This window comes from Haemorhous mexicanus, chromosome 5, assembly GCF_027477595.1.
Source record: "Haemorhous mexicanus isolate bHaeMex1 chromosome 5, bHaeMex1.pri, whole genome shotgun sequence".
NCBI lineage: Eukaryota > Metazoa > Chordata > Aves > Passeriformes > Fringillidae > Haemorhous > Haemorhous mexicanus.
In genome coordinates, this window is record NC_082345.1 from 76,361,763 (window position 1) to 76,431,642 (window position 69,880).

General features: G+C 49.4%; 3 long non-coding RNA genes across 4 annotated transcripts; all 3 read left to right on the forward strand.

Annotated features, from left to right (window-relative positions):
- Positions 1 to 13,974: 13,974 nt before the first annotated feature.
- On the forward strand, positions 13,975 to 19,874 carry LOC132328147 (uncharacterized). Its single transcript, XR_009486705.1, has 3 exons — positions 13,975 to 14,235; positions 18,903 to 19,027; positions 19,723 to 19,874. It is a non-coding gene; the product is annotated as an uncharacterized LOC132328147 (long non-coding RNA).
- A 1,359-nt stretch (positions 19,875 to 21,233) lies between these two features.
- Positions 21,234 to 22,165, forward strand: LOC132328148 (uncharacterized). Its single transcript, XR_009486706.1, has 2 exons — positions 21,234 to 21,761; positions 21,939 to 22,165. It is a non-coding gene; the product is annotated as an uncharacterized LOC132328148 (long non-coding RNA).
- Positions 22,166 to 62,085: 39,920 nt separating this feature from the next.
- On the forward strand, positions 62,086 to 63,325 carry LOC132328149 (uncharacterized). 2 transcript variants are annotated; one of them, XR_009486707.1, is made up of 2 exons: positions 62,086 to 62,808; positions 63,209 to 63,325. It is a non-coding gene; the product is annotated as an uncharacterized LOC132328149 (long non-coding RNA). The 2 variants fall into 2 exon arrangements; XR_009486708.1 differs by having other exon boundaries at positions 63,212 to 63,325.
- Positions 63,326 to 69,880: the final 6,555 nt, after the last annotated feature.

The window sequence follows — 69,880 nt, forward strand, 5'->3', positions numbered from 1 at the left end:
GGGCGCCCTTCTTTGCCCCGCTTGCGATAAGTCCTTCTGTTAGCGTCTTTGTTCCTCCAGGATTCTCTGAGCCTGACGGGCTCACCGTCGCTCTCACCCAGGTCATCTGGTCCCGCCTTCTCTGGGCCCTGGCTGGCATTCTTCTCGCCGAGAGCTTTCTCTCCCTGTTGTGTCCCCTCGTTTGTCTTGTTCTGTGTCACGGGTGTCTGGGTATTGGGCCCGAAGCTGCTCTGCCCTGCTGCACAGCCTGGTGTAGGTATAATAGGACGAGTCCTGGGGCCTGGGGAGTTGTAATGCAGGGTGTAGCTGGACTCTAGATGGCATTTGTCGATTGACACAAGATGTCTGGAAGGCCTAAGTTATCCTGCAGCCCTCTGACCCCTGTCCTCCCATTCTTTCAGGTGCTGGCAGATGAAATCCGTGGCGGAGCGCCCCGTGGCGGGTGAGTGGTTCCCCTGAGCAGGTGAGGCACCGTTTCCCTTCTCAGGGGCGGCGTTAATGGTGACTGTGTGTTTACAGCGTTGTTCTTTGCCTTTATTTTTAGGACATAAAGCCGAAGCTGAGGAGTCAAGGTAAGCGGGCAAGGTGAGCAGCGGGCCCTGGATGGAAGCAGTGGTTATTGCGCAGGTCTCAATTTCTGCTGCATCTCTCAGCCTCCGTTCTCCTTTGTGTGCTTCAGGCGGTCCATGGGTATCACGCCGAGACCCCGTCAGCGAGTGGCCGACAGACCCGGTTCGTCGCTCTCGTGGGAACTCGCTAAGCGGTACGGGGCTCTGTGATGGTGCCGTGACCTTTGCCATTTGAAGGTGAGGCCTGGAGAGCCTTCAGGAAGGGCCGAGGAGTTGCTGTAAGTTGGGGAAGTAAGGAGGAGGAGCCTGACTGCCCTGAAGATTCAGCAATGCCAAATCACCTTGTCTCCTCTTGAGCCAGGCAGAGCCCGCGATGACGGCGGCGGCCTCCGAGCGTGGCCGTAGCGTGCGGCCCGAGGAGCCGGGCGTTCTTAGCAGAAGGGTGAGTAGCAGGCTTGGTGGGCTTTGGCCGCTGTGCAGCTAAGAGGGTGCAGTGATATTTGGTGTTGCTGATTGTAGCTGAGCAAGAGACCAGAGCCCGGTGACTGCGGAAAATTCCCAGCGGGAGAGGCGGCCTTCCTTGGCAGCGGAGGCGGATTGTCATCCCCGGACGTCCAAGAGATAAGTGGAGGGTTACGAGCCCCCTGAGAGGGGGACGAAAGCGAGGTGCTGGGAGGGCCTTTGGAGTGGCAGCTTTGGAGGCGGGGTTGCGCAGGAGGTGGCCCTTTAGGCCACGTAAGGGAAGAGTTACCCGGTGCTGAGGTGCTGAGGGCAGAGCAGTCCCGGTGCGTGTCACTTGTGTCACTTGTCTGTCGTGCCTTCTGTGTCTGTCGTGCCTTCTGTGTCTTTTGCCTCGTGCCCCACAAAGGATTATCCGAAGCCCAGGTGTCCATCTTTGCCACTGAGATCTCTGTGTTCCTTGGCCCAGTGCATATTCCTTCAAAGCCTTGACTCAGGAGGCTGGACAGGCAACGGCGTAGCATCTCTCTTAAGACATCTGACCGGATGGTTCTATTCAGGTCTTGTTCTGAGCTGTTTTCGACAGCTGTGCATGGCAACGATCCCTTCTAGCTGGTTAGGACTTGTACAAATTGCAGGATAGGGGGAGATTCTGACCGTAGGATTCTGGGGCGCCCTTCTTTGCCCCGCTTGCGATAAGTCCTTCTGTTAGCGTCTTTGTTCCTCCAGGATTCTCTGAGCCTGACGGGCTCACCGTTGCTCTCACCCAGGTCATCTGGTCCCGCCTTCTCTGGGCCCTGGCTGGCATTGTTCTCGCCAAGAGCTTTCTCTCCCTGTTGTGTCCCCTCGTTTGTCTTGTTCTGTGTCACGGGTGTCTGGGTATTGGGCCCGAAGCTGCTCTGCCCTGCTGCACAGCCTGGTGTAGGTATCGTAGGACAAGTCCTGGGGCCTGGGGAGTTGTAATGCAGGGTGTAGCTGGACTCTAGATGGCATTTGTCGATTGACACAAGATGTCTGGAAGGCCTAAGTCATCCTGCAGCCCTCTGACCCCTGTCCTCCCATTCTTTCAGGTGCTGGCAGATGAAATCCGTGGCGGAGCGCCCCGTGGCGGGTGAGTGGTTCCCCTGAGCAGGTGAGGCACCGTTTCCCTTCGCAGGGGCGGCGTTAATGGTGACTGTGTGTTTACAGCGTTGTTCTTTGCCTTTATTTTTAGGACATAAAGCCAAACCTGAGGAGTCAAGGTAAGCGGGCAGGGTGAGCAGCGGGCCCTGGATGGAAGCAGTGGTTATTGCACAGGTCTCAATTTCTGCTGCATCTCTCAGCCTCCATTCTCCTTTGTGTGCTTCAGGCGGTCCATGGGTATCACGCCGAGACCCCATCAGCGAGTGGCCGACAGACCCGGTTCGTTGCACTCATGGGAACTCGCTAAGCGGTACGGGGCTCTGTGATGGTGCCGTGACCTTTGCCATTTGAAGGTGACGCTTGGAGAGCCTTCAGGAAGGGCCGAGGAGTTGCTGTAAGTTGGGGAAGTAAGGAGGAGGAGCCTGACTCCCCTGAAGATTCAGCAATGCCGAATCACCTCGTCTCCTCTTGAGCCAGGCAGAGCCCGCGATGACGGCGGCGGCCTCCGAGCGTGGCCGTAGCGTGCGGCCCGAGGAGCCGGGCGTTCTTAGCAGAAGGGTGAGTAGCAGGCTTGGTGGGCTTTGGCCGCTGTGCAGCTAAGAGGGTGCAGTGATATTTGGTGTTGCTGATTGTAGCTGAGCAAGAGACCAGAGCCCGGTGACTGCGGCAAATTCCCAGCGGGTGAGGCGGCCTTCCTTGGCAGCGGAGGCGGATTGTCATCCCCGGACGTCCAAGAGATAAGTGGAGGGTTACGAGCCCCCTGAGAGGGGGACGAAAGCGAGGTGCTGGGAGGGCCTTTGGAGTGGCAGCTTTGGAGGCGGGGTTGCGCAGGAGGTGGCCCCTTAGGCCACGTAAGGGAAGAGTTACCCGGTGCTGAGGTGCTCAGGGCAGAGCAGTCCCGGTGCGTGTCACTTGTGTCACTTGTCTGTCGTGCCTTCTGTGTCTGTCGTGCCTTCTGTGTCTTTTGCCTCGTGCCCCACAAAGGATTATCCGAAGCCCAGGTGTCCATCTTTGCCACTGAGATCTCTGTGTTCCTCGGCCCAGTGCATATTCCTTCAAAGCCTTGACTCAGGAGTCTGGACAGGCAAGGACGTAGCATCTCTCTTAAGACATCTGACCGGATGGTTCTATTCAGGTCTTGTTCTGAGCTGTTCTCGACAGCTGTGCATGGCAACGATCCCTTCTAGCTGGTTAGGACTTGTACAAATTGCAGGATAGGGGGAGATTCTGACCGTAGGATTCTGGGGCACCCATCTTTGCCCCGCTTGCGATAAGTCCTTCTGTTAGCGTCTTTGTTCCTCCAGGATTCTCTGAGCCTGACGGGCTCACCGTCGCTCTCACCCAGGTCATCTGGTCCCGCCTTCTCTGGGCCCTGGCTGGCATTCTTCTCGCCGAGAGCTTTCTCTCCCTGTTGTGTCCCCTCGTTTGTCTTGTTCTGTGTCACGGGTGTCTGGGTATTGGGCCCGAAGCTGCTCTGCCCTGCTGCACAGCCTGGTGTAGGTATAATAGGACAAGTCCTGGGGCCTGGGGAGTTGTAATGCAGGGTGTTTTAAGGGCTGTCTTACTAATAGTGTTTTTGGGTGTTTTTTAGGGTATTCTTGTTCCTATTTTTGGATTACTTAGAAGTTTTTAAAGGAATTTCAGGTCTATTGGTGCTATATGGACAAGTTTTTTCCGGCTAGGGACTTTTTAGGGATTTTGAGGGTATTTTTTAGACTTTCTTTTAGCTTCCAGTCAGGGCGTTTTAAATGTTTTTTTTTTTTTATTCTTGGAACTCTTTTAGGACTCTTTAGGGATTTTTTAAAGTTTTTTCGGATATTTTTAAGCCATTTTCGGGCTTTTTATAAAGTAGTGTATTTTTAGTGTTTTCTGTGGCTTTTTAATGTTTTTTGGGATGTTTAGGACACTTTGGAGAGGAGGGTGTATTTTTAGGGAATTGATGGGGTTTTTTAGTCTTGTTTTGGGGTGTGACAGAGGTTTAGGGGCACTGTGTTGGCTTGAGGATGGCAGAGGCTGGGAGCTGAGGGAGGAGCAGGGAGAAGAAGGGACAGTGGGTGACACAGAGATGCTGAGGGTGGCCGGGGCAGCTGAAGGGTGACATAGAGAAGCTGGGGACTGAAAGTCTAAGGAGAGGAGTTAAGGGTGATGCACAGGAGCTGAGAGGGGGCTTGAGGGTGACAGGGCCTGAGGACTAGGAGGCTGAAGGAGGGACTGAGGGGTAAAGGGAGAGGGCTTGAGGGCTGCGCAGTCCGTTGCAGATCCGCGCTGCAGGGTACATCTTAGGAGGCAAGACAGTGTACAGCTGCACCACCCCTCAGCCCAGCCCTAATCTCAGTCTAACCAGCCCCCCTAATAACAGCCCTTTCCCCCAACGGCAGCGCAACACAGCAACCCTAGCAGTGAGACCAGAGCGGAACCCTCCCGGTGGGACACGGCAGCAACTCTCATACCAGGACAATGACAGAACCTGAGATGACAACAAGATCCACTGCATAAAGTTAGGGAAGACATCTCAGGGTTGGAGAGCAAGAGGAGGGGCTTGTTGGAGGCTGAGCAGGTTTTTTTCAGGCATTTTCCAAAACCTCAAAGGATATAGAGGGGATGCTTGAACCTTTCTTAGGACATTTAGGGCTTAGCCTTAGCCCAAAGCAGTGTTTACTGCCCAGGGTTAGGGTTACAGCTAGGGTTAGGGCTTTAAAACGACAAAGCCCAGAGATGCAGGCACACGGCAGCTGCGGAAGGCATCCCAAGGGGAACTCAAAGCTCATACCATGCTTTCCACCACAGCCTTTTCCTCGGAACCTGCCTAAGGCTAAATGGCCGGCCGACTGCTAAAATTCCGCATTGCGCAGGACATCTCTCAGATCCAAGCTGGCACCAGTGCCAAATTGGGCTGGTTTGACAGTGCCGAGTGGCTCCTGCAATCTGCCATCAGGAACCTGGGCTGGTTAGATTTGTTTCCCAGGGAAAAGGCCTGTAGAGTTGTTCAGGGGCCTGTGGCCTGGAACGTCTGGCTGCCTGCTGGAATTCAACTTTGCGCAGGATGCCTGCCAGATCCATGGTGCCACCAGTGCCACCTCGGGCTGGTTTGACAGTTCCAGCTGGCTCCTGCAGTCTGCCATCAGGAACCTGGGTGGGTGAGGTTTGTTTGCCAGGGAAAAGGGCGGGCGTTGCTGTTCGGGGGTCTGTGGCCCAGAGCGGGTTTATGGCTCCTGAAATTCGGCATTGTGCAGGATCCTGCCCGGCACCAAGCTGGCCCCAGCGCCAACTCGGGGGGGTTTGATAGGGCCAAGTGCCTCCTGCAAACTGACACCAGGAAGCTAGGCCGGTGAGTTTTGTTTCCTGGGGAAATGTACTGGACAGATGTTCTGAAGTCAGTTAAGAATAATTTTTTTGTTGTAAATTTAAGTTTATTTTGTTTTGGGGATTTTTTTTTTCTGTTCGTTTTATTTGTTGTTTTTTTGTTTGATGCATTTGGCTGTTTATTTGTTTTATTCTTTGGTACATGGGTATTTGTATGGTGGATCATTTTAGGTAATTTTTTATTAGGGTAGATATTTTTTTATTTTTTAGCTGTTGAGATTTCTTTTATATCGTTAATAATTCGGTTTTTTAAGTTGTTTTTACAGAGTATTGGTTATTCTTTGAATTCTTTGAGTTAGTGTAGAGGTAGAGTTTTGGTTATTTTTTTTTTAGTAGCGTGCAGGGTCATTGGTAACCTTTGAAGTTTAGTAAGTTGGTAAATTTTTTTTTTTTAGTAGTTTTTGTGGTTTGCTGTGTGTGTTTCTCTAGGGTTTTCTTTTCTTTTCATTCTATTTTTGTGATGTGATGAGAATTGTTAGTGACAAGAGCATACTGTGGTGTTTTTTGCTGGCAGCTGGTTGACTGGTGGAGGTATCCTGATGTGTTTTGAATTTGTGGTGGGAATTTGATGCTGTTTGTTTTGTCATTTTATTTAGGAATTGGAAATTAAATGAAAAATTATAACTATATTTCAACAAAACAGATGTATAGAAATGAGAATAAGCAACTTAAATTTTAAATATCTGTCTTCCAGGTTCATTCCCATTGTGATCTGCAAGTGGCAAATCAGGGTTGCTCTTTGTTAAAACCAAAAGCGCTCTCAGAATGTTGATGGAGGTGATGATTGCAGGGGCGATGCTTCTGGAGAATAGCTCCCCCATCTTCCCCAGGGCCTGGGCAGAGAGAGGTGGAGCTCGGAGTCCCCCCAGTCCTCCCGCGGGTGCTGGCCACCCGCGTCTGCAGCGCCATCGGGACGGGATCCACGGCGCAGCTCCCTCCTCCAGAGGCCGAAGGCTCAGCCTCCAGTTTCGTGCAGGGTGATCACCTTTCCGAGGCAATACAAGCACTTCCCAAGAGCAGCTGGTGAAGATGGCGCAGAGGCAATGACAGGAGTGCAGTGAAAAGTTTGGTGCATCGATCCAGCTTCCGGACATGGTAGGGAAGACACACCGTTTGCTAAAACACCAAACACGGTACTTTTCATTCTTTGTGTTTTTCTGTGCCCCCATTGTGATCACCCCTGGAAGTATTATTTTCGAAAAACATATCTAGGAGAGAAATCGTAACCTGCTTTGCGTCCTTCTGCCTGGAAGGGTTGTGACACAGGGAAGTGAGGAAGGGGCTGGCCGGGGTCAGCCTCTGCTGAGCCTCAGCTCTGGCTGCTGCTCCTGCTTCCCGGGTACACCCAAAAGCTGTCATGATCAAAAGAGCAGGCAGCCCTTCTGTCCTGAGTCACAGGGGGCCATTTCTTCCTGAGTGACTCAAGATGGGAAATCATTCTTGGAGCTTCAAAAGAAAAAAAAAAAAAACCTCACGCAATCATTTGTAAGTGTGTATATATACACATACATTTCCTTCAATGAAGAAGAAAATCTTAGAAATATCATGTCACGTCTGGCTTCCTAGAGAAAATCCTTATCTCTGGGCTTCTGAAATCAAATGTCTGTGCATTTATAGAGCATTTCCCCTCTTTTTATGCCTCCCACAGTGATCTTCTACCCTGCCCCATGGCAAGAAGAGTTTGGTGATTTTGCTGCTCTGCTCTCTCAAGGGTGTTGCAGGCTGCATAGCAGGGAGTGAAGCCCTTGTCGCTGCTCATCACTTTCCTACAGAATTCTCCCTGCAGTGATAAAATTAGACTTGTGTTAGTGAGCTGCCAAGTAGAGCAGGTAACATTGGACAAGAATGGTTTCTGAGCTGCTGTTCACTAGCACGTGTTTCCCCTTTCCAGCGCGGTGCCGCCGCCCAAGAAAGGATTTTTGTGGGTCAGCCAGATGTGCTCCTGCCTCCCACTGAGGCTCTGAGATGGAGCCGAGTTTGCATTCCAGTTTATTGCAACAGAGGGTCACGGGAAATTTCCTCAGCTATCTCAGGCACAGAGCATTGGAAGCAAGTAAGCCTGAGCTCCTGCGTGCTTGCTGTGAGCCTTGGGACGAGTGTGCATCATTGCAGGCTTGGAATTTATTGAAATGGGCTAAGGAAACCGGCTCTGGGGAGGGAGGGAGGGAGGGAGGGAGGGAGGGAAATCCTCTCTTCACATGTGCCAATCCTTCTCTGAAACTCACCCCGGCAGGACAGCACGAAGACTGAACGTGTAAGAAGATGTGGGGTGCAATGGAGAACCTGGCAGGAGCATCCGACGCACACGTGCACGAGTTTTGCTTTTTGCTTGGATTGAAACTCAAAAGTTGTAAGGAATTTGGGAATGAGATGGGACGTTTCAGAAGAAGAGGAAGGAGGAGAAGAAGTTGTTGTTACAGTGTTACAGTCCTGGCAAAATCCTTTGTTCTAGCTAATAAAAGAAGTTAGTTAAAAAAAAAAAATTAAAAAAAAAAAAAAAGTGTTTTTTTTTCCTTGAATATTATATTCCTTGGTGGTGTATGGTGTGTTGCTTTATTTCTTGGTATTATTAACTCTCTGTCATTGTTTTCTTTTTGAGTGAGGCTAACTTTATGGATGGGTTGGTTTGTATTTGAGTAGGATTAATTTCAGTAGGTTTCTTTAATAGACTTGGGATATTGTTGGGATTTTGGTTTTGTTTATTGGATGTATAAACAGAGAGATTTGGTAGGGCTAGCTCGGCTGCTGGAGTTTTGGGTGTTAATTTATTAGATGGCTTTTGTTAAAAGCCGTTTTAAAATTGTTGAAAGTTTTCTTAAAAAGGTCGTGGTTTAAAGGTGGTTTTTAAGAATTGATTGTATTGTTTTATGCTGTTTGTAGCTGGTGTACGAGAAGGGATATGGTGTACTTCTTGAGTGTTACGGTTTTAGCTTTCCCAAGTTCCGATTTATTTCTGGTGTGATGGGTTTTGTTTAGTTTTATCTTTGGGGACAGGGGCATTTTTATGGTGGGTTTTTATAGGCAACATTTTTTAAAATTCGGGTAGTGGTATTTTTAGTATTTTAATAGTTTAGATTTTTTATTTGTATGCTTTTAATGAGTTTTTTTTTAATTTTTAAGATAATTTTTATAGATGATTTGTTCTTATTTGTGAGTTAGCATAAAGGTGGAGCTTTGGGGGCTTTTTGTAGTAATGTTTAGGGTCAGTTGCACAGTTTTGAGTTCAGTGAGTCGGTTTGATTTATTTTTTCATGGGTTTTTGTTTTTATTAGCAGTTATTTCATTTTCAATGTGTGTTTGAGTTTTTTGGGTTTCTGAGCTACTGGTTTGGGAGGAAGTTTAGGATTGGAATGGATGGGGGGGTTTGGGCTAGTTATAGAGGGGTTTTAAAATTTATTTCCAGTTGGGTTTCTGTGAGTTTTTAATGGGGTGAAGTGTAGTGGGGCCTTTGTTCTTTGTTAGTAGCAGAAATAGGTTTTGTTTGGATGTGCTGCGATGGGACGAGCGTGCCCTGCGCGCCGGCGCTGACCGAGGCGCGGGATTTCTGTGGTTCTGACGTGTCAGGTGAGTGAGTTGATATGGTTTGCTAGACAGGTCAAAAGAGAAATAAAAATAAATTTGAAAGGAAATCTAAAACTATAACTGTAAACATAAACATGGAAAACAGATAAATATATAAAACTATCATATAATGTATGTTATTGTGACATACTATAATATATGGAAAATAGAGTCTAATATATATACACAAATATATATAAGTAGAGATTGTAAATATAAAAATATTCACTATAGTTTAAAAGAAATTGGGGATTTTTTTTGTTTTGTTTTTATTAGGTTATAGGCTGGGTTCTTTTATAAATAGTAGAAATATAAATAATATAAAACTATAAATCCAACTATACAAATCTATAATATATCTACTGATACCTATAAATATTTAATATAACTAAATATAAGTAATATAAATATATAGTATAAAGACAGGTCTGTTCTTCAAGGCATTCTCTATACTAGATAATCTATAAATATAGTAAAAAATAGAAATGTACATGTGAATATAATGATGAAAAATGAAATTATTTTTAAACTTTTAAATACGGTTTAACCGAAGGGGTGTCTTTGGTTTTTATTTGGTTAGAGACAGGGGCTTTATTTTAAACAAGGCAAGTATTATAGAAATGTAAATCGAAATATAGAAATATATTATAAATATATAAAGATATGTAACTATAATTAAACTCTAAATGTAAACCTAAATATAAATATGTGTAAGTAATGTGAAGAGATGTAATCTAGAATATCAATAACATTATAGGGCAATTGAAATTATAAATATAAATGGGAAAATAAATACGAAAAATATTACTATAAAATATGTTAATATAATTTAAAAGAAAGGTCGTTTTTTCTTTTTATTTGGTGTGAGGCAGGGTTTTTGTTTTAAATAATATGAATATAGATATTATTGTTTGATATTTCTAAATATCGAAATATAGAAAGAAGATATGAAAATACAGATATAGAAATATAAGCTAGAAATATATATAAATAATAGGAAGAGGTGTAATATAGAACACAAATGACACCATACATTAAGATATATACGAGTATAAATATGAAAAATAAAATAAAAAATAATGAAATACATTTTAAAGGAAAGGGGTTCTTTTTGGCTTTTATTTGGGTAAAGGCAGGGGTTTAATTAGAAATCATGTAAGTGTTACAGAAGTAAAAATCTTAACCCGAAATATCTAATCAGTATATAAAAACATGTATAAAACCATAGAAATAAACCTAAGTAATGGGAACAGATGAAATCTAGAAATTCAATTTCTATCTAAATAGAAATTTGTAAGTATAAATTGTTAAATTACATGATACACCAATATATACATGATAGATATAAATGTGAATATAAATATGAAAAAATATAAAAAGTAAAATAGATACTGTTTTAAAGGAATGTTCGGGTTTGGGCTGGTTTTTGGGGGTTTTTTTGTTTTGTGTTTTTCTTTTTGTTTCTTATTGGGTGAGAGGCAGGGTTTAATTTCTTCCGGCTTATTTTTTGGCATTTCTTTCAGAGGAGTTTTCGGCGGGGGCCGCCCCTGTTCTCTCTCGCCGCCTTCCCTGGCCGCAGCCCCAAGGCGCGCGGCTGCCCCCGGCTGGGGCGCGCGGCGGTGCTGCCGCCTTGTGGGCAGAGCGCGGTACTGCAGCCCGGCACGGGCAGGCGTCCCCGCTGCCGCCATGTTGGGAGTGGCGTGCGGCGGGTGTCGCGGAGCCGCTTGACCTTCTCAAGGTGGCGGCCAAAAGGGCGGGAAAAAGAAGGCCCCGCGGTCCGTCTAACCGAACTGCCTGCACGGCACCCCGGCGCCAGGGCGGCCCCGGCAGGATTTTCTGTGGCGTTTCATGTGTCCCGGAGGCGGGCTGTCGGCTCAGCGGCGCGGTGGGCGGGCGCTTTTCGGCGGGTTTCTGACAGGCATCTGCGTAAACGCCTCTCTCTGCTGCTGGGGCTTCTCGCGGCCGCCATGTTGAGAGTGGCGTGTCGCGAATGTCGCGGACTTTCTCTGACCTTCTCAAGATGGCGGTGAAAAAGAAGGCCCCGCGGTCCGTCTAACCGGACTGCCTGCACAGCACCCTGACGCCTGCGCGGCCACGGCGGGATTTTTTGTGGCGTATCAAGTGCCTCGGACGCGGGCTGTGAGCTCAGGTGAGTCGCGGACGGTTGTAATTTGGCGTGTTTCTTACAGGCATCTGCGTAAACGCCTCACGGTTGGGGGGGGTCCTCGTTTGGCCGCCATGTTGGGAGTGGAGTGTCGCGGATGTCGCGGACTCGCTTGACCTTCTCAAGGTGGCGGCATAAAGGGCGGGAAAATCGAAGCGCGCCCCTCCCGGTAAGTCTGCCGCCTTGTGGACAGAGAGCGGTACTGCAGCCCCCCCGAGCCAGCGCCCTGCCCATCCCCAGGCGTTGGAAGCGACCGCACAAAGGGCGCTAGAGGGATAGAGATCTGTACAAAGAGATAGAAATAGGGATCGTAAACAGAAAAATATTTAAATGTCGTTTAAAAAAAATTGGGGCTTTTTTGGTTTTTATTAGGTTATAGGCTAGAGTTTTTGAAAAGGATTATAAATATAAATAATATAAAAATATAAATCAGACTATACAAATATATACTATATATACCGATACCTGTAAATATCTAATATAAATAAATTAAACTTATAGAAATACCTATTATAAAAATACTATATCTGATAGATTAAAAGGTTTTCTCTAGACTATATATTACATCTATAAATATAACGAATAAAAATTATAAATGGACATGTAAATATAATTAGGCAGAACAAAATTATTTTTAAATCTTTAAATAGGTTGTAAATAAAGGGGTGTTTCTGGTTTTCATTTGGTTAGAGGCAAGGGTTTTATTTTAAATAATGTAAATATTTTAGAAATATTTTCTATATCTAAATAGAGAAAGACAAAATAAATGTATCAAGATATACACCTATAACTAAACGATAAATTTAAATTTAAATATGAATATATGTAAGTAATATGAAGAGGTGTCATTTAGAATATAAATAATATTAGGCGGCAAAATAATTCATTCGTATGAATGTGTATATAAATATGAAAAATGTAAATATAAAGATATGTAAATATAGGTTAAAAGAAAGGGTTCTTTTCGTTTTTATTTGGTTAGAGGCAGGGCTTTTATTTTAAATAATATGAATATAGATATTATTGTTTTCTATTTCTAAATATAGAACTATATAATCAGGATATAAATGTAGATATAAAGTATAAATCAATAGAAATAATAGGAAGAGAAGTAATAGAGAGCAGAAATAATTAATATATACATTAATATACATTTGAAATGTAAATGTGAGTCTAAATATAAAAACCATAAGTAAAAAAAAAATTAAATACAGTTAAAAAAAAGTGGTTCTTCTCGGCTTTTATTTGGTTCGAGGCAGGTTTATTTTTTTAAATAATAGAAGTGTTACAGAAGTAAAAAACTTAACCAGACATATATAATCAAGATAAAAACATATGTATAAAAATATATAAATAAATATAAACAATAGGAATGTATGTAATATAGAATATAAATTTATATACAGATAGAAAACGATAAACATAAATGTACAAATAAACGTTATACATCAATATACATTTTAAATAGAAAGGACTATAAATCTAAAAAAAAAAATTCAAATATTTTTTACAACAAAGGGTTGGTGGTTTTTTTTTTTTTCGTTTTTATTGGGTTAGAGGCAGGGGTTTTGTTTTAAATAATATGAATATAGATATTATTTTTGTCTATTTCTAAATATAGAAATATATAATCAGGATATAAATATATAGATAGAGAAATATAAAATAGAAATAAATATAATAGGAAGAGATGTAATATAGAACACAAATGACACTATACATGAATACACATTTAAACTGTACATGGGAGTATAAATATGAAAAATGTAATTTAAAAAAAATTAAATAAAGTTTAAAAGAAAGGGGTTATTTTTGCCTTTTATTTGGGTAGAGGCAGGGGTTTTATTTGAAATCATATGATTGTTACAGAATTATAAAATCTTAACCAGAAATATATAATCAATATGTAAAATATATTAATAAATCTAAGTAATAGGAATCGATTAAATATAGAATATAAATGTATATATCAATAGAAAATTATAAATATAGAAATCAACATTAGGCATCAATATACATTCTAAATCGAAATTTGGGTATAAACATGAAAAATTTGAAAATAAAATATATTTAAATATTGTTTAAAAGAAAGGCTTGGGTTGTTCTTTGTTGACTTTTTTTTGCTTTTTAGCCGCCTGGTGGGCAGAGCGCGGTACTGCAGCCCCCCGAGGTTAGCCGACAATAGCCGAGTGGAGCCGAAGAACCGAAAATAGCCGAGTGTGGACGAAAATAGCCGAGTGGAGCCGAAGAACCGAAAATAGCCGAGGGTGGACGAAAATAGCCGAGTGCAGCCGAAGAACCGAAAATAGCCGAGGGTGGACGGAAATAGCCGAGTGGAGCCGAAGAACCGAATAGGACCGAGTTTAGACGAACCGTGCCGAGTTCAGCACAAGAACTTCTCCCCTCCTTTTTCGAGGTGCATTGGGTGTCCCAAGGAGGGCTGGGTTCCTCAGCAGGGGTCTTAGGAGTTGGCGCTGATTCTGCTTTTTCTGAAGGTGTATCAAAGTGTGCTACCTGAATGACCGTTCTCTCCCCTGGAAAGCTTTCTCTCAATGCCATCAGCGCACGAACGCGTTTTAGTTGTGGAACCAGACGGAATGAGAAAAGCCAACACCCGTAGCAGATTTCTGTTTGCTCTGGGTCTGTGAGAAGCGGGCTCTGCGCTGGTCACCGAGAGGCGCTGTTGGAGAGTGGCACCAGCGCCAGGTGTGAGTGTGACGATGATTGAGGGCTCGGAGCAGCCCCAGGTGTGAGTGTGACGATGAGGAGGGGCCGGCTCCTGCCGGGGTCTGTTTTAGGGGGAGGGTTTGCCTCAGCTCCCTTTTGCATGGTGCTGCTGCTGAGTAGCGGGGCTCCCGGGGCTGTCTCGTGGAAGGACGGTGAGAGCTTCTCCCGGGCTCTGGGGGAACACCAGGATGCGCGCTTGGATACGCGGAGCGTTGCTTAAAGGAGGTGCCGAGGGACAAAGCTTTGTGCCGGGAAGCGGCAGCCGAACAGGTGAGCCCGTGTGGACTCGGAGCGGGGACTTTTGTCCTTTCCCTTCTCAATTTCATCTTGCCAGTCCCTCCCCGGTTCCCCAGGAACAAAAATGGAGCTTATGAGGACAAAAGAAATTAAGGAGAGGGAAGCAGCTACTCTTCTATTATTGTCTGTGTTTGAATCGGGGGGGATCCCCCTTCACTTGCGGTTTTAAGGGTGTTGATTGAAGGAAAACCTGCCTTTTCCAGGCTGTTAGGGGTATCACAGGGGCGACAGGGAATCCCCGCATTCTGTTTTAAGGGGAATTGGAAAAATATCGTTGTCGTATTGTGAGTTTGATTTGAAGGCAGCCACCCCATTTTCATCATCCTAAGGTTTAAATTGAGGGGGCAGCCCTGTTGTCCCTCCTTCTCGAGGGTTCGAATTGAGGTCCAAATCCCTCTTTGCCATCAGTTGAAGGCTTTCATTTGAGGAGAACCCCTTATTTTCTGTTATGACAGGGGATGAAACTGAAGGGGAGAACACATTTATTCGCCCTTGTTGAAGCGAGGTGAGCCCCGCCCGCGGCGTCAGTTTCGGGGTACAATTGCGGGCACCTCCAGCTCTCGCAGCGTTCGCAGGCTTGCGATCGGGCCGCGCCGCAGCATTCGAGGGCGCTTCTTCTGCCCGTGGCCCGGCCCCGAACGTTCCCGCTCGGGAGCCCTCCCGGCACCGCCCGGGCGCTCGCTGAGGCGGACGGGGAATTTGGCGCGGCGGGGCTGCCGCGGCAGCGCCGGTGCGAGCCGTGCCGGAGCCGAGCGGGGCTGTGCCGGGCCGGCGGGCGGGAGAGGCGGCCCGGGCCCTGCGCTGGCCCGGCCGGTGCCGGCCGCTCTGCCCGCTCCGGGCGCGGGGCTCGGGCGCCGCCGGGGCCCCCTGGGCCCGGTGCCGGCCCCGCCGGGCCGGGGGAGCGGGCGGGGGGCTCCGGGGCGGCGCCGCCCCTGCGCGCCGGAGGAGCCGCTGTCCTGCCGGCAGCCGCGCTCCGTCCGTGCCGGCAGCGCGGGCTTCGATTGCTGAAAGTTCTTGGACGTCGTGGTTTCGAGGCGGGTTTTGGGAATCGATTGCATCGGTTCGTTCTCTTTGCAGTTGCTGGATGCTAAGGGATAGGGTGTTTTTCCTGACTGCTGTGGATCTCGGTTCAGGTGGTGATGATAAAGGTTTGTTTTGAATGGAGTTTTGTTGTCGGATATATTTTTTTTTGCCGGGGTGTGCGATGGTTTTTAAAGGTGTGCGATGGTTTTTATGGGTCGTAGCGTGAAGTAGAGGTTAGGCGTTTAATTCTGTTGTGGTGGCTTTTAGTAGCGTGAGTGTGTAGCGTTTGTTCTGGTGGGCTTGAGGTAGCGTCAGGTAGTTAATAGCGGCGGGGTTTTAAAGATATTGATAATTGCGTTTGTGTTTATCGTCTTACAGGGCTTTCATTTATTTGGTTTGTTCGATTGTAGCGTATGTTTTATTGTGACGGATCGTTTGGGAGATATTGTTTATGGTTCCGTTTCTTTTTAGGCTTTGTGTTCATTTCTAGGCGGCGTTTTATTTTGATAGATTGAGGCACTATGGGTTGATTCAGTTAGGATTTTTTTGTTGTTGTTGTAAATTTAAGTTTATTTAAATTTAAGTTTTCGGTTGGGTTTTTGGTTGGGTTTTTTTGGTGGTGCTTTTTTTTTTTTTTTTTGGCCTTTGGTATATTTGGTTGGTGTTTATCAGGGGTTTTTTTTTTGGAACATGGGTATTTATAGGGTGGGTCTTTTTAAGTAGTTTTTTTATTTGGGTAGTTATTTTCTTATTTTGTAGTGGTTGAGATTTTTTTCTATTTCGTTAATTAGTTCGGTTTTTAAAGTTATTTTTACAGAGTATTGGTTATTCTTTGACTTAGTGTAGAGGTAGAATTTTTTTTTCTTTTTTTCTTTTTTTTTTTTTTTTTTTAGTAAAGTTCAGGGTCATTGGCACTGCTTGGAGTTTAGTAAGGTGGTTTGAATTTTTCCTCGTAGTTTTGGTGATTTGCTGTGTGCGTTTCTATTGGGTTTTCTTTTATATTCGTTGCATTTTTCTGATGTGATGAGAATTGTTACGGCAAAGAGCGTTGTGTGGCTTTTTGCTGGCCGTCGGTTGGCTGGTGGAGGTATCTGGATGCTTTTGGAGGATATTGGTGGGAATTTGATGCTGTTTGTTTTGTCCTATTATTTAGGAATTGGATTTTAAATGTAAAATTATAACTATAACGATAATGAAACAAAACAAATAGATGTATAAAAATGGGAATAAAACCCCTTAAAATTTAAATATAGACCGAATATATAAAAGTGAAACATGTAACATGAATCATTATATATTACAATAAGCTATTATAATTTTTAATACAGAGTATTACATATGTTTATAGATATCTAAAGATCTAGATTATAAATAGAAACAAAGCCCCAATCAAAATATAAATATAGAAATGGATGACAAATATATGCAGACATATATAACAATATAAGATAATTATAAATACAGAATAATAAAAATCGATACAATACATAATACAAGTAATACTGTATATATCTTATGATAATATATTATAGGAAATGTGTATTGGATATATATAAGTAGAGTACATCAATGTGTTACCGTATACTATATAACAAATTATAAATATAAATATGAAAATTATAAATATAAAAATATTTTTAAATAGTAAAGCGGGTTTTTTTTTGTCAATAGGCAGAGTTTTGATTGTAAAAATTTTAGATACAAATAATATAAAGGTGGCAATCTAAGGATAGAAATAGATCATAAATACATACAGATATATATAAAATTTAAAAATATAAGAAAAAATTAGTTGTAGCAGTAGATATGATACATAATAGAAATAATAATTTAAATACTTTTTTAGAATTTTATATATCTTATATGTAATCACTATTATAATGCATCAAAAGAAACGAAAGAATCATATGTGAATATAATTATAGGAAGTAGAAATAAAAATACTTCAATGGCGTTTAAAATAAGGGGGGGTTGTATTTATTTTGTTAGAGACAGGGTTTTTATTTTGAATAATAGAAGTATTATATAAATAGAAATCTAAAGAAAGAAATATACCATCGATATAGACAGATATGTATAAAAACGCAAAACATAAATAAATACAAACCATAGGAGTAGATGTAATATATTATACAAATTACCTAACGCATCAATGTCCGGTGTAAAGATGCATGTGAATGTAAACATGAAACATTTAAATCTAAAATGGATTTAGATATGGTTTTAAAGAAAGGGCGCTTGTTTCGTTCCTGTTGGGTAAGAGGCAGGTTTTCGGCGTTTATTTCAGAGGATTTTCTGGGGGATGGCAGCCGGCTTTTTGCCCGCCTTCCCCGCCCGCAGCCGAGCGCGGTACCGCCCCCCGGACGGGCAGCGGCCGGGACGCGTCCGTGCCGAGGCCCGCGCGCGATCGCGCCCTGGGGGGCGGCTCGGCCGGGACGCGCTTGACCTTCCCAAGATGGCGGCCAAAAGGGCGGAAAAAAGGAGCACCGCGGTCTGTATACCAGACTGCCTGCCCGCCGGCCCGGCGGGATTTTCCGTGAGGTATGCAGCGCCGGGCACACGGGCCCTGGGTCAGTGGCGCCGCTGGCGGGCGGGTGGCGGGCGGGCGCCGACAGGCAATGGCACGGACGCCTCTCTCTGCCGGGGACCCGCAGCCGCCGCCGTCCCGGGACTCGGGAGAGGCTCGGCCGGGAGCCGGGTGACCTTCCCAAGATGGCGGCACGAAGGGGGGGCGCAGTCGAGGCTCGCGGTCCGTTCGCTGCGCTGCCCGCACGGCGCCCCCGTGGCGGCGCCGGCCCGTCGGGGCTTTCCGCGGTGGTTCCGGTGCGGGGCTGGCGGGCTGTGGGCTCGGCAGCGCCGCGGGCGGGCGGGCGGGTTTTGGGGGGCCGCTGACGGGCACTGGCGTGGTGGCCTCTCTTCGCCGAGGTACTCAGGGTGCATCCTCTGCTGCTGGAGGGGGCTTTTGTACTGGGGAAGCTTATTTTATTTTTCCGAATGAAAATAAGCTGCCCGGTATGCCCGTGTAGGCGTCAGTAAAACGCGTGCTTTGGTAGGGAATTTAGTACTTAAAAGTAGGGGGTTTATTTGATTTAAGCGTGGATGAGTCTCCAATGACTCGATAGTCACACCAATGTCAATATTACAGCCTGGCAGGTGACCGCGTTGGAGAGAGGAGGGCGGCTGCCAGCAGGCAGCCCCCCGGGGAAAACAGGGGAGTTTCAGTGGTTTCTGGAGCCTGAGGAACAGGGAGATGCCCTGAGCTGAGCAGGAGTTAAGCGCAGTCATGCGGAGGCCTGGCTGTTACGATCGAAGGTCGCTTGGTGAATATCGATAGTTTCTGTAGGTATTTTTATATCTATAGAAAGATAAAAAGTAAAAGTAGACTATAGAGCATTGTGCAGGAGAAGAAGAACCCTTTATGTAAGATGTGACCTGAGGGGCATCATGCCAGGCTGTCCCTTCCAGACTGGGAAGGATTCAGTGTTTTGTATGGCACGATGGAGAGTTTTGAAAAGTGAGATTTCCTCTTCGGTGCAGGTCCGATGGGTGAGGCCTGGCAGCTTGTGCACTGCCACTGTGCTACCCTGCGTGCCTCTCCTTCCCTCCCTGCCCCGCAGGCACAGCACGGGATCAGCAGGGAGAGGCGGCTCTGTCGTGGAGGATCCAGGAGCTCGGCGTGCGTGTCTGAGCCTGCAGCTGCGAGCCGCAGCAGGACCCAAGGTCTGCACACGCCTGTGTACAGGTACTCTCAGAAATGTTGACTGTCCTGACTGAGCCCTCAGGAGCTGGCAGTGCCAGCCTGGAGAACAAGAGTAACTTCCAGCCTTTTCTTTTGTCTCCGTGTCCAGTGTTCAGTCTAATTCCTGCTGGGCCTTTGCCCATCATGGTGTGAAATGCTTCAGGGAATAAAGGGGGGGAAAAAAGCGGGGGGAAAAGAAAAAAAGATCAAACAGTGGTCTAAACCTCAGGAGGAAGAAGACATCTGTCAGGAAACACTCTTAAGAGAAATGGGATAAAGAATACTTGTTTACTAAATCTTTCGTATCTGTAGCTAGTTCAAAGACAGTCAAAGCCAGTCCTTCCCGTGAGAAGGGCAAAAGAAGAACAGAGAAGCCTTTAGCCTAAGCTATTGGAAGCAGCAGCAGCAGCTTTGTGTACTCCGGTGTGGCAGGCATTCCTGGGTTGGCTTTTTTTCTTTTGCATCTAGCACCGGTAGAGGAAAGTTCTTTGCAAGGTGATCGTTCCAGCCTTGTATTGAAATGTGAGCAAAGAGGAGCTTCCTCAGTTGGATTTGGGTTTATTCACGGCACTTGTAAACAGAGTTAGGGTGAAGATAACACGGGCAGGGAGTGTGCCGTGGGTTACCACAAGCGATAAAGGATTTTGGGACGGTGACAAGGCAGTTTCCCCTTCAACGTATTGTTTTTTTTTTTCTAGAAGAATGATGCGAGAACAGAAAAGTTGCAATGGCATTGCAGTTCCCTGCACAGAAAATAGCCAGGGAGGTGAAGCCCGGCCCAGTGGTGCCGTTCGACTGCGCCCCGACTGGGAGCATCAGGTGAGTGACGAGGACTGAGCCGCTCCCCCCCTTTAGCAAGCACACCGGCAGTGTCAAGCCGGATCACCCTTTTCCAGACCGCTGGCATGTGCTTGGGGACAATAACCTGTACTTTTCACAGCCAGGTCTTCTGAGCCACAGCACCTCCTGCTCTGCGGTGGCCACTGCTCACTGATCCCAGTGAAAACAAACTTGTGTACAGGCACTCTGCAAAATTCCCACCTTAGATGCCACTGAAGCGCAGCTTTGGCTTTCGGGCATCTCCCCCGCAGGCCGTCCCGTGTGTCGTTTCCGCAGAGGATTCCTTGTTAGTTAATGACTTCGTTTTGTTTTTAATTTCCAAAGAATATCAGTTGACTTTTACAGCTTCTTCAGTGCTCCCCAAGCTTCATGCCACACCTAAATGCTCATCTTCGCTGCCTGAAGGTCCTTTCTGACCTGAACGATTCTATGACTTTGGTCCGTACTTCAGCTTAAGGGAAAAGCTGCACGTTGATTGGGTTTTGGAGAAAAAGATTTGAACGTCCAGCTGTGAATTGATCTTGTGTTTTGTCTTCCAGGTTCATTCCCATTGTGATCTGCAAATGGCAAATCAGGGTTGCTCTTCGTTAAAACCAAAAGCGCTCTCAGAATGTTGATGGAGGTGATGATTGCAGGGGCGATGCTTCTGGAGAATAGCTCCCCCATCTTCCCCAGGGCCTGGGCAGAGAGAGGTGGAGCTCGGAGTCCCCCCAGTCCTCCCGCGGGTGTCGGCGTCTGCAGCGCCATCGGGACGGGATCCACGGCGCAGCTCCCTCCTCCAGAGGCCGAAAGCTCAGCCTCCAGTTTCGTGCAGGGTGATCACCTTTCCAGGGCAATACAAGCACTTCCCAAGAGCAGCTGGTGAAGATGGCGCAGAAGCAAGGACAAGGGTGCAGTGAAAAGTTTGGTGCATCGATCCAGCTTCCGGACATGGTAGGGAAGACACACCGTTTGATAAAACACCAAACACGGTACTTTTCATTCTTTGTGTTTTTCTGTGCCCCCATTGTGATCACCCCTGGAAGTATTATTTTCGAAAAACATATCTAGGAGAGAAATCGTAACCTGCTTTGCGTCCTTCTGCCTGGAAGGGTTGTGACACAGGGAAGTGAGGAAGGGGCTGGCCGGGGTCAGCCTCTGCTGAGCCTCAGCTCTGGCTGCTGCTCCTGCTTCCCGGGTACACCCAAAAGCTGTCATGATCAAAAGAGCAGGCAGCCCTTCTGTCCTGAGTCACAGGGGCCATTTCTTCCTGAGTGACTCAAGATGGGAAATCATTCTTGGAGCTTCAAAAGAAAAAAAAAAAAAAACCTCACGCAATCATTTCTAAGTGTGTATATATACACATAGATTTCCTTCAATGAAGAAGAAAATCTTAGAAATATCACGTCACGTCTGGCTTCCTAGAGAACATCCTTATCTCTGGGCTTCTGAAATCAAATGTCTGTGCATTTATAGAGCATTTCCCCTCTTTTTATGTGCCTCCCACAGTGATCTTCCACCCTGCCCCACGGCAAGAAGAGTTTGGTGATTTTGCTGCTCTGCTCTCTCAAGGGTGTTGCAGGCTGCGTAGCAGGGAGTGAAGCCCTTGTCGCTGCTCATCAGACACTTTCCTGCAGAATTCTCCCTGCAGTGATAAAATTAGACTGGTGTTAGTGAGCTGCCAAGTAGAGCAGGTAACATTGGACAAGAATGGTTTCTGAGCTGCTGTTCACTAGCACGTGTTTCCCCTTTCCAGCGCGGTGCCGCCGCCCAAGAAAGGATTTTTGTGGGTCAGCCAGATGTGCTCCTGCCTCCCACTGAGGCTCTGAGATGGAGCCGAGTTTGCATTCCAGTTTATTGCAACAGAGGGTCACGGGAAATTTCCTCAGCTATCTCAGGCACAGAGCCATGGAAGCAAGTAAGCCTGAGCTCCTGCGTGCTTGCTGTGAGCCTTGGGACGAGTGTGCATCATTGCAGGCTTGGAATTTATTGAAATGTGCTAAGGAAACCGGCTCTGGGGGGGGAGGGAGGGAGGGAGGGAGGGGAAATCCTCTCTTCACATGTGCCAATCCTTCTCTGAAACTCATCCCGGCAGGACAGCACGAAGACTGAACGTGTAAGAAGATGTGGGGTGCAATGGAGAACCTGGCAGGAGCATCCGACGCACACGTGCACGAGTTTTGCTTTTTGCTTGGATTGAAACTCAAAAGTTGTAAGGAATTTGGGAATGAGATGGGACGTTTCAGAAGAAGAGGAAGGAGGAGAAGAAGTTGTTGTTACAGTCCTGGCAAAATCCTTTGTTCTAGCTAATAAAAGAAGTTAGTTTAAAAAAAAAAAAAAAAAAAGTGTTTTTTTTTCCTTGAATATTATATTCGTTGGTGGTGTATGGTGTGTTGCTTTATTTCTTGGTATTCTTAACTCTCTGTCATTGTTTTCTTTTTGAGTGAGGCTAACTTTATGGATGGGTTGGTTTGTATTTGAGTAGGATTAATTTCAGTAGGTTTCTTGAATAGACTTGGGATATTGTTGGGATTTTGGTTTTGTTTATTGGATGTATAAACAGAGAGATTTGGTAGGGCTAGCTCGGCTGCTGGAGTTTTGGGTGTTAATTTATTAGATGGCTTTTGTTAAAAGCCGTTTTAAAATTGTTGAAAGTTTTCTTAAAAAGGTCGTGGTTTAAAGGTGGTTTTTAAGAATTGATTGTATTGTTTTATGCTGTTTGTAGCTGGTGTACGAGAAGGGATATGGTGTACTTCTTGAGTGTTACGGTTTTAGCTTTCCCAAGTTCCGATTTATTTCTGGTGTGATGGGTTTTGTTTAGTTTTATCTTTGGGGACAGGGGCATTTTTATGGTGGGTTTTTATAGGCAACATTTTTTAAAATTCGGGTAGTGGTATTTTTAGTATTTTAATAGTTTAGATTTTTTATTTGTATGCTTTTAATGAGTTTTTTTTTAATTTTTAAGATAATTTTTATAGATGATTTGTTCTTATTTGTGAGTTAGCATAAAGGTGGAGCTTTGGGGGCTTTTTGTAGTAATGTTTAGGGTCAGTTGCACAGTTTTGAGTTCAGTGAGTCGGTTTGATTTATTTTTTCATGGGTTTTTGTTTTTATTAGCAGTTATTTCATTTTCAATGTGTGTTTGAGTTTTTTGGGTTTCTGAGCTACTGGTTTGGGAGGAAGTTTAGGATTGGAATGGATGGGGGGGTTTGGGCTAGTTATAGAGGGGTTTTAAAATTTATTTCCAGTTGGGTTTCTGTGAGTTTTTAATGGGGTGAAGTGTAGTGGGGCCTTTGTTCTTTGTTAGTAGCAGAAATAGGTTTTGTTTGGATGTGCTGCGATGGGACGAGCGTGCCCTGCGCGCCGGCGCTGACCGAGGCGCGGGATTTCTCTGGTTCTGACGTGTCAGGTGAGTGAGTTGATATGGTTTGCTAGACAGGTCAAAAGAGAAATAAAAATAAATTTGAAAGGAAATCTAAAACTATAACTGTAAACATAAACATGGAAAACAGATAAATATATAAAACTATCATATAATGTATGTTATTGTGACATACTATAATATATGGAAAATAGAGTCTAATATATATACACAAATATATATAAGTAGAGATTGTAAATATAAAAATATTCACTATAGTTTAAAAGAAATTGGGGATTTTTTTTTTGTTTTTATTCGGTTATAGGCTGGGTTCTTTTATAAATAGTAGAAATATAAATAATATAAAACTATAAATCCAACTATACAAATCTATAATATATCTACTGATACCTATAAATATTTAATATAACTAAATATAAGTAATATAAATATATAGTATAAAGACAGGTCTGTTCTTCAAGGCATTCTCTATACTAGATAATCTATAAATATAGTAAAAAATAGAAATGTACATGTGAATATAATGATGAAAAATGAAATTATTTTTAAACTTTTAAATACGGTTTAACCGAAGGGGTGTCTTTGGTTTTTATTTGGTTAGAGACAGGGGCTTTATTTTAAACAAGGCAAGTATTATAGAAATGTAAATCGAAATATAGAAATATATTATATAAAGATATGTAACTATAATTAAACTCTAAATGTAAACCTAAATATAAATATGTGTAAGTAATGTGAAGAGATGTAATCTAGAATATCAATAACATTATAGGGCAATTGAAATTATAAATATAAATGGGAAAATAAATACGAAAAATATTACTATAAAATATGTTAATATAATTTAAAAGAAAGGTCGTTTTTTCTTTTTATTTGGTGTGAGGCAGGGTTTTTGTTTTAAATAATATGAATATAGATATTATTGTTTGATATTTCTAAATATCGAAATATAGAAAGAAGATATGAAAATACAGATATAGAAATATAAGCTAGAAATATATATAAATAATAGGAAGAGGTGTAATATAGAACACAAATGACACCATACATTAAGATATATACGAGTATAAATATGAAAAATAAAATAAAAAATAATGAAATACATTTTAAAGGAAAGGGGTTCTTTTTGGCTTTTATTTGGGTAAAGGCAGGGGTTTAATTAGAAATCATGTAAGTGTTACAGAAGTAAAAATCTTAACCCGAAATATCTAATCAGTATATAAAAACATGTATAAAACCATAGAAATAAACCTAAGTAATGGGAACAGATGAAATCTAGAAATTCAATTTCTATCTAAATAGAAATTTGTAAGTATAAATTGTTAAATTACATGATACACCAATATATACATGATAGATATAAATGTGAATATAAATATGAAAAAATATAAAAAGTAAAATAGATACTGTTTTAAAGGAATGTTCGGGTTTGGGCTGGTTTTTGGGGGTTTTTTTGTTTTGTGTTTTTCTTTTTGTTTCTTATTGGGTGAGAGGCAGGGTTTAATTTCTTCCGGCTTATTTTTTGGCATTTCTTTCAGAGGAGTTTTCGGCGGGGGCCGCCCCTGTTCTCTCTCGCCGCCTTCCCTGGCCGCAGCCCCAAGGCGCGCGGCTGCCCCCGGCTGGGGCGCGCGGCGGTGCTGCCGCCTTGTGGGCAGAGCGCGGTACTGCAGCCCGGCACGGGCAGGCGTCCCCGCTGCCGCCATGTTGGGAGTGGCGTGCGGCGGGTGTCGCGGAGCCGCTTGACCTTCTCAAGGTGGCGGCCAAAAGGGCGGGAAAAAGAAGGCCCCGCGGTCCGTCTAACCGAACTGCCTGCACGGCACCCCGGCGCCAGGGCGGCCCCGGCAGGATTTTCTGTGGCGTTTCATGTGTCCCGGAGGCGGGCTGTCGGCTCAGCGGCGCGGTGGGCGGGCGCTTTTCGGCGGGTTTCTGACAGGCATCTGCGTAAACGCCTCTCTCTGCTGCTGGGGCTTCTCGCGGCCGCCATGTTGAGAGTGGCGTGTCGCGAATGTCGCGGACTTTCTCTGACCTTCTCAAGATGGCGGTGAAAAAGAAGGCCCCGCGGTCCGTCTAACCGGACTGCCTGCACAGCACCCTGACGCCTGCGCGGCCACGGCGGGATTTTTTGTGGCGTATCAAGTGCCTCGGACGCGGGCTGTGAGCTCAGGTGAGTCGCGGACGGTTGTAATTTGGCGTGTTTCTTACAGGCATCTGCGTAAACGCCTCACGGTTGGGGGGGGGTCCTCGTTTGGCCGCCATGTTGGGAGTGGAGTGTCGCGGATGTCGCGGACTCGCTTGACCTTCTCAAGGTGGCGGCATAAAGGGCGGGAAAATCGAAGCGCGCCCCTCCCGGTAAGTCTGCCGCCTTGTGGACAGAGAGCGGTACTGCAGCCCCCCCGAGCCAGCGCCCTGCCCATCCCCAGGCGTTGGAAGCGACCGCACAAAGGGCGCTAGAGGGATAGAGATCTGTACAAAGAGATAGAAATAGGGATCGTAAACAGAAAAATATTTAAATGTCGTTTAAAAAAAATTGGGGCTTTTTTGGTTTTTATTAGGTTATAGGCTAGAGTTTTTGAAAAGGATTATAAATATAAATCATATAAAAATATAAATCCGACTATACAAATATATACTATATATACCGATACCTGTAAATATCTAATATAAATAAATTAAACTTATAGAAATACCTATTATAAAAATACTATATCTGATAGATTAAAAGGTTTTCTCTAGACTATATATTACATCTATAAATATAACGAATAAAAATTATAAATGGACATGTAAATATAATTAGGCAGAACAAAATTATTTTTAAATCTTTAAATAGGTTGTAAATAAAGGGGTGTTTCTGGTTTTCATTTGGTTAGAGGCAAGGGTTTTATTTTAAATAATGTAAATATTTTAGAAATATTTTCTATATCTAAATAGAGAAAGACAAAATAAATGTATCAAGATATACACCTATAACTAAACGATAAATTTAAATTTAAATATGAATATATGTAAGTAATATGAAGAGGTGTCATTTAGAATATAAATAATATTAGGCGGCAAAATAATTCATTCGTATGAATGTGTATATAAATATGAAAAATGTAAATATAAAGATATGTAAATATAGGTTAAAAGAAAGGGTTCTTTTCGTTTTTATTTGGTTAGAGGCAGGGCTTTTATTTTAAATAATATGAATATAGATATTATTGTTTTATATTTCTAAATATAGAACTATATAATCAGGATATAAATGTAGATATAAAGTATAAATCAATAGAAATAATAGGAAGAGATGTAATAGAGAGCACAAATAATTAATATATACATTAATATACATTTGAAATGTAAATGTGAGTCTAAATATAAAAACCATAAGTAAAAAAAAAATTAAATACAGTTAAAAAAAAGTGGTTCTTCTTGGCTTTTATTTGGTTCGAGGCAGGTTTATTTTTTTAAATAATAGAAGTGTTACAGAAGTAAAAAACTTAACCAGACATATATAATCAAGATAAAAACATATGTATAAAAATATATAAATAAATATAAACAATAGGAATGTATGTAATATAGAATATAAATTTATATACAGATAGAAAACGATAAACATAAATGTACAAATAAACGTTGTACATCAATATACATTTTAAATAGAAATGAATATAAATCTAAAAAAAAAAATTCAAATATTTTTTACAACAAAGGGTTGGTGGTTTGTTTTTTTTTTTTTTTCGTTTTTATTGGGTTAGAGGCAGGGGTTTTGTTTTAAATAATATGAATATAGATATTATTTTTGTCTATTTCTAAATATAGAAATATATAATCAGGATATAAATATATAGATAGAGAAATATAAAATAGAAATAAATATAATAGGGAGAGATGTAATATAGAACACAAATGACACTATACATGAATACACATTTAAACTGTACATGGGAGTATAAATATGAAAAATGTAATTTAAAAAAAATTAAATAAAGTTTAAAAGAAAGGGGTTCTTTTTGGCTTTTATTTGGGTAGAGGCAGGGGTTTTATTTGAAATCATATGATTGTTACAGAATTATAAAATCTTAACCAGAAATATATAATCAATATGTAAAATATATTAATAAATCTAAGTAATAGGAATCGATTAAATATAGAATATAAATGTATATATCAATAGAAAATTATAAATATAGAAATCAACATTAGGCATCAATATACATTCTAAATCGAAATTTGGGTATAAACATGAAAAATTTGAAAATAAAATATATTTAAATATTGTTTAAAAGAAAGGCTTGGGTTGTTCTTTGTTGACTTTTTTTTGCTTTTTTGCCGCCTGGTGGGCAGAGCGCGGTACTGCAGCCCCCCGAGGTTAGCCGACAATAGCCGAGTGGAGCCGAAGAACCGAAAATAGCCGAGTGGAGCCGAAGAACCGAAAATAGCCGAGTGTGGACGGAAATAGCCGAGTGCAGCCGAAGAACCGAAAATAGCCGAGGGTGGACGAAAATTGCCGAGTGGAGCCGAAGAACCGAATAGGACCGAGTTTAGACGAACCGTGCCGAGTTCAGCACGAGAACTTCTCCCCTCCTTTTTCGAGGTGCATTGGGTGTCCCAAGGAGGGCTGGGTTCCTCAGCGGGGGTCTTAGGAGTTGGCGCTGATTCTGCTTTTTCTGAAGGTGTATCAAAGCGTGCTACCTGAATGACAGTTCTCTCCCTGGAAAGCTTTCTCTCAATGCCATCAGCGCACGAACGCGTTTTAGTTGTGGAACCAGACGGAATGAGAAAAGCCAACACCCGTGGCAGATTTCTGTTTGCTCTGGGTCTGTGAGAAGCGGGCTCTGCGCTGGTCACCGAGAGGCGCTGTTGGAGAGTGGCACCAGCGCCAGGTGTGAGTGTGACGATGATTGAGGGCTCGGAGCAGCCCCAGGTGTGAGTGTGACGATGAGGAGGGGCCGGCTCCTGCCGGGGTCTGTTTTAGGGGGAGGGTTTGCCTCAGCTCCCTTTTGCATGGTGCTGCTGCTGAGTAGCGGGGTTCCCGGGGCTGTCTCGTGGAAGGACGGTGAGAGCTTCTCCCGGGCTCTGGGGGAACACCAGGATGCGCGCTTGGATACGCGGAGCGTTGCTTAAAGGAGGTGCCGAGAGACAGAGCTTTGTGCCGGGAAGCGGCAGCCGAACAGGTGAGCCCGTGTGGACTCGGAGCGGGGACTTTTGTCCTTTCCCTTCTCAATTTCATCTTGCCAGTCCCTCCCCGGTTCCCCAGGAACAAAAATGGTGCTTATGAGGACAAAAGAAATTAAGGAGAGGGAAGCAGCTACTCTTCTATTATTGTCTGTGTTTGAACCGGGGGGGGGAATCTGCCTTCTCTTGCGGTTTTAAGGGTGTTGGTTGAAGGAAAACCTGCCTTTTCCAGGCTGTTAGGGGTATCACAGGGGCGACAGGGAATCCCTGCGTTCTGTTTTAAGGGCAATTGGAAAAATATCGTGGTCGTATTGTGAGTTTGATTTGAAGGCAGCCACCCCATTTTCATCATCCTAAGGTTTAAATTGAGGGGGCAGCCCTGTTGTCCCTCCTTCTCAAGGGTTCGAATTGAGGTCAAAATCCCTCTTTGCCATCGGTTGAAGGCTTTCATTTGAGGAGAACCCCTTATTTTCTGTTATTACAGGGGATGAAACTGAAGGGGAGAACACACATTTATTCGCCCTTGTTGAAGCGAGGTGAGCCCCGCCCGCGGCGTCAGTTTCGGGGTACAATTGCGGGCACCTCCAGCTCTCGCAGCGTTCGCAGGCTTGCGATCGGGCCGCGCCGCTGCATTCGAGGGCGCTTCTTCTGCCCGTGGCCCGGCCCCGAACGTTCCCGCTCGGGAGCCCTCCCGGCACCGCCCGGGCGCTCGCTGAGGCGGACGGGGAATTTGGCGCGGCGGGGCTGCCGCGGCAGCGCCGGTGCGAGCCGTGCCGGAGCCGAGCGGGGCTGTGCCGGGCCGGCGGGCGGGAGAGGCGGCCCGGGCCCTGCGCTGGCCCGGCCGGTGCCGGCCGCTCTGCCCGCTCCGGGCGCGGGGCTCGGGCGCCGCCGGGGCCCCCTGGGCCCGGTGCCGGCCCCGCCGGGCCGGGGGAGCGGGCGGGGGGCTCCGGGGCGGCGCCGCCCCTGCGCGCCGGAGGAGCCGCTGTCCTGCCGGCAGCCGCGCTCCGTCCGTGCCGGCAGCGCGGGCTTCGATTGCTGAAAGTTCTTGGACGTCGTGGTTTCGAGGCGGGTTTTGGGAATCGATTGCATCGCTTCGTTCTGTTTGCAGTTGCTGGATGCTAAGGGATAGGGTGTTTTTCCTGAATGCTGTGGATCTCGGTTCAGGTGGTGACGATAAAGGTTTGTTTTGAATGGAGTTTTGTTGTCGGATATATTTTTTTGCCGGGGTGTGCGATGGTTTTTAAAGGTGTGCGATGGTTTTTATGGGTCGTAGCGTGAAGTAGCGCTTCGGGTTTTAAGTCTCTTGCGGTGGCTTTTATTAGCGTGAGTGTGTAGCGTTTGTTCTGGTGGGTTTCATGTGGCGTCATGTAGTTAATAGGTGAGGGTGTTTTAATACTTATAATTGCAGTTTTGTTTATTATCTTACGGGGCTTTTACTTGTTTGGTCTGTTTGATTGGAGTGTATGGTTTATGGCTTTTATCCGTTAGGAATAATTTATTTGTTGTCAATTGAAGTTGTTTTGGTTTTTTTTTTTTCGTTGTTCTTTATTACTTTGGTTTTTATGGTGGGTCTCCTTAGGTCGTTTTTTTATTTGGGTAGTTATTTTCTTATTCTTTATTGGTTGAGGGTTTTTTTTTAATATCGTTAATTACTTCTGGTTTTTTAGTTATTTTTATAGAGTACTGGTTATTCTTTGAGTTACTGTAGAGGTAGTGTTGTGGTTTTTGTTTGTGTTTTTTGTTTGCTTGTTTGTTTGTTTGTTTTAGTAATAGCGGTACGGTTTATAGTTTAGTAAGTTGGTATGATTTTTTTTTTTTAGTAGTTTTTGTGATTTCCTCTGTTTTTCCATAGGGTTTTTTTTTATTTTCGTTCCATTTTTCTGGTGTAATAAGAATTGTTAGTGAAAAGAGCATAGTGTGGGGGTTTTTTGCTGGCAATTGGTTGGCTGGTGGGGGTATTTTGATGTTTTTCGACGATATTTGTGGATATTTGATGCTGTTTGTTTTGTAATTTTTTAGGAATTAGATTTTTAATGTAAAATTAAAACTATATTTAAACAAAACAAATATATGTATAGAAATGAGAATAAAAACTTGAATTTTGAATGCAGAAAGAATATATAAAAATAAAACATGTAACTTAAGTCCTTATATATTACAATAGTATATTGTTTCTTATAGAGTATTTTATATGTTTATAGAAATATATAAATATAGATTGTAAATATAAACAAACACATACAAAATATAGATATAGAAATGTATTACAAATAAATGTAGACAAATATAAAAATATAAAATATTCATAAACATAAAATAATAGAAATCGATACAATGCATAATAGAAGTAATACTGTGAATATCTTAATATAATTTATTATAGGAAACATATATAAATATAGTTCATCAATATGATATCATATATTATTTATCAAGTTATAAATATAAATATGAAAAATATAAATATAAACATATTTTAAAGTAGTTTAAATAAAGGGGGGGTCTTGGTTTTTTTAGGCAATAGGCAGGGTTTTGATTATAAAAATTATAAATACAGATAGTATAAAGGTAGAAATCTAAGTATAGAAATATATCATAAATACATAAGATTTATATTAAAATAAAAATATAAGAAAAAAGGTTGTAGCAGTAGGTAAGATACATATGCAAATGTTCGTTTAAATATCTTTTTAGAGTTTTATACGTATTATATATGATTATAAATAAAATAAATCAAAAGAAACTATAAATATAAATGTGAATATAAGTATAGAAAGTGTAAATATAAAAATATTTCAATATAGTTTAAAAGAAGGGTTTTTCGGTATTTATTTGGTTAGAGATGGGCTTTTGTTTATAATAATAGAAGTATTATAGAAATATAAATCTAAATATAGAAATGTACAATCAATATATAAAGATATTTATTAAAAATCAATATAAATAATAGGAATAGGCATCATATATAAATTACATAAAACATCAATGTCTATAATACGCATGCATGTGATCATAAATATGAAGAATATAATCTAAAATATAGTTTAATATGTTTTTAAAGAAAGCGGGCTTCCTTGGTTCTCGTTGGGTTAGAGGCAGGTTTTTGGCCTTTATTTCAGAGGAGTTTTTGGCGGGGGCCGCCCCTGTTCTCTCTCGCCGCCTTCCCTGCCCGCCGCCCCGGCTGGGGTGCTCGGCGGTGCTGCCGCCTTGTGGCCAGAGCGCGGTACTGCAGCCCTGCGCCGGCAGGCAGCCCCGCGGCCGCCATGTTGGGAGTGGCGTGTCGCGGATCTCGCGAACTCTCGCGTGACCTTCTCAAGGGGGCGGCAAAAAGGGCGGGAAAATTGAAGACCCGCCGGTCGGTCTAAGCGGGCTGCCTGCGCGGCACCCCGACAGCGGCGCGGCTCCGACGGGATTTTCTGTGGCGTTTAAAGTGCCCCGGACACTGGCTGTGGGCTCAGCGGCGCAGCGAGCGGTTCTATTTCGGCGGGTTTCTGAAAGGTATCTGCGTAAACGCCTCTCTGCCGGCGTCGTCACTTGGCCGCCGCCATCTTGGGAGTGGCGTGTGGCGGGTGTCGCGGATTCGCTTTTACCTTTTCTAGATGGCGAGGAAAAGGGCGGGAAAACCGAGGACCGCGGTCCGTCTGCTGCCTTGTGGACAGGCAGCGGTACTGCAGCACCCCCCGAGCCAGCGCCCTGCCCCGCGCCGCTGGGTGCCGGGGGGGCGGGGGAAGGACCGCTGCCCGTCGAGGGAAGGCGAGGGGCGGGAGCGAGCGGCGAGCGTGGCGGTGTCTGTAAATAGAGGGTAGGAGGGAAGGAGATTCAGGAGTGCAACGGGACACGATGACTGGGGTGAGTGGCAGCGGTGAGGGAGGCCCGGCGGGGCCAGTTTCGGCGGTCGGCAGGGGCGCGATCGCAGCGCTCCACGGGCCGGGGGCAGCCGGCGGGGGCGGGCGAGCGGCGTCGGAACAGGGCTGCAACCCCCGACCCCCGTCGGAACAGGGCTGCGCGCCCCTCTCCAGGCCCTGGAAGTGACCGCGTTCCGGAAAATCCCGGCGGGGCGGCGCCGGGGTGGCGTGGAGGTGGGACGCGCCGGTGCGAGCCGTGCGGAGCCGGGTCAGCTGTGCCGGGCCGGCGGGCGGGAGAGGCGGCATGGGCCCTGCACTGGCCCGGCCGGTGCCGGCCGCTCTGCCCGCTCCGGGCGCGGGGCTCGGGCGCCGCCGGGGCCCCTGGGCCCGGTGCCGGTCCGGCCGGGCCGGGGGGAGCGGGCGGAAGTCTCCCGGCTCGGCGCTGCCCCTGCGTGCCGGAGGAGCCGCTGTCCTGCCGGCAGCCGCGCTCGTTCCGGTGCCGGGATCCCCGGGCCGCCCTGGGGCACCGGGTGCCGCCGTTCCCGTGGCTCGAGTGGCCTTCCCGGTGCCGCCCGCCCCGCGGAGCGGCGCCAGCCGGGAGCGAGTCCCGGCAAGGGGCGCTCGGGGACGCTTGGGGCTTGTCAGCCTCGGAGCATGCTTGCCAAAGTCACTGAAAGGAAGAAGGGGGAAAAAAACCCAGCGCCGACCACGCGGGCTTTTTGTTTGTGGGCTTTGTTGGTGTTGCTCTGCAAGCGAGCCACAGCTTTAAATAATACCGTGGGCGTCTTATGGAAACAGTGTTCCACGCGTTTCGCACTGTGTCGTGAGACCTCCGGGTGTCCGTTTTTACATTGCTGCGTCCGTGCAGCGGCAGGGGCGGACGGAATTGTGCATGGGGTGTGACCAGCATCTTTTCGTCATCAGGTTTTTGGTGGTGGTTTGGTTTTTTGTATCGCAGTGAGGTTGAATAGTTTTAGAAGAAGAAATTACAGTTTTGGCCAAATTTTTCGTTTTGGCTAATACATGAGACATAAGGTAGAATAAGTAAAAAATTGATTTTTTTTTCTATTGTTTGTGGTCGGCAATATAGTTCAGAGACAAATAGGGTGAGGATGATAGAGGATATCCTATTATATTATCACTTTAGGACGTTTTATTTTCTTATATCGTTGGTTTAATGCTCAAACTAATATATTTTTATTGTATGTATACATTTATATATACAGGTAAATATATCTAATGGCAGTGCTGTTTCATAAATAGTGGCATTTATATGTGGCTTTTATTCATTTTTTGGTGGTATATAGCGTGTTGGTTTAGTTGTTGGTGTTATTTACCACTTGTAACTTGGTTTTTGTGATTTTTTTAAATTAAGTTTGGTACAGCAGTGTTTAATGGTGGAGTTAATTAAGGTATGCTACTTTATAGTTAATTTTTATTTGTTTTGGCTATGTGTGGAGGCTAAATGGGTTTGTTGAAGGGTGAGTGGGTTTTGCTGATTGATTTTTTTTTTTTTGGTGTTTTAGTTTATGGTGTATCTTTTGGATGGGGATGACAGCATGTTGAGTTGTTGGGTGTTGCTGGTGGTGTATTGTTGAGGTGGTAATTGGTATTTGTGGGGCTGTTTTTTAAGAAGAGATATTATAGACAGTTTTAGATAGTTGAGGTTGGGTTTTTAATTGTTTTATGGCTTTTGGCTCTTTAGTAGTTATTTTAAATCTTTATTTGCGATGTTTGGATATTAGGAATATTTGTTTTGGAGGAAGTCCATGTTTAGTATGTATAACTAATGTATGAGTTTTCAGGTTAAAATGGAATTTTGAAATTTTATTTTTAGTGAGGTTTTCAAGGTTTTATTGCAGTAAAATTTGGTGATGTTTTTGTTAGGTTAAAAATAGGTGGATTTTTATATGTTGTGATGAAATTAGCGTGTAATGCTGTTCAGTAAGGTTTTATCTTTTTGTGGTTTTTTTGTGTTAGGTTAATGATTTTTTATAGATCAAAAGACATGTTTCTTTGGCTTTTATTTGGTAAGAGGCAAGGTTTTTTCAGTTTTAGTGATTTTTTTGGCACAGATTTTACAAGTTTTATTAAGGGGATTGGACGTGGGGTCTTTGTTATTATATCAGGTAGTGTGGTTATGAGTAATTGGAGGCAGGTTTTTTGGTGGGTGTTTTTTGAGTTTTGTTGTTTAAAATTTATATATTTGTCTACCTAGGGTAGTGGTGTTTCTGATGCATCTCTAAGCATCCATTATTGTTTGCATGTTTTAGATGGTCCATGCATGTTATGCCGAGAATAAAAAAGCGGCCAAGAGACCCACTTTGTCAGTCTCGTGGGAACTCGGGAGGTTATATAGGCCTTAGTGATGAAGCCTTGACCTTTTCCATTTGAAGGTGACGCCTGGAGAGCCTTCAGGAAGGGCCGAGGAGTTGCTGTAAGTTGGGGAAGTAATGAGGAGGAGCCTGACTCCCCTGAAGATTCAGCAGTGCCAAATCACCTTGTCACCTCTTGAGCCAGGCAGAGCCCGCGATGACGGCGGCGGCCTCCGAGCGTGGCCGTAGCGTGCGGCCCGAGGAGCCGGGCGTTCTTAGCAGAAGGGTGGGTAGCAGGCTTGGTGGGCTTTGGCCGCTGTGCAGCTAAGAGGGTGCAGTGATATTTGGTGTTGCTGATTGTAGCTGAGCAAGAGACCAGAGCCCGGTGACTGCGGCAAATTCCCAGCGGGTGAGGCGGCCTTCCTTGGCAGCGGAGGTGGATTGTCATCCCCGGACGTCCAAGAGATAAGTGGAGGGTTACGAGCCCCCTGAGAGGGGGACGAAAGCGAGGTGCTGGGAGGGTTTTTTGAGTGGCAGCTTTGGAGGCGGGGTTGTGCAGGAGGTGGCCCTTTAGGCCACGTAAGGGAAGAGTTACCCGGTGCTGAGGTGCTCAGGGCAGAGCAGTCCCGGTGCGTGTCACTTGTGTCACTTGTCTATGGTGCCTTCTGTGTGTATCGTGCCTTCTGTGTCTTTTGCCTCGTGCCCCACAAAGGATTATCCGAAGCCCAGGTGTCCATCTTTGCCACTGAGATCTCTGTGTTCCTCGGCCCAGTGTGTATTCCTTCAAAGCCTTGACTCAGGAGGCAGGACACGCAACGGCGTAGCATCTCTCTTAGGACATCTGACCGGATGGTTCTATTCAGGTCTTGTTCTGAGCTGTTTTCGACAGCTGTGCATGGCAACGATCCCTTCTAGCTGGTTAGGACTTGTACAAATTGCAGGATAGGGGGAGATTCTGACCGTAGGATTCTGGGGCACCCATCTTTGCCCCGCTTGCGATAAGTCCTTCTGTTAGCGTCTTTGTTCCTCCAGGATTCTCTGAGCCTGACGGGCTCACCGTCGCTCTCACCCAGGTCATCTGGTCCCGCCTTCTCTGGGCCCTGGCTGGCATTGTTCTCGCCGAGAGCTTTCTCTCCCTGTTGTGTCCCCTCGTTTGTCTTGTTCTGTGTCACGGGTGTCTGGGTATTGGGCCCGAAGCTGCTCTGCCCTGCTGCACAGCCTGGTGTAGGTATCATAGGACAAGTCCTGGGGCCTGGGGAGTTGTAATGCAGGGTGTAGCTGGACTCTAGATGGCGTTTGTCGATTGACACAAGATGTCTGGAAGGCCTAAGTCATCCTGCAGCCCTCTGACCCCTGTCCTCCCATTCTTTCAGGTGCTGGCAGATGAAATCCGTGGCGGAGCGCCCCGTGGCGGGTGAGTGATTCCCCTGAGCAGGTGAGGCACCGTTTCCCTTAGCAGGGGCGGCGTTAATGGTGACTGTGTGTTTACAGCGTTGTTCTTTGCCTTTATTTTTAGGACATAAAGCCGAACCTGAGGAGTCAAGGTAAGCGGGCAAGGTGAGCAGCGGGCCCTGGATGGAAGCAGTGGTTATTGCACAGGTCTCAATTTCTGCTGCATCTCTCAGCCTCCGTTCTCCTTTGTGTGCTTCAGGCGGTCCATGGGTATCACGCCGAGACCCCATCAGCGAGTGGCCGACAGACCCGGTTCGTCGCTCTCGTGGGAACTCGCTAAGCGGTACGGGGCTCTGTGATGGTGCCGTGACCTTTGCCATTTGAAGGTGAGGCCTGGAGAGCCTTCAGGAAGGGCCGAGGAGTTGCTGTAAGTTGGGGAAGTAAGGAGGAGGAGCCTGACTCCCCTGAAGATTCAGCAATGCCAAATCACCTTGTCTCCTCTTGAGCCAGGCAGAGCCCGCGATGACGGCGGCGGCCTCCGAGCGTGGCCGTAGCGTGCGGCCCGAGGAGCCGGGCGTTCTTAGCAGAAGGGTGAGTAGCAGGCTTGGTGGGCTTTGGCTGCTGTGCAGCTAAGAGGGTGCAGAGATATTTGGTGTTGCCGATTGTAGCTGACCAAGAGACCAGAGCCCGGTGACTGCGGCAAATTCCCAGCGGGTGAGGCGGCCTTCCTTGGCAGCGGAGGCGGATTGTCATCCCCGGACGTCCAAGAGATAAGTGGAGGGTTACGAGCCCCCTGAGAGGGGGACGAAAGCGAGGTGCTGGGAGGGTTTTTTGAGTGGCAGCTTTGGAGGCGGGGTTGTGCAGGAGGTGGCCCTTTAGGCCACGTAAGGGAAGAGTTACCCGGTGCTGAGGTGCTCAGGGCAGAGCAGTCCCGGTGCGTGTCACTTGTGTCACTTGTCTATGGTGCCTTCTGTGTGTATCGTGCCTTCTGTGTCTTTTGCCTCGTGCCCCACAAAGGATTATCCGAAGCCCAGGTGTCCATCTTTGCCACTGAGATCTCTGTGTTCCTCGGCCCAGTGCGTATTCCTTCAAAGCCTTGACTCAGGAGGCTGGACAGGCAACGGCGTAGCATCTCTCTTAAGACATCTGACCGGATGGTTCTATTCAGGTCTTGTTCTGAGCTGTTTTCGACAGCTGTGCATGGCAACGATCCCTTCTAGCTGGTTAGGACTTGTACAAATTGCAGGATAGGGGGAGATTCTGACCGTAGGATTCTGGGGCACCCATCTTTGCCCCGCTTGCGATAAGTCCTTCTGTTAGCGTCTTTGTTCCTCCAGGATTCTCTGAGCCTGACGGGCTCACCGTCGCTCTCACCCAGGTCATCTGGTCCCGCCTTCTCTGGGCCCTGGCTGGCATTGTTCTCGCCGAGAGCTTTCTCTCCCTGTTGTGTCCCCTCGTTTGTCTTGTTCTGTGTCACGGGTGTCTGGGTATTGGGCCCGAAGCTGCTCTGCCCTGCTGCACAGCCTGGTGTAGGTATCATAGGACAAGTCCTGGGGCCTGGGGAGTTGTAATGCAGGGTGTAGCTGGACTCTAGATGGCGTTTGTCGATTGACACAAGATGTCTGGAAGGCCTAAGTCATCCTGCAGCCCTCTGACCCCTGTCCTCCCATTCTTTCAGGTGCTGGCAGATGAAATCCGTGGCGGAGCGCCCCGTGGCGGGTGAGTGATTCCCCTGAGCAGGTGAGGCACCGTTTGCCTTTGCAGGGGCGGCGTTAATGGTGACTGTGTGTTTACAGCGTTGTTCTTTGCCTTTATTTTTAGGACATAAAGCCGAACCTGAGGAGTCAAGGTAAGCGGGCAAGGTGAGCAGCGGGCCCTGGATGGAAGCAGTGGTTATTGCACAGGTCTCAATTTCTGCTGCATCTCTCAGCCTCCATTCTCCTTTGTGTGCTTCAGGCGGTCCATGGGTATCACGCCGAGACCCCATCAGCGAGTGGCCGACAGACCCGGTTCGTTGCTCTCGTGGGAACTCGCTAAGCGGTACGGGGCTCTGTGATGGTGCCGTGACCTTTGCCATTTGAAGGTGAGGCCTGGAGAGCCTTCAGGAAGGGCCGAGGAGTTGCTGTAAGTTGGGGAAGTAAGGAGGAGGAGCCTGACTCCCCTGAAGATTCAGCAATGCCAAATCACCTTGTCTCCTCTTGAGCCAGGCAGAGCCCGCGATGACGGCGGCGGCCTCCGAGCGTGGCCGTAGCGTGCGGCCCGAGGAGCCGGGCGTTCTTAGCAGAAGGGTGGGTAGCAGGCTTGGTGGGCTTTGGCCGCTGTGCAGCTAAGAGGGTGCAGTGATATTTGGTGTTGCTGATTGTAGCTGACCAAGAGACCAGAGCCCGGTGACTGCGGAAAATTCCCAGCGGGTGAGGCGGCCTTCCTTGGCAGCGGTGGCGGATTGTCATCCCCGGACGTCCAAGAGATAAGTGGAGAGTTACGAGCCCCCTGAGAGGGGGACGAAAGCGAGGTGCTGGGAGGGTTTTTTGAGTGGCAGCTTTGGAGGCGGGGTTGTGCAGGAGGTGGCCCTTTAGGCCACGTAAGGGAAGAGTTACCCGGTGCTGAGGTGCTCAGGGCAGAGCAGTCCCGGTGCGTGTCACTTGTGTCACTTGTCTATGGTGCCTTCTGTGTGTATCGTGCCTTCTGTGTCTTTTGCCTCGTGCCCCACAAAGGATTATCCGAAGCCCAGGTGTCCATCTTTGCCACTGAGATCTCTGTGTTCCTCGGCCCAGTGCGTATTCCTTCAAAGCCTTGACTCAGGAGGCTGGACAGGCAACGGCGTAGCATCTCTCTTAAGACATCTGACCGGATGGTTCTATTCAGGTCTTGTTCTGAGCTGTTTTCGACAGCTGTGCATGGCAACGATCCCTTCTAGCTGGTTAGGACTTGTACAAATTGCAGGATAGGGGGAGATTCTGACCGTAGGATTCTGGGGCACCCATCTTTGCCCCGCTTGCGATAAGTCCTTCTGTTAGCGTCTTTGTTCCTCCAGGATTCTCTGAGCCTGACGGGCTCACCGTCGCTCTCACCCAGGTCATCTGGTCCCGCCTTCTCTGGGCCCTGGCTGGCATTGTTCTCGCCGAGAGCTTTCTCTCCCTGTTGTGTCCCCTCGTTTGTCTTGTTCTGTGTCACGGGTGTCTGGGTATTGGGCCCGAAGCTGCTCTGCCCTGCTGCACAGCCTGGTGTAGGTATCATAGGACAAGTCCTGGGGCCTGGGGAGTTGTAATGCAGGGTGTAGCTGGACTCTAGATGGCGTTTGTCGATTGACACAAGATGTCTGGAAGGCCTAAGTCATCCTGCAGCCCTCTGACCCCTGTCCTCCCATTCTTTCAGGTGCTGGCAGATGAAATCCGTGGCGGAGCGCCCCGTGGCGGGTGAGTGATTCCCCTGAGCAGGTGAGGCACCGTTTGCCTTTGCAGGGGCGGCGTTAATGGTGACTGTGTGTTTACAGCGTTGTTCTTTGCCTTTCTTTTTAGGACATAAAGCCGAACCTGAGGAGTCAAGGTAAGCGGGCAAGGTGAGCAGCGGGCCCTGGATGGAAGCAGTGGTTATTGCACAGGTCTCAATTTCTGCTGCATCTCTCAGCCTCCATTCTCCTTTGTGTGCTTCAGGCGGTCCATGGGTATCACGCCGAGACCCCATCAGCGAGTGGCCGACAGACCCGGTTCGTTGCTCTCGTGGGAACTCGCTAAGCGGTACGGGGCTCTGTGATGGTGCCGTGACCTTTGCCATTTGAAGGTGAGGCCTGGAGAGCCTTCAGGAAGGGCCGAGGAGTTGCTGTAAGTTGGGGAAGTAAGGAGGAGGAGCCTGACTCCCCTGAAGATTCAGCAATGCCAAATCACCTTGTCTCCTCTTGAGCCAGGCAGAGCCCGCGATGACGGCGGCGGCCTCCGAGCGTGGCCGTAGCGTGCGGCCCGAGGAGCCGGGCGTTCTTAGCAGAAGGGTGGGTAGCAGGCTTGGTGGGCTTTGGCCGCTGTGCAGCTAAGAGGGTGCAGTGATATTTGGTGTTGCTGATTGTAGCTGACCAAGAGACCAGAGCCCGGTGACTGCGGAAAATTCCCAGCGGGTGAGGCGGCCTTCCTTGGCAGCGGTGGCGGATTGTCATCCCCGGACGTCCAAGAGATAAGTGGAGAGTTACGAGCCCCCTGAGAGGGGGACGAAAGCGAGGTGCTGGGAGGGTTTTTTGAGTGGCAGCTTTGGAGGCGGGGTTGTGCAGGAGGTGGCCCTTTAGGCCACGTAAGGGAAGAGTTACCCGGTGCTGAGGTGCTCAGGGCAGAGCAGTCCCGGTGCGTGTCACTTGTGTCACTTGTCTATGGTGCCTTCTGTGTGTATCGTGCCTTCTGTGTCTTTTGCCTCGTGCCCCACAAAGGATTATCCGAAGCCCAGGTGTCCATCTTTGCCACTGAGATCTCTGTGTTCCTCGGCCCAGTGCGTATTCCTTCAAAGCCTTGACTCAGGAGGCTGGACAGGCAACGGCGTAGCATCTCTCTTAAGACATCTGACCGGATGGTTCTATTCAGGTCTTGTTCTGAGCTGTTTTCGACAGCTGTGCATGGCAACGATCCCTTCTAGCTGGTTAGGACTTGTACAAATTGCAGGATAGGGGGAGATTCTGACCGTAGGATTCTGGGGCACCCATCTTTGCCCCGCTTGCGATAAGTCCTTCTGTTAGCGTCTTTGTTCCTCCAGGATTCTCTGAGCCTGACGGGCTCACCGTCGCTCTCACCCAGGTCATCTGGTCCCGCCTTCTCTGGGCCCTGGCTGGCATTGTTCTCGCCGAGAGCTTTCTCTCCCTGTTGTGTCCCCTCGTTTGTCTTGTTCTGTGTCACGGGTGTCTGGGTATTGGGCCCGAAGCTGCTCTGCCCTGCTGCACAGCCTGGTGTAGGTATCATAGGACAAGTCCTGGGGCCTGGGGAGTTGTAATGCAGGGTGTAGCTGGACTCTAGATGGCGTTTGTCGATTGACACAAGATGTCTGGAAGGCCTAAGTCATCCTGCAGCCCTCTGACCCCTGTCCTCCCATTCTTTCAGGTGCTGGCAGATGAAATCCGTGGCGGAGCGCCCCGTGGCGGGTGAGTGATTCCCCTGAGCAGGTGAGGCACCGTTTGCCTTTGCAGGGGCGGCGTTAATGGTGACTGTGTGTTTACAGCGTTGTTCTTTGCCTTTCTTTTTAGGACATAAAGCCGAACCTGAGGAGTCAAGGTAAGCGGGCAAGGTGAGCAGCGGGCCCTGGATGGAAGCAGTGGTTATTGCACAGGTCTCAATTTCTGCTGCATCTCTCAGCCTCCATTCTCCTTTGTGTGCTTCAGGCGGTCCATGGGTATCACGCCGAGACCCCATCAGCGAGTGGCCGACAGACCCGGTTCGTTGCTCTCGTGGGAACTCGCTAAGCGGTACGGGGCTCTGTGATGGTGCCGTGACCTTTGCCATTTGAAGGTGAGGCCTGGAGAGCCTTCAGGAAGGGCCGAGGAGTTGCTGTAAGTTGGGGAAGTAAGGAGGAGGAGCCTGACTCCCCTGAAGATTCAGCAATGCCAAATCACCTTGTCTCCTCTTGAGCCAGGCAGAGCCCGCGATGACGGCGGCGGCCTCCGAGCGTGGCCGTAGCGTGCGGCCCGAGGAGCCGGGCGTTCTTAGCAGAAGGGTGAGTAGCAGGCTTGGTGGGCTTTGGCCGCTGTGCAGCTAAGAGGGTGCAGTGATATTTGGTGTTGCCGATTGTAGCTGACCAAGAGACCAGAGCCCGGTGACTGCGGAAAATTCCCAGCGGGTGAGGCGGCCTTCCTTGGCAGCGGTGGCGGATTGTCATCCCCGGACGTCCAAGAGATAAGTGGAGAGTTACGAGCCCCCTGAGAGGGGGACGAAAGCGAGGTGCTGGGAGGGTTTTTTGAGTGGCAGCTTTGGAGGCGGGGTTGTGCAGGAGGTGGCCCTTTAGGCCACGTAAGGGAAGAGTTACCCGGTGCTGAGGTGCTCAGGGCAGAGCAGTCCCGGTGCGTGTCACTTGTGTCACTTGTCTATGGTGCCTTCTGTGTGTATCGTGCCTTCTGTGTCTTTTGCCTCGTGCCCCACAAAGGATTATCCGAAGCCCAGGTGTCCATCTTTGCCACTGAGATCTCTGTGTTCCTCGGCCCAGTGTGTATTCCTTCAAAGCCTTGACTCAGGAGGCAGGACACGCAACGGCGTAGCATCTCTCTTAGGACATCTGACCGGATGGTTCTATTCAGGTCTTGTTCTGAGCTGTTTTCGACAGCTGTGCATGGCAACGATCCCTTCTAGCTGGTTAGGACTTGTACAAATTGCAGGATAGGGGGAGATTCTGACCGTAGGATTCTGGGGCACCCATCTTTGCCCCGCTTGCGATAAGTCCTTCTGTTAGCGTCTTTGTTCCTCCAGGATTCTCTGAGCCTGACGGGCTCACCGTCGCTCTCACCCAGGTCATCTGGTCCCGCCTTCTCTGGGCCCTGGCTGGCATTGTTCTCGCCGAGAGCTTTCTCTCCCTGTTGTGTCCCCTCGTTTGTCTTGTTCTGTGTCACGGGTGTCTGGGTATTGGGCCCGAAGCTGCTCTGCCCTGCTGCACAGCCTGGTGTAGGTATCATAGGACAAGTCCTGGGGCCTGGGGAGTTGTAATGCAGGGTGTAGCTGGACTCTAGATGGCGTTTGTCGATTGACACAAGATGTCTGGAAGGCCTAAGTCATCCTGCAGCCCTCTGACCCCTGTCCTCCCATTCTTTCAGGTGCTGGCAGATGAAATCCGTGGCGGAGCGCCCCGTGGCGGGTGAGTGATTCCCCTGAGCAGGTGAGGCACCGTTTGCCTTTGCAGGGGCGGCGTTAATGGTGACTGTGTGTTTACATCGTTGTTCTTTGCCTTTATTTTTAGGACATAAAGCCGAACCTGAGGAGTCAAGGTAAGCGGGCAAGGTGAGCAGCGGACCCTGGATGGAAGCAGTGGTTATTGCACAGGTCTCAATTTCTGCTGCATCTCTCAGCCTCCATTCTCCTTTGTGTGCTTCAGGCGGTCCATGGGTATCACGCCGAGACCCCATCAGCGAGTGGCCGACAGACCCGGTTCGTTTCTCTCGTGGGAACTCGCTAAGCGGTACGGGGCTCTGTGATGGTGCCGTGACCTTTGCCATTTGAAGGTGAGGCCTGGAGAGCCTTCAGGAAGGGCCGAGGAGTTGCTGTAAGTTGGGGAAGTAAGGAGGAGGAGCCTGACTCCCCTGAAGATTCAGCAATGCCAAATCACCTTGTCTCCTCTTGAGCCAGGCAGAGCCCGCGATGACGGCGGCGGCCTCCGAGCGTGGCCGTAGCGTGCGGCCCGAGGAGCCGGGCGTTCTTAGCAGAAGGGTGAGTAGCAGGCTTGGTGGGCCTTGGCCGCTGTGCAGCTAAGAGGGTGCAGTGATATTTGGTGTTGCTGATTGTAGCTGACCAAGAGACCAGAGCCCGGTGACTGCGGAAAATTCCCAGCGGGTGAGGCGGCCTTCCTTGGCAGCGGAGGCGGATTGTCATCCCCGGACGTCCAAGAGATAAGTGGAGAGTTACGAGCCCCCTGAGAGGGGGACGAAAGCGAGGTGCTGGGAGGGTTTTTTGAGTGGCAGCTTTGGAGGCGGGGTTGTGCAGGAGGTGGCCCTTTAGGCCACGTAAGGGAAGAGTTACCCGGTGCTGAGGTGCTCAGGGCAGAGCAGTCCCGGTGCGTGTCACTTGTGTCACTTGTCTATGGTGCCTTCTGTGTGTATCGTGCCTTCTGTGTCTTTTGCCTCGTGCCCCACAAAGGATTATCCGAAGCCCAGGTGTCCATCTTTGCCACTGAGATCTCTGTGTTCCTCGGCCCAGTGCGTATTCCTTCAAAGCCTTGACTCAGGAGGCTGGACAGGCAACGGCGTAGCATCTCTCTTAAGACATCTGACCGGATGGTTCTATTCAGGTCTTGTTCTGAGCTGTTTTCGACAGCTGTGCATGGCAACGATCCCTTCTAGCTGGTTAGGACTTGTACAAATTGCAGGATAGGGGGAGATTCTGACCGTAGGATTCTGGGGCACCCATCTTTGCCCCGCTTGCGATAAGTCCTTCTGTTAGCGTCTTTGTTCCTCCAGGATTCTCTGAGCCTGACGGGCTCACCGTCGCTCTCACCCAGGTCATCTGGTCCCGCCTTCTCTGGGCCCTGGCTGGCATTGTTCTCGCCGAGAGCTTTCTCTCCCTGTTGTGTCCCCTCGTTTGTCTTGTTCTGTGTCACGGGTGTCTGGGTATTGGGCCCGAAGCTGCTCTGCCCTGCTGCACAGCCTGGTGTAGGTATAATAGGACAAGTCCTGGGGCCTGGGGAGTTGTAATGCAGGGTGTAGCTGGACTCTAGATGGCATTTGTCGATTGACACAAGATGTCTGGAAGGCCTAAGTCATCCTGCAGCCCTCTGACCCCTGTCCTCCCATTCTTTCAGGTGCTGGCAGATGAAATCCGTGGCGGAGCGCCCCGTGGCGGGTGAGTGATTCCCCTGAGCAGGTGAGGCACCGTTTGCCTTTGCAGGGGCGGCGTTAATGGTGACTGTGTGTTTACAGCGTTGTTCTTTGCCTTTATTTTTAGGACATAAAGCCGAACCTGAGGAGTCAAGGTAAGCGGGCAAGGTGAGCAGCGGGCCCTGGATGGAAGCAGTGGTTATTGCACAGGTCTCAATTTCTGCTGCATCTCTCAGCCTCCATTCTCCTTTGTGTGCTTCAGGCGGTCCATGGGTATCACGCCGAGACCCCATCAGCGAGTGGCCGACAGACCCGGTTCGTTGCTCTCGTGGGAACTCGCTAAGCGGTACGGGGCTCTGTGATGGTGCCGTGACCTTTGCCATTTGAAGGTGAGGCCTGGAGAGCCTTCAGGAAGGGCCGAGGAGTTGCTGTAAGTTGGGGAAGTAAGGAGGAGGAGCCTGACTCCCCTGAAGACTCAGCAATGCCAAATCACCTTGTCTCCTCTTGAGCCAGGCAGAGCCCGCGATGACGGCGGCGGCCTCCGAGCGTGGCCATAGCGTGCGGCCCGAGGAGCCGGGCGTTCTTAGCAGAAGGGTGGGTAGCAGGCTTGGTGGGCTTTGGCCGCTGTGCAGCTAAGAGGGTGCAGTGATATTTGGTGTTGCTGATTGTAGCTGACCAAGAGACCAGAGCCCGGTGACTGCGGAAAATTCCCAGCGGGTGAGGCGGCCTTCCTTGGCAGCGGTGGCGGATTGTCATCCCCGGACGTCCAAGAGATAAGTGGAGAGTTACGAGCCCCCTGAGAGGGGGACGAAAGCGAGGTGCTGGGAGGGTTTTTTGAGTGGCAGCTTTGGAGGCGGGGTTGTGCAGGAGGTGGCCCTTTAGGCCACGTAAGGGAAGAGTTACCCGGTGCTGAGGTGCTCAGGGCAGAGCAGTCCCGGTGCGTGTCACTTGTGTCACTTGTCTATGGTGCCTTCTGTGTGTATCGTGCCTTCTGTGTCTTTTGCCTCGTGCCCCACAAAGGATTATCCGAAGCCCAGGTGTCCATCTTTGCCACTGAGATCTCTGTGTTCCTCGGCCCAGTGCGTATTCCTTCAAAGCCTTGACTCAGGAGGCTGGACAGGCAACGGCGTAGCATCTCTCTTAAGACATCTGACCGGATGGTTCTATTCAGGTCTTGTTCTGAGCTGTTTTCGACAGCTGTGCATGGCAACGATCCCTTCTAGCTGGTTAGGACTTGTACAAATTGCAGGATAGGGGGAGATTCTGACCGTAGGATTCTGGGGCACCCATCTTTGCCCCGCTTGCGATAAGTCCTTCTGTTAGCGTCTTTGTTCCTCCAGGATTCTCTGAGCCTGACGGGCTCACCGTCGCTCTCACCCAGGTCATCTGGTCCCGCCTTCTCTGGGCCCTGGCTGGCATTGTTCTCGCCGAGAGCTTTCTCTCCCTGTTGTGTCCCCTCGTTTGTCTTGTTCTGTGTCACGGGTGTCTGGGTATTGGGCCCGAAGCTGCTCTGCCCTGCTGCACAGCCTGGTGTAGGTATCATAGGACAAGTCCTGGGGCCTGGGGAGTTGTAATGCAGGGTGTAGCTGGACTCTAGATGGCGTTTGTCGATTGACACAAGATGTCTGGAAGGCCTAAGTCATCCTGCAGCCCTCTGACCCCTGTCCTCCCATTCTTTCAGGTGCTGGCAGATGAAATCCGTGGCGGAGCGCCCCGTGGCGGGTGAGTGATTCCCCTGAGCAGGTGAGGCACCGTTTGCCTTTGCAGGGGCGGCGTTAATGGTGACTGTGTGTTTACAGCGTTGTTCTTTGCCTTTCTTTTTAGGACATAAAGCCGAACCTGAGGAGTCAAGGTAAGCGGGCAAGGTGAGCAGCGGGCCCTGGATGGAAGCAGTGGTTATTGCACAGGTCTCAATTTCTGCTGCATCTCTCAGCCTCCATTCTCCTTTGTGTGCTTCAGGCGGTCCATGGGTATCACGCCGAGACCCCATCAGCGAGTGGCCGACAGACCCGGTTCGTTGCTCTCGTGGGAACTCGCTAAGCGGTACGGGGCTCTGTGATGGTGCCGTGACCTTTGCCATTTGAAGGTGAGGCCTGGAGAGCCTTCAGGAAGGGCCGAGGAGTTGCTGTAAGTTGGGGAAGTAAGGAGGAGGAGCCTGACTCCCCTGAAGATTCAGCAATGCCAAATCACCTTGTCTCCTCTTGAGCCAGGCAGAGCCCGCGATGACGGCGGCGGCCTCCGAGCGTGGCCGTAGCGTGCGGCCCGAGGAGCCGGGCGTTCTTAGCAGAAGGGTGAGTAGCAGGCTTGGTGGGCTTTGGCCGCTGTGCAGCTAAGAGGGTGCAGTGATATTTGGTGTTGCCGATTGTAGCTGACCAAGAGACCAGAGCCCGGTGACTGCGGAAAATTCCCAGCGGGTGAGGCGGCCTTCCTTGGCAGCGGTGGCGGATTGTCATCCCCGGACGTCCAAGAGATAAGTGGAGAGTTACGAGCCCCCTGAGAGGGGGACGAAAGCGAGGTGCTGGGAGGGTTTTTTGAGTGGCAGCTTTGGAGGCGGGGTTGTGCAGGAGGTGGCCCTTTAGGCCACGTAAGGGAAGAGTTACCCGGTGCTGAGGTGCTCAGGGCAGAGCAGTCCCGGTGCGTGTCACTTGTGTCACTTGTCTATGGTGCCTTCTGTGTGTATCGTGCCTTCTGTGTCTTTTGCCTCGTGCCCCACAAAGGATTATCCGAAGCCCAGGTGTCCATCTTTGCCACTGAGATCTCTGTGTTCCTCGGCCCAGTGTGTATTCCTTCAAAGCCTTGACTCAGGAGGCAGGACACGCAACGGCGTAGCATCTCTCTTAGGACATCTGACCGGATGGTTCTATTCAGGTCTTGTTCTGAGCTGTTTTCGACAGCTGTGCATGGCAACGATCCCTTCTAGCTGGTTAGGACTTGTACAAATTGCAGGATAGGGGGAGATTCTGACCGTAGGATTCTGGGGCACCCATCTTTGCCCCGCTTGCGATAAGTCCTTCTGTTAGCGTCTTTGTTCCTCCAGGATTCTCTGAGCCTGACGGGCTCACCGTCGCTCTCACCCAGGTCATCTGGTCCCGCCTTCTCTGGGCCCTGGCTGGCATTGTTCTCGCCGAGAGCTTTCTCTCCCTGTTGTGTCCCCTCGTTTGTCTTGTTCTGTGTCACGGGTGTCTGGGTATTGGGCCCGAAGCTGCTCTGCCCTGCTGCACAGCCTGGTGTAGGTATCATAGGACAAGTCCTGGGGCCTGGGGAGTTGTAATGCAGGGTGTAGCTGGACTCTAGATGGCGTTTGTCGATTGACACAAGATGTCTGGAAGGCCTAAGTCATCCTGCAGCCCTCTGACCCCTGTCCTCCCATTCTTTCAGGTGCTGGCAGATGAAATCCGTGGCGGAGCGCCCCGTGGCGGGTGAGTGATTCCCCTGAGCAGGTGAGGCACCGTTTGCCTTTGCAGGGGCGGCGTTAATGGTGACTGTGTGTTTACATCGTTGTTCTTTGCCTTTATTTTTAGGACATAAAGCCGAACCTGAGGAGTCAAGGTAAGCGGGCAAGGTGAGCAGCGGACCCTGGATGGAAGCAGTGGTTATTGCACAGGTCTCAATTTCTGCTGCATCTCTCAGCCTCCATTCTCCTTTGTGTGCTTCAGGCGGTCCATGGGTATCACGCCGAGACCCCATCAGCGAGTGGCCGACAGACCCGGTTCGTTTCTCTCGTGGGAACTCGCTAAGCGGTACGGGGCTCTGTGATGGTGCCGTGACCTTTGCCATTTGAAGGTGAGGCCTGGAGAGCCTTCAGGAAGGGCCGAGGAGTTGCTGTAAGTTGGGGAAGTAAGGAGGAGGAGCCTGACTCCCCTGAAGATTCAGCAATGCCAAATCACCTTGTCTCCTCTTGAGCCAGGCAGAGCCCGCGATGACGGCGGCGGCCTCCGAGCGTGGCCGTAGCGTGCGGCCCGAGGAGCCGGGCGTTCTTAGCAGAAGGGTGAGTAGCAGGCTTGGTGGGCCTTGGCCGCTGTGCAGCTAAGAGGGTGCAGTGATATTTGGTGTTGCTGATTGTAGCTGACCAAGAGACCAGAGCCCGGTGACTGCGGAAAATTCCCAGCGGGTGAGGCGGCCTTCCTTGGCAGCGGAGGCGGATTGTCATCCCCGGACGTCCAAGAGATAAGTGGAGAGTTACGAGCCCCCTGAGAGGGGGACGAAAGCGAGGTGCTGGGAGGGTTTTTTGAGTGGCAGCTTTGGAGGCGGGGTTGTGCAGGAGGTGGCCCTTTAGGCCACGTAAGGGAAGAGTTACCCGGTGCTGAGGTGCTCAGGGCAGAGCAGTCCCGGTGCGTGTCACTTGTGTCACTTGTCTATGGTGCCTTCTGTGTGTATCGTGCCTTCTGTGTCTTTTGCCTCGTGCCCCACAAAGGATTATCCGAAGCCCAGGTGTCCATCTTTGCCACTGAGATCTCTGTGTTCCTCGGCCCAGTGCGTATTCCTTCAAAGCCTTGACTCAGGAGGCTGGACAGGCAACGGCGTAGCATCTCTCTTAAGACATCTGACCGGATGGTTCTATTCAGGTCTTGTTCTGAGCTGTTTTCGACAGCTGTGCATGGCAACGATCCCTTCTAGCTGGTTAGGACTTGTACAAATTGCAGGATAGGGGGAGATTCTGACCGTAGGATTCTGGGGCACCCATCTTTGCCCCGCTTGCGATAAGTCCTTCTGTTAGCGTCTTTGTTCCTCCAGGATTCTCTGAGCCTGACGGGCTCACCGTCGCTCTCACCCAGGTCATCTGGTCCCGCCTTCTCTGGGCCCTGGCTGGCATTGTTCTCGCCGAGAGCTTTCTCTCCCTGTTGTGTCCCCTCGTTTGTCTTGTTCTGTGTCACGGGTGTCTGGGTATTGGGCCCGAAGCTGCTCTGCCCTGCTGCACAGCCTGGTGTAGGTATAATAGGACAAGTCCTGGGGCCTGGGGAGTTGTAATGCAGGGTGTAGCTGGACTCTAGATGGCATTTGTCGATTGACACAAGATGTCTGGAAGGCCTAAGTCATCCTGCAGCCCTCTGACCCCTGTCCTCCCATTCTTTCAGGTGCTGGCAGATGAAATCCGTGGCGGAGCGCCCCGTGGCGGGTGAGTGATTCCCCTGAGCAGGTGAGGCACCGTTTGCCTTTGCAGGGGCGGCGTTAATGGTGACTGTGTGTTTACAGCGTTGTTCTTTGCCTTTATTTTTAGGACATAAAGCCGAACCTGAGGAGTCAAGGTAAGCGGGCAAGGTGAGCAGCGGGCCCTGGATGGAAGCAGTGGTTATTGCACAGGTCTCAATTTCTGCTGCATCTCTCAGCCTCCATTCTCCTTTGTGTGCTTCAGGCGGTCCATGGGTATCACGCCGAGACCCCATCAGCGAGTGGCCGACAGACCCGGTTCGTTGCTCTCGTGGGAACTCGCTAAGCGGTACGGGGCTCTGTGATGGTGCCGTGACCTTTGCCATTTGAAGGTGAGGCCTGGAGAGCCTTCAGGAAGGGCCGAGGAGTTGCTGTAAGTTGGGGAAGTAAGGAGGAGGAGCCTGACTCCCCTGAAGACTCAGCAATGCCAAATCACCTTGTCTCCTCTTGAGCCAGGCAGAGCCCGCGATGACGGCGGCGGCCTCCGAGCGTGGCCATAGCGTGCGGCCCGAGGAGCCGGGCGTTCTTAGCAGAAGGGTGGGTAGCAGGCTTGGTGGGCTTTGGCCGCTGTGCAGCTAAGAGGGTGCAGTGATATTTGGTGTTGCTGATTGTAGCTGACCAAGAGACCAGAGCCCGGTGACTGCGGAAAATTCCCAGCGGGTGAGGCGGCCTTCCTTGGCAGCGGTGGCGGATTGTCATCCCCGGACGTCCAAGAGATAAGTGGAGAGTTACGAGCCCCCTGAGAGGGGGACGAAAGCGAGGTGCTGGGAGGGTTTTTTGAGTGGCAGCTTTGGAGGCGGGGTTGTGCAGGAGGTGGCCCTTTAGGCCACGTAAGGGAAGAGTTACCCGGTGCTGAGGTGCTCAGGGCAGAGCAGTCCCGGTGCGTGTCACTTGTGTCACTTGTCTATGGTGCCTTCTGTGTGTATCGTGCCTTCTGTGTCTTTTGCCTCGTGCCCCACAAAGGATTATCCGAAGCCCAGGTGTCCATCTTTGCCACTGAGATCTCTGTGTTCCTCGGCCCAGTGCGTATTCCTTCAAAGCCTTGACTCAGGAGGCTGGACAGGCAACGGCGTAGCATCTCTCTTAAGACATCTGACCGGATGGTTCTATTCAGGTCTTGTTCTGAGCTGTTTTCGACAGCTGTGCATGGCAACGATCCCTTCTAGCTGGTTAGGACTTGTACAAATTGCAGGATAGGGGGAGATTCTGACCGTAGGATTCTGGGGCACCCATCTTTGCCCCGCTTGCGATAAGTCCTTCTGTTAGCGTCTTTGTTCCTCCAGGATTCTCTGAGCCTGACGGGCTCACCGTCGCTCTCACCCAGGTCATCTGGTCCCGCCTTCTCTGGGCCCTGGCTGGCATTGTTCTCGCCGAGAGCTTTCTCTCCCTGTTGTGTCCCCTCGTTTGTCTTGTTCTGTGTCACGGGTGTCTGGGTATTGGGCCCGAAGCTGCTCTGCCCTGCTGCACAGCCTGGTGTAGGTATCATAGGACAAGTCCTGGGGCCTGGGGAGTTGTAATGCAGGGTGTAGCTGGACTCTAGATGGCGTTTGTCGATTGACACAAGATGTCTGGAAGGCCTAAGTCATCCTGCAGCCCTCTGACCCCTGTCCTCCCATTCTTTCAGGTGCTGGCAGATGAAATCCGTGGCGGAGCGCCCCGTGGCGGGTGAGTGATTCCCCTGAGCAGGTGAGGCACCGTTTGCCTTTGCAGGGGCGGCGTTAATGGTGACTGTGTGTTTACAGCGTTGTTCTTTGCCTTTCTTTTTAGGACATAAAGCCGAACCTGAGGAGTCAAGGTAAGTGGGCAAGGTGAGCAGCGGGCCCTGGATGGAAGCAGTGGTTATTGCACAGGTCTCAATTTCTGCTGCATCTCTCAGCCTCCATTCTCCTTTGTGTGCTTCAGGCGGTCCATGGGTATCACGCCGAGACCCCATCAGCGAGTGGCCGACAGACCCGGTTCGTTGCTCTCGTGGGAACTCGCTAAGCGGTACGGGGCTCTGTGATGGTGCCGTGACCTTTGCCATTTGAAGGTGAGGCCTGGAGAGCCTTCAGGAAGGGCCGAGGAGTTGCTGTAAGTTGGGGAAGTAAGGAGGAGGAGCCTGACTCCCCTGAAGATTCAGCAATGCCAAATCACCTTGTCTCCTCTTGAGCCAGGCAGAGCCCGCGATGACGGCGGCGGCCTCCGAGCGTGGCCGTAGCGTGCGGCCCGAGGAGCCGGGCGTTCTTAGCAGAAGGGTGAGTAGCAGGCTTGGTGGGCCTTGGCCGCTGTGCAGCTAAGAGGGTGCAGTGATATTTGGTGTTGCTGATTGTAGCTGACCAAGAGACCAGAGCCCGGTGACTGCGGAAAATTCCCAGCGGGTGAGGCGGCCTTCCTTGGCAGCGGAGGCGGATTGTCATCCCCGGACGTCCAAGAGATAAGTGGAGAGTTACGAGCCCCCTGAGAGGGGGACGAAAGCGAGGTGCTGGGAGGGTTTTTTGAGTGGCAGCTTTGGAGGCGGGGTTGTGCAGGAGGTGGCCCTTTAGGCCACGTAAGGGAAGAGTTACCCGGTGCTGAGGTGCTGAGGGCAGAGCAGTCCCGGTGCGTGTCACTTGTGTCACTTGTCTGTCGTGCCTTCTGTGTCTGTCGTGCCTTCTGTGTCTTTTGCCTCGTGCCCCACAAAGGATTATCCGAAGCCCAGGTGTCCATCTTTGCCACTGAGATCTCTGTGTTCCTTGGCCCAGTGCATATTCCTTCAAAGCCTTGACTCAGGAGGCTGGACAGGCAACGGCGTAGCATCTCTCTTAAGACATCTGACCGGATGGTTCTATTCAGGTCTTGTTCTGAGCTGTTTTCGACAGCTGTGCATGGCAACGATCCCTTCTAGCTGGTTAGGACTTGTACAAATTGCAGGATAGGGGGAGATTCTGACCGTAGGATTCTGGGGCACCCATCTTTGCCCCGCTTGCGATAAGTCCTTCTGTTAGCGTCTTTGTTCCTCCAGGATTCTCTGAGCCTGACGGGCTCACCGTCGCTCTCACCCAGGTCATCTGGTCCCGCCTTCTCTGGGCCCTGGCTGGCATTGTTCTCGCCGAGAGCTTTCTCTCCCTGTTGTGTCCCCTCGTTTGTCTTGTTCTGTGTCACGGGTGTCTGGGTATTGGGCCCGAAGCTGCTCTGCCCTGCTGCACAGCCTGGTGTAGGTATCATAGGACAAGTCCTGGGGCCTGGGGAGTTGTAATGCAGGGTGTAGCTGGACTCTAGATGGCATTTGTCGATTGACACAAGATGTCTGGAAGGCCTAAGTCATCCTGCAGCCCTCTGACCCCTGTCCTCCCATTCTTTCAGGTGCTGGCAGATGAAATCCGTGGCGGAGCGCCCCGTGGCGGGTGAGTGATTCCCCTGAGCAGGTGAGGCACCGTTTGCCTTTGCAGGGGCGGCGTTAATGGTGACTGTGTGTTTACAGCGTTGTTCTTTGCCTTTATTTTTAGGACATAAAGCCGAACCTGAGGAGTCAAGGTAAGCGGGCAAGGTGAGCAGCGGGCCCTGGATGGAAGCAGTGGTTATTGCACAGGTCTCAATTTCTGCTGCATCTCTCAGCCTCCATTCTCCTTTGTGTGCTTCAGGCGGTCCATGGGTATCACGCCGAGACCCCATCAGCGAGTGGCCGACAGACCCGGTTCGTTGCTCTCGTGGGAACTCGCTAAGCGGTACGGGGCTCTGTGATGGTGCCGTGACCTTTGCCATTTGAAGGTGAGGCCTGGAGAGCCTTCAGGAAGGGCCGAGGAGTTGCTGTAAGTTGGGGAAGTAAGGAGGAGGAGCCTGACTCCCCTGAAGATTCAGCAATGCCAAATCACCTTGTCTCCTCTTGAGCCAGGCAGAGCCCGCGATGACGGCGGCGGCCTCCGAGCGTGGCCGTAGCGTGCGGCCCGAGGAGCCGGGCGTTCTTAGCAGAAGGGTGGGTAGCAGGCTTGGTGGGCTTTGGCCGCTGTGCAGCTAAGAGGGTGCAGTGATATTTGGTGTTGCTGATTGTAGCTGACCAAGAGACCAGAGCCCGGTGACTGCGGAAAATTCCCAGCGGGTGAGGCGGCCTTCCTTGGCAGCGGTGGCGGATTGTCATCCCCGGACGTCCAAGAGATAAGTGGAGAGTTACGAGCCCCCTGAGAGGGGGACGAAAGCGAGGTGCTGGGAGGGTTTTTTGAGTGGCAGCTTTGGAGGCGGGGTTGTGCAGGAGGTGGCCCTTTAGGCCACGTAAGGGAAGAGTTACCCGGTGCTGAGGTGCTCAGGGCAGAGCAGTCCCGGTGCGTGTCACTTGTGTCACTTGTCTATGGTGCCTTCTGTGTGTATCGTGCCTTCTGTGTCTTTTGCCTCGTGCCCCACAAAGGATTATCCGAAGCCCAGGTGTCCATCTTTGCCACTGAGATCTCTGTGTTCCTCGGCCCAGTGCGTATTCCTTCAAAGCCTTGACTCAGGAGGCTGGACAGGCAACGGCGTAGCATCTCTCTTAAGACATCTGACCGGATGGTTCTATTCAGGTCTTGTTCTGAGCTGTTTTCGACAGCTGTGCATGGCAACGATCCCTTCTAGCTGGTTAGGACTTGTACAAATTGCAGGATAGGGGGAGATTCTGACCGTAGGATTCTGGGGCACCCATCTTTGCCCCGCTTGCGATAAGTCCTTCTGTTAGCGTCTTTGTTCCTCCAGGATTCTCTGAGCCTGACGGGCTCACCGTCGCTCTCACCCAGGTCATCTGGTCCCGCCTTCTCTGGGCCCTGGCTGGCATTGTTCTCGCCGAGAGCTTTCTCTCCCTGTTGTGTCCCCTCGTTTGTCTTGTTCTGTGTCACGGGTGTCTGGGTATTGGGCCCGAAGCTGCTCTGCCCTGCTGCACAGCCTGGTGTAGGTATCATAGGACAAGTCCTGGGGCCTGGGGAGTTGTAATGCAGGGTGTAGCTGGACTCTAGATGGCGTTTGTCGATTGACACAAGATGTCTGGAAGGCCTAAGTCATCCTGCAGCCCTCTGACCCCTGTCCTCCCATTCTTTCAGGTGCTGGCAGATGAAATCCGTGGCGGAGCGCCCCGTGGCGGGTGAGTGATTCCCCTGAGCAGGTGAGGCACCGTTTGCCTTTGCAGGGGCGGCGTTAATGGTGACTGTGTGTTTACAGCGTTGTTCTTTGCCTTTATTTTTAGGACATAAAGCCGAACCTGAGGAGTCAAGGTAAGCGGGCAAGGTGAGCAGCGGGCCCTGGATGGAAGCAGTGGTTATTGCACAGGTCTCAATTTCTGCTGCATCTCTCAGCCTCCATTCTCCTTTGTGTGCTTCAGGCGGTCCATGGGTATCACGCCGAGACCCCATCAGCGAGTGGCCGACAGACCCGGTTCGTTGCTCTCGTGGGAACTCGCTAAGCGGTACGGGGCTCTGTGATGGTGCCGTGACCTTTGCCATTTGAAGGTGAGGCCTGGAGAGCCTTCAGGAAGGGCCGAGGAGTTGCTGTAAGTTGGGGAAGTAAGGAGGAGGAGCCTGACTCCCCTGAAGATTCAGCAATGCCAAATCACCTTGTCTCCTCTTGAGCCAGGCAGAGCCCGCGATGACGGCGGCGGCCTCCGAGCGTGGCCGTAGCGTGCGGCCCGAGGAGCCGGGCGTTCTTAGCAGAAGGGTGGGTAGCAGGCTTGGTGGGCTTTGGCCGCTGTGCAGCTAAGAGGGTGCAGTGATATTTGGTGTTGCCGATTGTAGCTGACCAAGAGACCAGAGCCCGGTGACTGCGGAAAATTCCCAGCGGGTGAGGCGGCCTTCCTTGGCAGCGGTGGCGGATTGTCATCCCCGGACGTCCAAGAGATAAGTGGAGAGTTACGAGCCCCCTGAGAGGGGGACGAAAGCGAGGTGCTGGGAGGGTTTTTTGAGTGGCAGCTTTGGAGGCGGGGTTGTGCAGGAGGTGGCCCTTTAGGCCACGTAAGGGAAGAGTTACCCGGTGCTGAGGTGCTCAGGGCAGAGCAGTCCCGGTGCGTGTCACTTGTGTCACTTGTCTATGGTGCCTTCTGTGTGTATCGTGCCTTCTGTGTCTTTTGCCTCGTGCCCCACAAAGGATTATCCGAAGCCCAGGTGTCCATCTTTGCCACTGAGATCTCTGTGTTCCTCGGCCCAGTGCGTATTCCTTCAAAGCCTTGACTCAGGAGGCTGGACAGGCAACGGCGTAGCATCTCTCTTAAGACATCTGACCGGATGGTTCTATTCAGGTCTTGTTCTGAGCTGTTTTCGACAGCTGTGCATGGCAACGATCCCTTCTAGCTGGTTAGGACTTGTACAAATTGCAGGATAGGGGGAGATTCTGACCGTAGGATTCTGGGGCACCCATCTTTGCCCCGCTTGCGATAAGTCCTTCTGTTAGCGTCTTTGTTCCTCCAGGATTCTCTGAGCCTGACGGGCTCACCGTCGCTCTCACCCAGGTCATCTGGTCCCGCCTTCTCTGGGCCCTGGCTGGCATTGTTCTCGCCGAGAGCTTTCTCTCCCTGTTGTGTCCCCTCGTTTGTCTTGTTCTGTGTCACGGGTGTCTGGGTATTGGGCCCGAAGCTGCTCTGCCCTGCTGCACAGCCTGGTGTAGGTATCATAGGACAAGTCCTGGGGCCTGGGGAGTTGTAATGCAGGGTGTAGCTGGACTCTAGATGGCGTTTGTCGATTGACACAAGATGTCTGGAAGGCCTAAGTCATCCTGCAGCCCTCTGACCCCTGTCCTCCCATTCTTTCAGGTGCTGGCAGATGAAATCCGTGGCGGAGCGCCCCGTGGCGGGTGAGTGATTCCCCTGAGCAGGTGAGGCACCGTTTGCCTTTGCAGGGGCGGCGTTAATGGTGACTGTGTGTTTACAGCGTTGTTCTTTGCCTTTATTTTTAGGACATAAAGCCGAACCTGAGGAGTCAAGGTAAGCGGGCAAGGTGAGCAGCGGGCCCTGGATGGAAGCAGTGGTTATTGCACAGGTCTCAATTTCTGCTGCATCTCTCAGCCTCCATTCTCCTTTGTGTGCTTCAGGCGGTCCATGGGTATCACGCCGAGACCCCATCAGCGAGTGGCCGACAGACCCGGTTCGTTGCTCTCGTGGGAACTCGCTAAGCGGTACGGGGCTCTGTGATGGTGCCGTGACCTTTGCCATTTGAAGGTGAGGCCTGGAGAGCCTTCAGGAAGGGCCGAGGAGTTGCTGTAAGTTGGGGAAGTAAGGAGGAGGAGCCTGACTCCCCTGAAGATTCAGCAATGCCAAATCACCTTGTCTCCTCTTGAGCCAGGCAGAGCCCGCGATGACGGCGGCGGCCTCCGAGCGTGGCCGTAGCGTGCGGCCCGAGGAGCCGGGCGTTCTTAGCAGAAGGGTGAGTAGCAGGCTTGGTGGGCCTTGGCCGCTGTGCAGCTAAGAGGGTGCAGTGATATTTGGTGTTGCCGATTGTAGCTGACCAAGAGACCAGAGCCCGGTGACTGCGGAAAATTCCCAGCGGGTGAGGCGGCCTTCCTTGGCAGCGGTGGCGGATTGTCATCCCCGGACGTCCAAGAGATAAGTGGAGAGTTACGAGCCCCCTGAGAGGGGGACGAAAGCGAGGTGCTGGGAGGGTTTTTTGAGTGGCAGCTTTGGAGGCGGGGTTGTGCAGGAGGTGGCCCTTTAGGCCACGTAAGGGAAGAGTTACCCGGTGCTGAGGTGCTCAGGGCAGAGCAGTCCCGGTGCGTGTCACTTGTGTCACTTGTCTATGGTGCCTTCTGTGTGTATCGTGCCTTCTGTGTCTTTTGCCTCGTGCCCCACAAAGGATTATCCGAAGCCCAGGTGTCCATCTTTGCCACTGAGATCTCTGTGTTCCTCGGCCCAGTGCGTATTCCTTCAAAGCCTTGACTCAGGAGGCTGGACAGGCAACGGCGTAGCATCTCTCTTAAGACATCTGACCGGATGGTTCTATTCAGGTCTTGTTCTGAGCTGTTTTCGACAGCTGTGCATGGCAACGATCCCTTCTAGCTGGTTAGGACTTGTACAAATTGCAGGATAGGGGGAGATTCTGACCGTAGGATTCTGGGGCACCCATCTTTGCCCCGCTTGCGATAAGTCCTTCTGTTAGCGTCTTTGTTCCTCCAGGATTCTCTGAGCCTGACGGGCTCACCGTCGCTCTCACCCAGGTCATCTGGTCCCGCCTTCTCTGGGCCCTGGCTGGCATTGTTCTCGCCGAGAGCTTTCTCTCCCTGTTGTGTCCCCTCGTTTGTCTTGTTCTGTGTCACGGGTGTCTGGGTATTGGGCCCGAAGCTGCTCTGCCCTGCTGCACAGCCTGGTGTAGGTATCATAGGACAAGTCCTGGGGCCTGGGGAGTTGTAATGCAGGGTGTAGCTGGACTCTAGATGGCGTTTGTCGATTGACACAAGATGTCTGGAAGGCCTAAGTCATCCTGCAGCCCTCTGACCCCTGTCCTCCCATTCTTTCAGGTGCTGGCAGATGAAATCCGTGGCGGAGCGCCCCGTGGCGGGTGAGTGATTCCCCTGAGCAGGTGAGGCACCGTTTGCCTTTGCAGGGGCGGCGTTAATGGTGACTGTGTGTTTACAGCGTTGTTCTTTGCCTTTATTTTTAGGACATAAAGCCGAACCTGAGGAGTCAAGGTAAGCGGGCAAGGTGAGCAGCGGGCCCTGGATGGAAGCAGTGGTTATTGCACAGGTCTCAATTTCTGCTGCATCTCTCAGCCTCCATTCTCCTTTGTGTGCTTCAGGCGGTCCATGGGTATCACGCCGAGACCCCATCAGCGAGTGGCCGACAGACCCGGTTCGTTGCTCTCGTGGGAACTCGCTAAGCGGTACGGGGCTCTGTGATGGTGCCGTGACCTTTGCCATTTGAAGGTGAGGCCTGGAGAGCCTTCAGGAAGGGCCGAGGAGTTGCTGTAAGTTGGGGAAGTAAGGAGGAGGAGCCTGACTCCCCTGAAGATTCAGCAATGCCAAATCACCTTGTCTCCTCTTGAGCCAGGCAGAGCCCGCGATGACGGCGGCGGCCTCCGAGCGTGGCCGTAGCGTGCGGCCCGAGGAGCCGGGCGTTCTTAGCAGAAGGGTGGGTAGCAGGCTTGGTGGGCTTTGGCCGCTGTGCAGCTAAGAGGGTGCAGTGATATTTGGTGTTGCCGATTGTAGCTGACCAAGAGACCAGAGCCCGGTGACTGCGGAAAATTCCCAGCGGGTGAGGCGGCCTTCCTTGGCAGCGGTGGCGGATTGTCATCCCCGGACGTCCAAGAGATAAGTGGAGAGTTACGAGCCCCCTGAGAGGGGGACGAAAGCGAGGTGCTGGGAGGGTTTTTTGAGTGGCAGCTTTGGAGGCGGGGTTGTGCAGGAGGTGGCCCTTTAGGCCACGTAAGGGAAGAGTTACCCGGTGCTGAGGTGCTCAGGGCAGAGCAGTCCCGGTGCGTGTCACTTGTGTCACTTGTCTATGGTGCCTTCTGTGTGTATCGTGCCTTCTGTGTCTTTTGCCTCGTGCCCCACAAAGGATTATCCGAAGCCCAGGTGTCCATCTTTGCCACTGAGATCTCTGTGTTCCTCGGCCCAGTGCGTATTCCTTCAAAGCCTTGACTCAGGAGGCTGGACAGGCAACGGCGTAGCATCTCTCTTAAGACATCTGACCGGATGGTTCTATTCAGGTCTTGTTCTGAGCTGTTTTCGACAGCTGTGCATGGCAACGATCCCTTCTAGCTGGTTAGGACTTGTACAAATTGCAGGATAGGGGGAGATTCTGACCGTAGGATTCTGGGGCACCCATCTTTGCCCCGCTTGCGATAAGTCCTTCTGTTAGCGTCTTTGTTCCTCCAGGATTCTCTGAGCCTGACGGGCTCACCGTCGCTCTCACCCAGGTCATCTGGTCCCGCCTTCTCTGGGCCCTGGCTGGCATTGTTCTCGCCGAGAGCTTTCTCTCCCTGTTGTGTCCCCTCGTTTGTCTTGTTCTGTGTCACGGGTGTCTGGGTATTGGGCCCGAAGCTGCTCTGCCCTGCTGCACAGCCTGGTGTAGGTATCATAGGACAAGTCCTGGGGCCTGGGGAGTTGTAATGCAGGGTGTAGCTGGACTCTAGATGGCGTTTGTCGATTGACACAAGATGTCTGGAAGGCCTAAGTCATCCTGCAGCCCTCTGACCCCTGTCCTCCCATTCTTTCAGGTGCTGGCAGATGAAATCCGTGGCGGAGCGCCCCGTGGCGGGTGAGTGATTCCCCTGAGCAGGTGAGGCACCGTTTGCCTTTGCAGGGGCGGCGTTAATGGTGACTGTGTGTTTACAGCGTTGTTCTTTGCCTTTATTTTTAGGACATAAAGCCGAACCTGAGGAGTCAAGGTAAGCGGGCAAGGTGAGCAGCGGGCCCTGGATGGAAGCAGTGGTTATTGCACAGGTCTCAATTTCTGCTGCATCTCTCAGCCTCCATTCTCCTTTGTGTGCTTCAGGCGGTCCATGGGTATCACACCGAGACCCCATCAGCGAGTGGCCGACAGACCCGGTTCGTTGCTCTCGTGGGAACTCGCTAAGCGGTACGGGGCTCTGTGATGGTGCCGTGACCTTTGCCATTTGAAGGTGAGGCCTGGAGAGCCTTCAGGAAGGGCCGAGGAGTTGCTGTAAGTTGGGGAAGTAAGGAGGAGGAGCCTGACTCCCCTGAAGATTCAGCAATGCCAAATCACCTTGTCTCCTCTTGAGCCAGGCAGAGCCCGCGATGACGGCGGCGGCCTCCGAGCGTGGCCGTAGCGTGCGGCCCGAGGAGCCGGGCGTTCTTAGCAGAAGGGTGAGTAGCAGGCTTGGTGGGCTTTGGCCGCTGTGCAGCTAAGAGGGTGCAGAGATATTTGGTGTTGCCGATTGTAGCTGACCAAGAGACCAGAGCCCGGTGACTGCGGCAAATTCCCAGCGGGTGAGGCGGCCTTCCTTGGCAGCGGAGGCGGATTGTCATCCCCGGACGTCCAAGAGATAAGTGGAGGGTTACGAGCCCCCTGAGAGGGGGACGAAAGCGAGGTGCTGGGAGGGTTTTTTGAGTGGCAGCTTTGGAGGCGGGGTTGTGCAGGAGGTGGCCCTTTAGGCCACGTAAGGGAAGAGTTACCCGGTGCTGAGGTGCTCAGGGCAGAGCAGTCCCGGTGCGTGTCACTTGTGTCACTTGTCTATGGTGCCTTCTGTGTGTATCGTGCCTTCTGTGTCTTTTGCCTCGTGCCCCACAAAGGATTATCCGAAGCCCAGGTGTCCATCTTTGCCACTGAGATCTCTGTGTTCCTCGGCCCAGTGCGTATTCCTTCAAAGCCTTGACTCAGGAGGCTGGACAGGCAACGGCGTAGCATCTCTCTTAAGACATCTGACCGGATGGTTCTATTCAGGTCTTGTTCTGAGCTGTTTTCGACAGCTGTGCATGGCAACGATCCCTTCTAGCTGGTTAGGACTTGTACAAATTGCAGGATAGGGGGAGATTCTGACCGTAGGATTCTGGGGCACCCATCTTTGCCCCGCTTGCGATAAGTCCTTCTGTTAGCGTCTTTGTTCCTCCAGGATTCTCTGAGCCTGACGGGCTCACCGTCGCTCTCACCCAGGTCATCTGGTCCCGCCTTCTCTGGGCCCTGGCTGGCATTGTTCTCGCCGAGAGCTTTCTCTCCCTGTTGTGTCCCCTCGTTTGTCTTGTTCTGTGTCACGGGTGTCTGGGTATTGGGCCCGAAGCTGCTCTGCCCTGCTGCACAGCCTGGTGTAGGTATAATAGGACAAGTCCTGGGGCCTGGGGAGTTGTAATGCAGGGTGTAGCTGGACTCTAGATGGCATTTGTCGATTGACACAAGATGTCTGGAAGGCCTAAGTCATCCTGCAGCCCTCTGACCCCTGTCCTCCCATTCTTTCAGGTGCTGGCAGATGAAATCCGTGGCGGAGCGCCCCGTGGCGGGTGAGTGATTCCCCTGAGCAGGTGAGGCACCGTTTGCCTTTGCAGGGGCGGCGTTAATGGTGACTGTGTGTTTACAGCGTTGTTCTTTGCCTTTATTTTTAGGACATAAAGCCGAACCTGAGGAGTCAAGGTAAGCGGGCAAGGTGAGCAGCGGGCCCTGGATGGAAGCAGTGGTTATTGCACAGGTCTCAATTTCTGCTGCATCTCTCAGCCTCCATTCTCCTTTGTGTGCTTCAGGCGGTCCATGGGTATCACGCCGAGACCCCATCAGCGAGTGGCCGACAGACCCGGTTCGTTGCTCTCGTGGGAACTCGCTAAGCGGTACGGGGCTCTGTGATGGTGCCGTGACCTTTGCCATTTGAAGGTGAGGCCTGGAGAGCCTTCAGGAAGGGCCGAGGAGTTGCTGTAAGTTGGGGAAGTAAGGAGGAGGAGCCTGACTCCCCTGAAGATTCAGCAATGCCAAATCACCTTGTCTCCTCTTGAGCCAGGCAGAGCCCGCGATGACGGCGGCGGCCTCCGAGCGTGGCCGTAGCGTGCGGCCCGAGGAGCCGGGCGTTCTTAGCAGAAGGGTGGGTAGCAGGCTTGGTGGGCTTTGGCCGCTGTGCAGCTAAGAGGGTGCAGTGATATTTGGTGTTGCTGATTGTAGCCGCATCCCAGAGCACCAATGGGCCTTGAACATTTCCAGGCGTGGGGCAGCCGCAGCATCTCTGAGCAACCTGTGCCAGCCAGGTGCCAGAGGAGGCAGAAAGCCCTTCCCACCCGGAGCAGAGGCCGCTGCAGCTTCGTGCAGCCTCGTGTCACTGAGCGTGCGAGACAGAAAGGCCCTTCCCGTGGAGGGATGGCAGCACCCAAAGATCTTTTTCGGGAAAAGCAGAGCAATGGAACACCAAAGTATCCTTCAGTTCTTCAGCAGGTTTGGGAACAACTTGAAGGAGGAGCAGAGCTGGCCTGGTGCCTGCCAGCTCTGCAGGCAGTGGGGATGGAGAAGCTGCAGTTGTCTGTCTTCTCGGCCGAGTCTTTAAAAATGAGGCGCTTTTCTGTAGCTCCTTTTCAAGCATTACATGAAAGTTCCCCCTAGAAGTCCAAAGGCAGCTGTTTTCTTAGCAGAAGGAAGTCTGGAAGAGGCAAAGCAGGCAAAGACATCAGAGGAGTCTGGATAAAAACCTTGGCTAACCTCTTTTTCCTCCCTCTTCCAAACAGCCAATTTTGAAGCGCTCACCAGAGATCTGCCAGAGATCTGGGAGGAAAAGCAGAGCCAAGCACTGAGAACTGACGTGTGAGGACTGCCGCTCCCTCTGCCTTGGTGTGGGACCTCCTGAGCTCCCATTCCGATGCTGGGAGTGTTTCTCCTCTCATCCAGCCAAGCCAGAGACCTCCTAGGGAACAAGCAGGTAAGGTTTAAGTACCGACATCTCCCAAGTAAGAAGCGACATGACAAAAGGAAATGGCCTCAAGTTGCAGCAGGGAAGGCTTAGGTTGGATTTGAGGAAAAATTTCTTCACTGAAGGTGTGGTCAGGCCTAGGAGCAGGCTGCCCAGGGAAGCCCCCATCCCTGGAGACATTTAAAGGGTGTTTAGGGACCTGATTTGGGAGGGGCTTGGCAGTGCCGGGGCAACAGCTGGGCTCAGTGACCTTAGAAGGCTTTTCCAGCCTAAAGGATCCTATGGTTCTGAACAGGCTTGACCCCCCTGGCTCTTACACAGCACCTGGATAGGGAGGGAGGGAGGGAAGGAGGGAGGGAGTGAAATCCTCTCTTCACATGTGCCAATTCATCTGTGAAACTCATCCCAGCAGGTCAGCATGAAGACTGAACGTGTAAGAAGACGTGGGGTGAAATGGAGAATCTGGCAGGAGCATCCGACGCACACGTGCACGAGTTTTGCTTTTTGCTTGGATTGAAGCTCAGAAGTTGTAAGGAATTTGGGAATGAGATGGGACGTTTCAGAAGAAGAGGAAGGAGGAGAAGAAGTTGTTGTTACAGTGTTACAGTCCTGGCAAAATCTTTTGTTCTAGCTAATAAAAGAAGTTAAAAAAAAAAAAGGCAAAAAAAGTGGTTTCTTTCATTCAATATTGTATTCGTTGGTGGTATATGGTGTGTTGTTTTTTTTCTTGGTATTATGAAATCTGCGTAATTTGTTTTTTGAGTGAAGCTAACTTTATGGATGGGTTGGTTTTTATTTGAGGTAGGATTATATTCAATAGGTTCCTTTAATAAACTTCTGATAGGTATTGTTGGGATTTTGGTTTTGTTTATTGGATATATAAACATAGAGATTTGGTAGGGGTAGCTCGGCTGCTGGAGTGTTGGGTGTTAATTTATTAGATGGCTTTTGTTAAATGCAGTTTTTAATTTTTGAATTGTTTTTTTTAATGTAGTGGCTTTAAGGTGGTTTTTAAGAATTGATTGTATTGTTTTATGCTGTTTGTAGTTGGTGTATGATAAGGGATATGGTGTACTTCTTGAAGTGTTACGGTTTTAGCGTTCACAAGTTCCGATTTATTTCTGGTGTGATGGGGTTTTTTTGGTTTTATCTTTGGGGACAGGGGAATTTTTATGGTGGGTTTTTATAGGCAACTTTTTTTTTTTTACTTTGGGTAGTGGTATTTTTTATTATTTTAATAGTTTGCATTTGTTATTTTTATGCTTTTAATGAGTTTTTTTAAATTTCTAAGATAACTTTGTAGATTATTGGTTCTTATTTGTGAGTTAGCATAAAGGTGGAGCTTTGGGGGCTTTTTGTAGTAATGTTTAGGGTCAGTTGCACAGTTTTGAGTTCAGTGAGTCGGCTTGATTTTACGGGTTTTTGTTTTTATTAGCAGTTATTTCATTTTCAATGTGATTTTGAGTTTTTTGGGTTTCTGAGATACTGGTTTGGGAGGAAGTTTAGGATTGGAATGGATGGGGGTTTTGGGCCAGTTATAGTGGGATTTCTAAATTTATTTACAGTTAGGTTTGAGATTTTATTAGGGTGAAATGTAGTGGGACCTTTGTTCTTCGTTAGTAGTAGAAATAGGTTTTGTTTTGATGTGCTGCAATGGGACGAGCGTGCCCTTTGTGCCGGTGCTGACCAAGGCACAGGATTTATGTGGTTCTGATGTATCAGGTGCATTTATATGGTTTAATATACAGATAAAAATAGAATTAAATATAAATTTAAAAAGAAATATAAAATTAAAGCCGTAAACATAAGATCAGTGAACAAATAAATAAATATATAAAACTATAATATGTACAGTATATTGTTTAACATATAATATATAAAAATTATAGTCTATTATATAAATACAAAGATATGTAAATATAGATTGTAAATACAAAAATATTTAAACATAGTCAAAATACATTGGGTATTTTTTTGATTTTTATTAGGTTATAGGCTAGGGTTTTTATATATAATATAAATATAAATAATATAAACATAGAAATGAAAATATAAAAATATGTAATATATGTAGTGATACCTATAAATATTTAATATAAATGAAGTGCTAGAAATATCTAATATAAAAATAATATATCTATTATTATATTAAAAGGTATTCTCTCTAATATCTATAATATCAATAAATATAATAAATAAAATTATAAATGTAAATGTGAATAGAATTTTGAAAAGTAAAATTATTTTTTAAATTTTAAATATGGTTTAAATAAAGGGGTGTCTTTGGTCTTTATTTGATTAGAGGCATGGCTTTTATTTTAAATAATATATGTATTATAGAAATGTAAATCTAAATATAGAAGTGTATAATAAATATATAAAGATATATTACTAAGCTCTAAATATAAATTTAAATATAAATATATGTAAGTAAAATGAAGATATGTAATATAGAATATAAATAACATTATAGGGCCAGATAAATTATAAATATAAATGTGAATATAAATGTGAAAAATAGAATTTAAAAAAAAAAGTTGAATACAGTTGAAATTAATGTGGTTTTTTTTGGCTTTTATTTCGGTAGAAGCAGGAGATTTATTTTAAATACTATAAGTGTTACAGAAGTAAAAATCCTAACACAGAAATATATAATCAATATGTAAAAATGTGTATAAAAATACATAAATAAATCTAAGAAATAGGAAAATATGTAATATAGAATATACATTTATTTATAAATAAAAATGTATAGCTAAACATTATCCATTAATATACATTATAAATAGAAATGTGAATATAAATATAAAAAATATTTTCAAAATATTTAAATATTTTAAAAAATAAATTGTTGGGGGGGGGTGGGTGGGTTTGATCCTGTTGGGTTTTTTTTTCTTCTTCCGGCTTGTTTTTTGGCATTTCTTTCAGAGGAGTTTTTGGCGGGGGCCGCCCCTGTTCTCTTTCGCCGCCTTCCTTGCCCGCAGCCCCAAGGCTCGCGGCTGCCCCCGGCTGGGGTGGGCGGCGGTGCTGCCGCCTCGTGGGCAGAGCGCGGTACTGCAGCCCCGCACCAACAGGCAGCCCCACGGCCGCCACGTTGGGAGTAGCGCGCCGCGGATGTCGCGGAGTCGCTTGACTTTCCCAAGGTGGTGGCAAAAAGGGCGGGAAAGTTGAAGAGACGCCCTCGCCTCCCCCCCCACCCCGGTCCGTCTAACCGGATTGCCTGCACGGCACCCCGACGCCGGCGCGGCCCCGGCGAGGTTTTCTGTGGCATTTCGAGTGCCGCGGACACGGTCTGTGGGCTCATCGGCGCCGCGGGCGGGCGTATTTCGGCGGGTTTCTAACGGGCATCTGTGTAAACGCCTCTCCCAGCCGGTGTCCTCTCGCTCGCTTTCCCGCCCTCGGGGAGCCGAGCCGCAGCGAATTCTTTCGAAGTGCCGAATCTAGACGACTGTAGCCGAAAAGAGCCGGGTTTAGCCGATGAGCCGAAAATAGCCGAGGTTAGCCGGAAATTGCCGAGTTTAGGCAAAAAGCCGATGATTGCCGGGAATAGCCGAAAATAGCCGAGTTTAGGCGAAAAGCCGATGATAGCCGAGTGTAGCCGAAAATAGCCGAGTTTAGCCGAGTAGCCGAAATTAGCCGAGTGTGTACGAAAGTAGCCGAGTTTAGCCGAGGAGCCGAAACAAGGCGAAAATAGCCGAGTTTAGCCGAAGAGCCGATGGTAGCCGAGTGTAGCCGACGAGAGCCGAGTGTATCCGACACTAGCCGCGTTTAGACGAAGAGTCGAATATGACCGAGTTTAGCCGAAGCGTGCCGAGTTTAGATGGAGAGCCGAACCAAGCCGAATTTAGCTGAGTTTAATTGAACAGAACCGAACGACGCCCCCTTCGGTCGAATCGAACGAGCTCAGCCGAACATTACGACCGTACAAGATGGCGGCGTCCTAGCCGTCACCTGGCGCCGTACATGACAGCGGCGCCCGGGACGTCACGTGGTTTCACGCAAGTCGGCGGCGCTTTGGCCGCCACGGCGTGCCGTACAAGATGGCGGCCGCCGCCCACGTTCCGTGGTTCCGTACAAGATGGCGGCGCTATATTCACGGCGTCCCGTACAACATGGCGGCGCCTTGCCCGTTAAGGGGTGCCGTACAAGATGGCGACGGCTGCCCGCGTCACGTGATGCCGGACGAAGATGGCGGCTTTCGGCGCCGGGGTTTTTTTCGGTTTGTGGCGCTTTTTCCGTGCCTTCCGCGGGTCCCCGGTGGCGGTGGTGGCATTCCGGTTCGTCTGCAGAGGGCAGCGTGGCGGGAAATTGTTTCTAGGCTGCGGTGTCGGTGCGGGCATTTTGATCAGGCAGCTGGGAGTTCGGCTACGCTTCGGTGTCCTTCCTAAGGCGCTGGGGGCGCGGCCGGGGCGGTGCGCCGTGTCGACGTGGTGACGTCATTGGGCGGTGCTTTTCCAGCAGCGTGCCGGGGCAGACGGCCGGCAGCGCTGTGCTGGCTCGCCGGAGATGGGTTCGGGGCGGGACGCAGTTGCGGCGGCGAGGTTTTTGTGAGGGGTGGGCTTGATGGTGACTGATAGCTGTGATGATGGATTGCCGGTTTATGCAATTACATAATCATGACGCAGTTACCTCTTAGTTGTGTCATTATTTGACTGGTAATGTAGATGGGAGTACTGGTGCTGTGGTTAATGGATATTGCTATTCGTTACTGACAGCTGGAGCAGTAATTGGGGCCTTATAAAGTATATATTAAAAGGAATAAATGTTACATGTCTGGTGCAGCAGTAGAAAATTTCAGGCTCCCAGGCAGTAAATTGTATTCTTTAAATCATTATAGTTTGGGGTTTTTTTTACTTCCAGGTATCCTGAAAGTTTCTACTGCTGCTTTTTTTATTCTAAAGCTAAAAAGAAAAATAAAGTTAGAACTACAGGGAAAGAAAGAAAGGAAGAAAGAAAAGAAGGAAAGAAAGAAAGGAAGGAAAGAAAGAAAGGAAGAAAGAAAGGAAGGAGGAAAGGAAAGAAGGAAAGGAAGAATTGAAGAAAGAAAGGAGGGAAGGAGGAAGGGAGGAGGAAAGAAAGAAAGAGAAAGAAAGACAGAAAGTTAGTGGGTAGTATATTTACTATGTATTTCCTCAGAGCAAAGGCCTTCTACAGTTGCTGGGCTGTTCTCCCAGCTTGGAACACCGCACACTCGCTACAGCTTCCACGGATTGTCAACGTAACCAGGGCGGGCATCACGGAGGGAGCGTGGTCACACTGGGAGGTTTTATGACACTACAACACTCCCTCTAAGTTATTTTAAATATTAATTTAAGATTTTTGGGTTTTAGAAACATTTCTTTTGGAGGAAGTTCATGTTTAGAATGTATGAGTTTTCAGGTTGTAATGGAATTTTGAAATTTTATTTTTAGTGAGGTTTTAAGATACCACTGCAGTAAAATTTTGTGATGTTTTATGTTAGAAATAGGTGGATTTTCATGTTGTGATGACATTAGCATGTAACGATGTTCAGAAAGGTTTTATAATTTTGTGGGGTTTATGTGTTAGGTTAATGGTATTGTATAGTTAAGAAGACATGGTTTTTTGCCTCTTATTTGGTCAGAGGCAAGGTTTTTTAGTTTTAGGGTTTTTTTGGCATAGATTTTACAGGTTTTATTAAGGTGATTAGATATGGGGTCTTTGTTATTACATTAGGTAGTGGGGAAGTCGGTAAGGGAGGTGGGTTTTTTTGGTGTTTTTTTTAGTTTTGTTTTTGAAAAATGTATGTATTTATCTGCTTGGGGTAGTGGTGTTTCTGTTGCAACTCTAAGTACCCATTTTTGTTTGTGTGTTTTAGATGGTCCATGCATGTTATGCTGAAACTAAAAAACAGGCCAACAGACCTGGTTCGTCACTCTGGTGGGAACTCTGGAAGTAGCACAGGGCTCTGTGACGGAGCCTTGACCTTTTCCATTTCAGGGTGTCGCCTGGAGAGCCTTCAGGAAGGGCCGAGGAGTTGCTGTAAGTTGGGCAAGTAATGAGGGGGAGCCAGGGTCCCCTCAAGTTTCAGCAATGCCGAATCACCTCGTCTCCTCTCGAGCCAGGCAGAGCCCGCGATGACGGAGGCGGCCTCCGAGCGTGGCCGTAGCGTGCGGCCCGAGGAGCCGGGCGTTCTTAGCAGAAGGGTGAGTGGCAGGCTCGGTGGGCTTTGGCCGCTGTGCAGCTAAGAGGGTGCAGTGATATTTGGTGTTGCTGATTGTAGCTGACCAAGAGACCAGAGCCCGATGACTGCGGAAAATTCCCAGCGGGTGAGGCGGCCTTCCTTGGCAGCGGAGGCGGATTGTCATCCCCGGACGTCCAAGAGATAAGTGGAGGGTTACGAGCCCCCTGAGAGGGGGATGAAAGCGAGGTGCTGGGAGGGCCTTTGGAGTGGCAGCTTTGGAGGCGGGGTTGTGCAGGAGGTGGCCCCTTCGGCCACGTAAAGGAAGAGTCATCCGGTGCTGAGGTGCTCAGGGCAGAGCAGTCCCGGTGCGTGTCACTTGTGTCACTTGTCTATCGTGCCTTGCGTGTCTTTTGTGCGTCTCACGTCCTTTGCCTTAGTCCTTTGAGGGGCTTATGTGAAACGCAGGTGTCCATTTTTGTAACTCAGATCTGTGTTCCTCGGCCCAGTGCGTATTCCTTCAAAGCCTTGACTCAGGAGGCTGGCCAGGCATGGGCATAGCATCTCTCTTTAGAATCATCCAGTCAGATTACTTGTAAGGTCTTGTTCTGAGCCATTCTCGACAGCTGCGCATGGCAACCATCCATTCTAGCTGATTAGGACTTGTAAAAATGGCAAGATAGGTAGAGGATTGTGACGGTAGGATTCTCTGGCGCCCATCTTTGCACCGCTTGCGATAAGTTCTTTGGTCAGCATCTTCTTCCTCCAGGATTCTCTGAGCCTCACGGGCTCGCCATCACTCTCACCCAGGTCATCTCGTCCCACCTTCTCCCGGTCATTGCTGGCATTCTTCTCGCCGAGAGCTTTCTCTCCCCGTTGTGTCCTCTCGTTTGTCTTGTTCTCTGTCACGGGTGTCTGGGTATTTGGCCCGAAGCTGCTCTG